The sequence below is a fragment of the Ceratotherium simum genome, chromosome 1 (genome assembly GCF_057802395.1).
Source record: "Ceratotherium simum simum isolate JZ-2026a chromosome 1, ASM5780239v1, whole genome shotgun sequence".
Taxonomy (NCBI): Eukaryota; Metazoa; Chordata; class Mammalia; order Perissodactyla; family Rhinocerotidae; genus Ceratotherium; species Ceratotherium simum.
The window spans coordinates 66225948-66298036 of NC_141900.1; the positions used below are offsets into that span (position 1 = coordinate 66225948).

At 39.8% G+C, this 72089-nt stretch overlaps 1 protein-coding gene across 1 annotated transcript; it reads right to left on the reverse strand.

Annotated features, from left to right (window-relative positions):
• Window positions 1-681: 681 nt before the first annotated feature.
• TBX20 (T-box transcription factor 20) lies at window positions 682-51922 on the reverse strand. The gene is made up of 8 exons (XM_004418832.3): window positions 51322-51922; window positions 47692-47950; window positions 46459-46623; window positions 42786-42894; window positions 39049-39207; window positions 30446-30522; window positions 2362-2474; window positions 682-1081 (listed from the first exon to the last, which is right to left on the reverse strand). Exons 1-8 carry the CDS (start codon window positions 51446-51448, stop codon window positions 741-743), a joined length of 1350 nt encoding a protein of 449 aa, XP_004418889.1. The 5' UTR covers window positions 51449-51922; the 3' UTR covers window positions 682-740.
• Window positions 51923-72089: the final 20167 nt, after the last annotated feature.

Sequence of the window (72089 nt, forward strand, 5' to 3'; positions counted from 1 at the left end):
AATGGCAAGAAATCGCAAGAAACAGAATTAGAAAGAAAGAAGACAAGACTGTGAAAAAGAGCTTGTCAGGTACTGGCCCTTCGATATTACAAAAAGAACTTTGTGAAGTCATTACCGCCTGTTCATCCACAAAATAGGATGTATTCGCATTATCTCAGCTCCTTCCCCAGCAAACTAACACAAAGGAAAGCTAAACGTGCTTAAGCTACAGCACTACAAACATTTCTCTGCCGGCTCTCATTTTCTACAGGGAAAAATGGACCGAAGCTAGTCATTACGCGTTATGGTCAGTATGTTATATAGTATTGCCTCTTGGAAGATTCTTTTAACCTGTGGAAAGCAGAAAGAAAATCTATACATGTTGATTTTATACATTACTGCATCAACACAGCATTTTTAACCACTAGGAATAATGCACCTTAAGATTCATCTGCCTTGCATTATTAAACTTTCTGGGTAAACTGATATCCTGTTAGTCGCAGGACTTAGGCCGCCTAAGAACTTTACACTGATTCTCTCACAAACCCAAGAGCTGTCCCCCAACTACAGATGAATCCTGGTCCGTGGTGCATTCCCTCAGTGGCAGGTTTTATTGTGAGTCCAACTCTCCTCTTTAATAGGTCCCATGTCTCCTGGAGAGCCCCTGCTCCAACACCCCACATCCCACCCACCCAACCCTGTCCTATATTTCCATACCCATTTGCACATTCTGGATTTGGATCCTCCTGTTTTTAGAAGAGTCATACAAATGGTGTCATCACAGCAGAGGAATGGCGCAGTCCTTGGATAGCAGCATAGGGCCCCTGCTGAAAGTAGTGATGGTACCGGGGCATGTGGAATGAGGGGAATGTCGGGCCACTCCCCTGCATGGAGCTGGCAATGGCTGATGGGGTCAGAGGCATCCCAAGTCGGCTATATGGTGGCAGAGAACCCTGTATGGGGTGAGGAATGGGTGTTGCTATGGATGCTGTGCTGGTGCCAAGAGCAGTCAGGGACTGTGGGTGCTGAAATCCAGGAAAACTGGATGAAGATGATACCCACGAGCTGAGAGACAAATTATCAGATGTTGTAAAGGCTGACCCTGAAAGCAAAAACAACTCATTAGACTGGAAACTCTATTTCAATGTGCAAACCAAGCATTACATTATCTGTAAAGATCAATTTATTTTTAAAAATATATAACAGATCTGGAATTTAAAAAGACAAACATGTCAACCATGAGGCAAATCCACCTTTCCAGACAAGAAGATATCATTTAAACCACATGTGAAAGAGAGAATTTACTAAATAGAGAAGACTTAACTCACTAGATGGCCTGCACACTCCCAGAGAGTAGCCAAAACACTAGTACCCTGCCTGAAGGTAATGACCTGATTCCCTTTAAGGGAGCTCCAAATAGCAGATATCTGCCCTAACATCTGCAGCATCCCCAAGGAAGGCTGGACATACAAGCCTCAACAAAGCTACTTGGTTTCCAAAGCCATTGTGAGAACCCACAAGACTGTTGTTCTTTTCTCTTTTTTTTTTTTTAGCTTCCATAATTCTTCATTAAATATTTGACAAGTTGCAAAAGTTTTTTTTACATAACAGCATCCAGAAGTTTAAATAAGAGTTGACATTGAACTTTCCAATTGTATAATCACTAGTAGCTCATTTGAATTTAGTTATAAGATGTCCTGTGTTTTGACTGATTATGCTATTCCAGATTATGGGCATAAAAAGATGACAAAGAGCTCTCTCCCCGTGGGAACATCCTTGTGCCCAGGGCTGGGCACCCTCTGCTCTCTTCTCTCTGGACGCCCAGGTGCAGAGGGCTCCTCCCTGAGCCTTTGCGACAGACGAACTTTTCTGTACTCCCATGTTCTCACCACTGGGGTCACCACCTCCACGTAATGCCCTTCACTAGGAGAATCTTCTTGGTAAAAATGTTCCCATTTTAGTCATTGATCCTAATCAGATATCCCTGATAGAAGAGAAACAGATATATTCCCTGATTTTCAGATTATAAAATTGAGGATCAGAAAGACCTCAATGTCTTTGAACTGCCCCCAAAATCCAACAGCTCTTTGGTAGTAGATCACAGACAAGTAACTCCTGAGCCCTGACTCAGAGGTTTGATGTCCTTTTACTAGAAAACAAACCCCAAGAAACCTTCAGGCAGCATAATCACTTAAGACTCAAAGGCAAAATAATGAACTGTGTGAAAATCAGCCTCAGGGGCTGTCCCTTCCTGAAGAGGCTCCTAAAATACTTTGGGGACAATCGGTACTCTGAGGACTAGAAGTCTCATCACCTGCCTGCCTTCATTCTTCTTTAGGTGCTCTTGCTCCCAAGAGTGGCATTGCCCGGAAGCTGTCTTACCTCGATTTTGTGTTGTCTGAACCTCATCCCCCAGTACATCCTCTTCTCCTCCATAGGTGCGGATGGGTGAGCGGGCATAGGAATGCTTTTGAATCAGGCTCTCCACACTTTCCCTAGGTTAGAGAGCAACACATCCTGAGTAAACTGAAAAGTTACGTAGTCAGAGATGGAGAGGGGTGTAAAAGATAAAAGATAATTTACTAGTCAGTAAAACCATTTTCTCAGCCAAAAGATGACCACTTCAGGGAAAGATGACATTCAAAATATGTACATCTATTCTATTGTAGACTCCTCAGAAACATGACCTCAGACATACAAATACAAGCAAACGTAAGTGGATAGAATGGGGACAATCCCCTGAAATCCTGAAAAATGAGGAACAAAGAGGTGAACAAGGAGCTATGACATCTGACCATAGGAATATGGAGTTTAATGATGTGAAAAATGAGTGTGTGACTTAACTATGAGAAGCTGCAATGAATCTTCGGATTCATCAGCTAATGAATACAAAGCAATGCTCAACTGATACAAACTGTTGATTCAACATCTGATGAAATGTTGGCAAAATGTTCGAAATATCATTAGTCATAAAAAGACTCAATGTTCACTAATAAACCTAGTAAGTGCATAGACCATATGACAATATGGGTAGCTTGGATAATGGACACTTTGAGATTCTTGTTGCTTTAAGACCGAAAATTATAGAAAACTTGTGAAGGAAACATAAATGGCCATTAGGGAATTTAAGCCCCCAAATAAATTGGGCCATTGTCTTTGTAGATGGTCTTTCTCTTGCAACACAGCCTAAAAACTAAAGACTGCGGCTAACTTTAAAAACAAAAATTATTCTAGTATTGGCCAATGGGACCTCCTGCTATTAAAAAAAAGAAGCCAGCAAGAGTTTAGCCAAATAACTTTTTTTGCCAAATGTGCAAGTTGGTAACAGGTTAGCTCACACAGTATACATCTCCAGAACAGCTGTGGCCTAAAGACCAATGCCGAATTAACCACCAAAGGGCAAAAAAAGGGTTAAAAAAATTTGTGTGGAATGAAGGACAAACCAAACACCAAATTTCATATTGGGAGGACAAGGAAAGCAAATAAAATGTCATGATAACTTTTCAAAATGTAACACTTGTCAACATTTCACATAGATATATGGACTTTACCAGTGAAAAAAAATACTAATTCATAGTGAATTTGGTGTTCTAGAGAGCTTGTACATTCACATAGATGAAAGCATTTTGTCATATTATATAGCATGCAAATGAGGACTTAAGGGTATGCCTAAAAGAAAAGTTAATTCTAGCAGCTATTCAAGTTACATCTCTGTTCCCAAAAGGTTTTAAAATAAGCATTAAGTACCACCTCATGTAGTCAAAATTATTGGGATCAGACAAAATTTAGATCCAATAGATTAACATATAGGCTGTTTTGAAAAATGAGACCAGTCCATATTTATTGATAAGGAATGATCTCCAAGATACAGTAAGTGAAAAAAGTTAAGTACTGAATAGTGTATAAAGATGCTACCATTTGTGAATTTAAAACAAGGACTGTATGTACATATATGCCTGTATATGCATATTTCCAGAATGTGCCAGTTCCCAGAACAAGAAACTGCCTAGAATAGGTTGCCTCTGTAGAGTGGAACCAGAAACCTGAGGGATTGGAACAACGATTCCCAAACTTGTCTATACACTTGAATCACCTGGAGAATCTTTTTTAAAAAAAACACAACTATATTGAGGTATAATTACCATATAGTAAGTGAGTGGCACATAGTTAAAATGTACAATTTGATCAGTTTGGGCTGCTGTAACTGGTGATACCATCACCATAAGTAAGATAACATACCAACCACCTCTACAAATTTCCTCATGCCCCTCATGCTTCCTGGTCCCCATCGCAACAAACTTTCTCAACGAAACCACTAGTGTGATTTCTGTCCCTACTGATTAGTTTGCATTTACTAAAATTTTATAGAAATGAAATTATATCTTATATATTCTTTATTATCTGGCTTCTTTCACTCAGCATAATTCTTTTGAGATTCATCATGTTGAAGCATCTATCTCTAGTTTATTCTTCCTTATTCTGAGTAGCATTCTACTGTACGGATATACTATAGTTTGTCTATTCGCTTACTGATGGACATTTGCCTTGTTTCCAGTTTTTGACTGTTACACGTGACACTGCTACACATCTTCATGTATACTTTTTAAAAAATAGACATATGCTTTCACTTCTCTTGGAAAAATTCCTAGGAGTGGAATGACTGGATTGTATAGTAGATGTGTGTTTAATTTTTAAAGAAACTGCCATATGATTTTCCAAAGCAGTTGTACCATTTAGCATTCCCACCAGCAGTGTATGACAGTTCCTGTTCCTCCACATTCTTGCCAACACGTGGTATGGTCAATCTTTTTAATTTTAGCTATTCTAATATACATGTACTGGTATCTCATCATAGTTTTAATTTTCATTTCCCTAATGACTAAGATGTTGAGCATCTTTTTATATGCTTATTTGCTTCTATATATCTACTTTGGTAAACTGTTCAAATATTTTGTTCATTTTTAAAAGTAGTTTGCTTTATTACTGAGTTTTGAGATTTCTTTTTATACTCTGGACACTGGTCCTTATCAGACATGTGATTTACAAATATTTTCTCCTGGTCTGTGGCTTATCTTTTCATTCTCTTAACAGTGTCTTTTAAAAAGCAGAAGTTTTTAATTTTGATGAAGTCCAATTTATCTATTTGTAATTTTATGGATTGTGCTTTTGATGTCATATCTAAAAATCTTTGCCTACCCCAGGACCACAAAAGTTTTCTCCTAAAACTTTTTCTAGAAGTTTTATTGTTTTAGGTTTTACATTTAGGTCTATGATTCATCTTGAGTTAATTTTGTATATGTTATGAGGAATGGATTGATGTACATTTTTTGCTATTGGATATCCAGTTATTCCAGCACTATTTATTGAGAAGACTACCCCATTTCGACTGAATTATTATTGCATCTTTGTCAAAAATCAATTGTCCATATATGTGTGGGCCTACTTCTAGATTCTGTATTCTTTCCTATTGATCTATTAGTTGATCTTGACACCAAAATCATATTGTCTTGATTACTGTAGTTGCATAAAAGTTTTGAAATTAGGTAGTGTTAGTACCTCATTTTATTTTTCTTTTTCAAAGTTGTTTTGGCTATTCTAGTTCTTTTGCATTTCCACATGAAATTTAGAATTACTTTGTCAATTTCTACAAAAAAGCCTACTGGTATTTTGATCAGGATAGTATTAAATCAGTAGATCAATTTGTGGAGAACTGACATCTTCTTTCAACCCTTGAACCAGTATATCCCTCCATTTAATTGAGTCCTGTTTAATTTCTCTCAGCAATGTTTTTGTAGTTTTAAGGGTATGGGTCTTATACATCTTTTGCCAGATTTATCACTAAATATTTCATGTTATAGTAAGTATTGCTTTTTAATTTCAATTTCTGATTGTTCATTGCTAGTACATAGAAATACAATTTATTTTTGTGTATTGATCTTGTATCTGGTGACCTTGCTAAACATATTTATTTTTTCTGGTAGCTTTTTGGATTTTCTACATAGATAATCAAGATGTCTATGAACAGAGTTAGTTTTACTTATGTCTTTCCAATCATAACTTTTATTTATTTTTCTGGACTTATTGCAATGCTAGAACTATTTGTTAAATGTTGAATTAACCGTGGTAAGAGTGGACATCCATGACTTGTTCTTTATCTTAGAAACAGCATTTAGTCTCTCATCATTAGACATAATATATCTCTAGGATTTTTTTGTAGATGCCCTGTATCAGACTGAAGGGGTTCCCTTCTCATCCTAGTTTTCTGAGAGTTTTTAAAGTTGAATTTTGTTAAATACTCTTTCTGTATCTATTGAAATGATCATATTTTTCTTTTTTAGTTTGTTAACATGGTCAATTATATTAAGTTTCAACTGTTAAACCAACCTTGCATTCCTGAGCTAAACCCTAGTCATGAAATACTATCCTTTTTTTTTTGCATTAAATTTCCTAAAATTTTGTTTAAAATTTTCCATCTATATTCATGAGGGATGTTGGTCTATAGTTTTCTTTTTTGTAATGTCTTCTCTAGTTTTAGTATCATGGTAATGCTGATCTCATGGAATTAGTTGGGAAGTATTCCCTCCTTTTTAATTTTCTAAAAGAGTTTGGGTAGAATTGTTATTATTTCTTCCTTAAATGTTTGGTACAATTCACCAGTGAAGCCATCTGGGCCTGGAGTTTTCTTTGTGGAAAGGTTTGTAACTACAAATTAAAAGGTATCAGATTATCTATTTTTTTCTTGAATGAGCTTTGGTAGTTTACGTCTTTGAGGAATTTGTTTATTTCATATAAATTGTTGAAATTATAAGCATAAGTGTTCATAATATTGCTTTATTATCCTTCCTTTTAGTATATATAGAATCTGTAGTGATATTACTCGTTTCATTCCTGATAATGGTAATTTGTGTTTCTTCTCCCTTTTTCCTGATCAAGTTTAGCTAGAGATTTATCATTTTTATTAATCTTCTCTGCTTTTGGTCCCACTAATTTTCTCTATTGTTTTCCTGTTTGCTATTCCATTGATTTCTACTCTGATGTTTATTATTTCCTTTCTTCTACTTGCTTCGGGTTTAATTTGCTCTTTTCCTAGTTTCTTGAGATGGAAGCTGAGGTCATTGATTTGAGACCTTTCTTCATTTCTAAAGCAGGGATATAGCACTACCAATTTCCCCTAAGTAATGTTTTAGCAGCGTGCTACAAGTTTTTATATGTTTTAATTTCACTTTAATTCAGTCAAAAATATTTTCTAATTTCCTTTTTGGTATCTTCCTTGCTCCATGGGTTATTTAGACATATGTTATTTAGTTTCCAAATATTTGGGAATTTTTCAGATATCTTCCTGTTATTGCTTTTTAATACAATTCCATTGTGGTCAGAGAACATACTCTGTATGACTTGAATGCCTTTAAATTTATTGGGACTTGTTTTGTGGCACAGAGTATGGTCTATCTTAGTAAATGTTCTGTGTGTACTTGAAAGAAAGTATATTCTGCTGATGTTGGATAGAGTGTTTTATAAATGTCAATTGGGTCAAGTTGGTGGACAGTGTTGTTCATATCTTCTGCATCTTTACTCATTTCCTGTCTACTTTTTCCCCAGCCTCTGGTAGTTTCCTCACATGCACGTGCTAACTAGGTCTCAGCTGAACACTCAAGAGCTACCCTCTGCAGATCTTCAGAGTTCTCCTCTCCTGTAGTTTGTCCTGTGGATTCTCACTGTTTTGGTCTCATCAAACTCTCAGCTCTGATTGTCAACTCAGGGAGTCAGCTAGGCTCTGCCTGTACCCTCCCTGTGCCATGGCCTAGATACTCTCTCAGACTATAAGATGGGGCTGTCATAGGGCTCACCTCATTTGTCTCCCATCCCTTGGGGATTATTGTCTTTTGCTTCCTGGTGTCCAATGTGATAAAAAACATTGTTTCATATATTTTGTGTTTCTTAGTTATTTAAGGCAAGAGGGTATACTTGATCCTTGTTGCTTTATCTTTACCTGAAGCAAAGTCCCTCCTGGGAATCTTCTAAAAATTCCCAAACCTAGGCCACACCCACTGACCAAGTAAAATATAATCTCTGGGAGTGAGACACAGGCTTCAGTAATTGTTAAAGCTCCCCAGGTGATTCCAATGGGCAGGCAAGTTTAGGAATGGAGAAGAGGTCTGTGATGGATACTTTCACCATATACTCCTCTGTGCCATTTGAACTTTGGACATATTGTTTATTCAAAATTAATTACAAATTATAAAATTTCATTAGATATGATAACCTACCAAAGAACAAAAAGAAAATAACTGCTGATCTAACAATGATACTTTGGGAACTTACTATAATGAATTGATAAAAATTGTCATTATCATGCTGATTTTTATATCAATGTAGTAAATGCATTGGAGGCAGTGTGGTATATTGGAAATATCATGGGCTTTAAAGTCATTCATCAAATGGACTAATGGATAGATAAGAAGGTAGACCACCTAGAACCATTTTCACATTCTAGTTTTGTTACTTTCTTAACCTCTCTTCATCTGTAAATTGGGGAGCATAATACCTGCCTCACAGGGCCATTCATTCATCAAAAAAAAAAAAACAACATTTATTTATTGAGTACCTGTTATGAATAGGCACTATTGTAGGAATTGTGGGGAAAGCAGTAAATAAAACATAAAAATCTCTGCCTAATGGAGGAGGAGATTAGAAGGAAGAGAGAGACAATAAGAAAAATGTGTAGCATATTAGATGATCATGATAGTGCTGTGGAAAAATAAAAATAAAGCAGGGAATAGTGATAACTGTTAACTATGAGGATTAAATGAGATAAGGCATTTGAATTGCCCAAAATAGTGTCTGGCACACAGGAGCTACTCAGTAAATATTAGTGCTTTAGAAAAGTATATCTAGAGCAGGTAAAAATATTTTATTCTCTTAGATTATATTTTTCTCCAATTTATTCTACCTATCTGAATAATCTTAATTCAGAGTAATGTGATCCAAACAAGAGGATTTTTCTCATAAATTGAATGCTAAAGTCAGCAGAGAACTTGACTAGGTTGTTATTTGCAGTTCTATTATAAATTATATCTATCAAAAAAGATAAAATATTAAGCACTAGTGCATCTGTATCATTCATTTAAAAGTGTAACTTATTTTTAAAAATCCCTTGAATAGACTTGTTGAATCCCTTGAGTTAGACTTGTTGAAATTAAAATATTTTATCATTTACTAAGAGGTACCAGTAAATATATTAAATGCAAAAGTTAATGGGAAGGATAATTTGGCATGACATGGACCCTACTTAATCAATTTGCCAACTGCCATATATTTTAATCTTTATATGCCCACACTCTGGTAATGTTGGACCCCTGTAGCCTTAACAGCTGATGTCACTTACTCAAGGACTTAATTCACTACAGTATTAGAGAGTGACTGTCTTTTTGGGTAGCCTGGGTCATTAAGAAGTAAGTCAAGTGAACTGAGCAAACCTTAATACAATGACAACTATAACATACATTCAAGTTGATATCCTTTTAGTCTGAGCCATGTGGCATACTGCTAATATTTAAAATGAACTTAGAAAAGAATTAGGTGGTTATTTTCACATTAGGAAGGAACTGGCTTCAAATGCCCTAGAAAATATTTTCTCTTTGTATAATTCATAAAGGAATGACTATCAATGGGCCCAAATTATGGATGGTATATTTCTAAGGTGTATTCTTCTTCCCATCCTATGCACATAAGCTGCTCAATCCACGCATTTAAGTTCAAAAGCAGAGTATAGTATTTGCCTCTCTAAAAGTACCCTTATATAAAATCATTTAAACATCTTACACATACACACACAAGAAAAATCATTTTCCAGATAACACAATGAATCACTGCCTTGTGAAATATTTTGTTTTTCTATAAGAAGTACATTATATCCATTTTGTCCTCGGTAGATCACTGGTATCATTACTTATTCCAGTCTCTAGGATGGAGAAAAAAGGGATTTTATCGAAGTGATTTACTTGTCTCAGGCCTGGAAGTGAAATGAAAGCAGTGGCAGTTCTTATATAAAGGATGGCATAATTGAATTATTGCCTTTTAAGTGATTGAAAACAGTGGTGCATATCAGGACCATCTCTTCGAAGATGTTACAAAGAGTAGACAGCCCATGTTGTTTACTTTATGTCTAATCCCTGTTTCCAGCAGAATGGAAAGTGCAAAGAATCTGTTTAGCCTGGAAGCCTATTGCAAAGATTTCTAAAATACTGTACCCTGAAAAATAAAGGATGATTCACCTAACGGGTTAAGTGATTTAGGTATCAAAAGCTATGACAGTGCCTTCTAATGCTCAGTTCTGTTATATCCCAAAGCAAGAGATAGTAGTTTTAGTAGACTTACTCTGGATTTAATAGATAAATAAAATGGGTACCATTATTAAAGGCTGGCCTTTCTAATACTTAACACTAAGTTATTTTTCTAGGCAAAAAGAGTACATCATTACCTTAAGTATCTTTTAAAGATCTTTTCTGACTACTATGTATCCACCAATTCCAAGAACAATATACACTGTGAAAGGTACAACCATAGCCAGAAGGGTGGGCAAGCTAAAGGTAGCTACAAGGATTATGTTGATCCTGCCAAAATGTTCAGAACTATTTGAAGTCATTTGAATTATTTGTTCCACTCAAGATAAAAGTAAAACCAACATACTCTATCAGTATTGGAACCGATTGCCCTTTCTCGATCTCTGAAACTAGAGTGCAAATTTCTCAATGCTCAAAAAGCAAAACCTTCCCTTTTCCCTCACATTCTCCTTTGTACCACTACTATACCTAATATATTCCTCTTTCACTGCACTTACTAGATTGATGTCAGTTATATGTTTGCATGACTGTCTCTACTACTACACTGTTGGCTTCTGAACCAAGGAGAAAACAATGCTTTCTTTATCTAGGCAGTGGTTCTCAAACTGTAGTGTGTGTTATGGACTAAGTGTCCATGTCTCCCCAAAATTCATATGTTGAAATGTTTACCCCCAATGTGATGGTATTAGCAGGTGGGGCCTTTGGTAGACAATTAGGTCTTGAGAGTGGAGCCCTCAGGAATAGGGTTAGTGCCCTCATTAGAAGAGACAGGAGAGCTTGCTTTGGCTTTTTGCTTTTCAGTCATGTGAGGACACAGTGAGAAGATGGCTGTCTATGAACCAGCACCTTGATCTTGAACTTCCCAGCTTCCAGAACTGTGAGAAATAAATGTCTGTTGTTTAAGCCACTCAGTCTATGGCATTTTTGTTACAGCAGTCCAAACAGACTAAGACAGTGTGCATCAGAATTACCTGGAGGGCTTGTCAAAACACGAATTGTTGGGCCCCACCCTAGAGTTTCTGATTCAGTAGGTCTGAGGTATGGCCTGAGAATGTGATTTCCAGTGCGTTTCCAGGTGATGCTGATGCTGCTGACCTGGAGGCCACACTTGGAGACCGCTGCCCTCGTGTAGAGGTTAGGAGCATGTTTGCTGGAACCCATTTAGCTCGAATCCTAGCCCTGACACTTGCCAATTGTGGCAAATCACTTCACTTGTGCTTGTGGGCAAATTACTTCAATTCTCCATGCCTCAGTCTTCTCATCTGTGAAATGAGGATATTAATATGATCTATCTCTTAGGGTTATTATTAATATTTAATGAATTAATACACATAGAGAGCTTATATTGGTACCTGGTGTATAATAAGTGCTCAATAAATGTTTATAGATAACAAAATTAAATTATTGTTATTATTGAATATCAAAATCATGTGTTCCTAAAGCTGGTTACATAATCATAATCATTTTAGATGAAATTGAGACTTTCAGTTGCTATAACTTGCCATGCTTCATTTAAACCATCCTATATATATGTGTCAGAGAGAAAATTAAATGGTATTTCAATTTACATTCTAACTTTCTCTCCTAAATATAGACCTGGAAAAAACTGTGTCAGGGAGAAAATGTCAAGTCCATTAAAATCAAATCTAATTCATAGGAAACAAAATATTTAAAGTTATTCTTGCTCATCAATTTGCTCATGTTTACATCATGTCTCACTGGGCCTTTGTAAATAACTCCTTGCACAATATTTTTCTAAAGATTTATGCAGATCATGTTATAAATTACTGGAAGACAATATATCAATATTTGTAGCTTCCACAAACTACTTAATAAATGAAAACTTTAGATAATACAATTTGAGATGTATTATAAATCATTAATTTTAATTTAAGAACTGAAATATCTTATGCAATCCATTTTGGAAAAACAAAATAACTCTAATCTTTTGAAAAGCTTTTAGGCTTTAGTTTATTTTTATTTATTTGACTTAATCCTACTGATTTCTCTTTTCAGTAGTAATATACATTTCTGGTTTTATATTATCATTAGCAACTTAAGTAAGTAAACTATACCACTGGGTAAAAAAAAACTAAACCTATTATGTTTAGTTTCCTAAGTCTTATGGCTGTGACAACAAGAAGAAAAGTCCTAAAAGTCTAAATAAACTTGAGTAAATTGTGAGTCAGGGAACAAATATCCGTCATCCAGAGACAGAAAGACAAAGCAAGAAAAAAAGGAGGAGGACAATTTACAACTATAAGTCAATTGTGAATAACTCTGCTACTGTGTCAGACTCGCTGGTTTATTTGACACCGTTTTGTAAAATAAATGCTTCCTCTTAGAAGCTGTGGATCAGTGAGTAACATTTTAAGTGCAGCAACACAGCTTGCTAGTTAAAGGAATTTTGTGGTGACTACTTCTATAATTTGAAAAAAATTTAGTTCTCAGACAGCTCTGATGGCCTAGCAGTTAAAATTTGGCACGTTCCACTCTGGCAGCCCAGGTTCAGTTACTGAGCGTGGACCTACACCACTCATCTGTCAGTAGCCATGCTATGGCAGCGGCTCACATAGAAGAATTAGAAGGACTTACAACTAGAATATACAACTATGTACTGGGCCTTTGGGGAGGGAAAAAAAAAAGAGAAAGAGGAAGATTGGCAACAGATGTTAGCTAGGGGCAAATCTTTCCCAGCAAAAAAAAAAAAAAGACATGTTATCCTCAGTTTATTAAAAAAAAAAAAATTAGTTCTGTTAAAAGCTATCTCTTCCTTTTTGTGGTTGTTGTCAACAGACTATTTTAATTTATTAAATTAATAGATCTTATTTAAAAACAGACTTTAATCCAGTTACCAAACAAAATTGCTTTCATTTTATGTATGCAGATGCTTATGCTAAGTCTATCTTCATTGGAGATTAAAAAAAAAAAAAAAAGTTTTTTTCCTAAGAAGCTGTGCAATCAGATTCCTTATCTGTATCTAGGCTTTGATTTACTGGTGGGCTGGATTAAATGATCTCTGAGATTCATTATGACTCTAACGGTTTATGAATCCATAAATTTATAAACAAAAGTAAAAATTAAAAATAGCTTTTTGAAAAAGTCCAATACTAGCTGCAAAGAACCCTGGGTTCTAACCCCAAATCTTCTATTAACTAATTATATAACCTGGCCAAATCACTTGCACTCTCTGGGCCCTAGTTGCCTCATTGGTATAATGACAGAGATAAATTGGATGGCTCTCCAAATCATTCCAGCCTCAAAAGAAATGCTTCCTGCAAGGCTAAGTTTAAATTTCTTTTAGAAGTTTAAACACAAAATGTCAGGGCACACTTTAGTATGCATAATATAATTAAAAATATTTTTCTTATGGTTTAATCTGTATTTAAGAATAAACTATATACCAATAATTAAAAAATAAAGTTATTTTCATTTATACAAGATTTGGATATTATATGTTGCTCAATAATCCCAGAGATAAAATTAAATTTTACACTCCTTGATTTCTGTCTCTTCATTCTGAGCAACATCATATTCCTGGGGCCTGTCCATCCAAGCAGAAGTGATGCACATATCCTCTGTCCTCCCCCATCTCAGACGCCCTGGCCTACTCTGTGGCTCCTGTTACAGAATGTGGCTCTCAGGGGAACACTGTGGGTCACTGGGAGCAGGGGTAGATCCAAAGGGCAGAGACTACTGTCATTAGCTTTTGCCATTTGCTATCTTTAGTATTTTTACTTTCGAGTATCTTCTCTCTCATATAGTGGCCGCCCTTAACATCCAGGGTTGTTGTTGTTTTTAGCAGACTTCATTGAAATTATATTTCACTTTTACTTTATTACAGACACTGCAAAACCTACTTTGTAAGAGTCTCCATTACACTCAAATATAGTTGTATTTATGAAAGATTAAGAGAATTAGCAAAGTAAGTTATGAGCCATAACCATTTCACTATTCACTAGGCTGATGTTTAATCTATTTATTTTCTCAGCCAGTACAGTTCCCTCCTCAATATATATATTTTCCTCCTTTGCCTAAATCTATACTACCAGTTTTCTTCTAAAGATAGGATATAAGAGTGGTATGAGAACTTATGTTGTTGGCTATTTGGGGAATAACTATTAAAGTTGATTAATCAGTTCACGACATGCATGACTTCTTCAGGAGCCCTGAATATCAGAGTTTTCTTTTTTCCAAAGCTAGCCAGAATGCTTAAAAGAAAGCCCAGATACCAGCAGATATCCTAAGCAGGGCAAGGTGAAGATAGAGAGGAGAGATGAACTAAGTGCACAAAAGTATCCTGCAGAAAGTCTCATTCTGGACCAAACCTTAAGAAAAAAGTGACTAATATGTCTAAAATTCAAAGGTAGAGGAGGATTTTTAAAGAAATGCCTCTCCTATAGGACATCTGGAGAGAGTACTGAGCAGGACATCCACTCAGCTCTCCTGCTGAGTCCACCGAAATGGTGTAAGTGCCAGCTGTCGGGATGGGACCCATGATGTAGAGAAGGGAAATCCACATAATCCTCACATTTCAATCCACCCAGGAATTTCCTCCTCTCTGCCTCTAAGGTTATCAGCACAGCTTTTGGGAAGCTCACTAGAATTTAGTGTAGAGAGAGTCTTGGGTTGTGCTCCAAGGACTACTCATTATAAGGAAGCGTGAGGTACAAGAGGAACACATGAGTAACGTGGCAGAGAATTGATGCCACCTTCTCTCTGTTGCTTCACACCATCTATGAGTGAAAGAAACAGGGAGGCAACAAGTCCAGATAATCCTCCTCTGGGAACTGGGGATGCCCCTCTGCCCTTTCCTTGGGGACAATAAGAACAAAGGAAAAAGAAGGAAATCTTTTGGTCACTCCAGAAAAAAGACTAAGTCACTTAAATGGGAAAGAACATTAGATTGTCATCAGAGTTTGACAGCCACACTTTATTCCAGGAGGCAATGAAGTAACAATGTGTTTAAGAGACGGCAGGAAAGAAAATGGGAGGCAAGAATCGTATATCAAGTCAAACTGACTTTTGCAAATAAAGGCCACAAACTGTCAAGTTCATGCAAAAGACAAGGACTATTGGTCCCATGACCCTTTCTTGAGGAATCTAGCAGAGAATGAGCTTCAGACAACCAAAACAACTGTACAGACACTGACATAAGATATGTTAGCGGGCATTAAATATATATTTACTTGTAGAACTAAGACTAAACCATGGTGATAAGAAAGACTAGAGTATGTAATGACTATGTACTCTGACAAGGTAGATGAAGCACAGTTCCCAAAAGTGGGGGGAGAGTGGGGACAGAAGATAAGTAAAATAAAGTTGTTGATTATATTTATTAACTGCGATTAAAGGGATATTACTTCACATTGGATGCTTAAAAAGAGGGAAAGTAGGGGGAAGAAAAAGGTTGTTACTAGTTAATGTCAATATTGTTCATACTAGGCAACCTATAGAAAATTAGAAAGGGGGGAGTAGGAGTTTTTAAAAGATATTAATGTAAAGGAAAATATTAGAACAAGAGTATGAACCTTGTTAGTTACCAAAAAAATAGTACACAAAAAAAGGCTGCTGATAAAATAGTCCAGAGTAAAAGATTACTTATAGAAAAGACTTGTATATATATTTAAATATATCAAAACAATATGATACAACTGAACTCAAACATATTAATATATATTACATACATATTATGTACTCATAGTACAGATGTACATACACATAATATATTCATGTACATGGTTATGTGAAAAAAGCAAGGTGAAAAATGTGTAGAGTAATATATAAACGTGTATCTGCTTATATTAAAAAACACAATGGAAAGATAAACAATACTTCTTTTTTAATGGTTATCTATAGGAAAGGGAAGAAATAGGGTAGAAGGGATAGGGATAGAACCTTGACTCCTCTGAATAAGCCATGTTCTGTAGATTTGTCTTGAAACCATGTAAATCATTTATTAAATAATCATATAAGAAAATTATATATTTTTTAAATTCCAAAAAATAGAAAGTACAATAAAACAAATGAACCTAACTGCATATCATTGGGTTAGGGACATAACAACACAGAGAATGATTCCGAGTGACTTTAAAACACTCGTAGTAAAATCAGGAAAAAAAACAAAAAACAAACACTCTAGTAGAATCTTTAGTAGAATCTACGCCAAAGATAAAAAGAACCACAAAAAGATTTCTAACTATTTTTAGTTGCCACATGGTTGGAGGTATGTTGATATGCATTTTCTGAGATTGCCGTGCACCTGTAAACTGTGATGGAAAGCAAATGAGTAATGACGGAATATTTTATCATTCCCAGTGTTACTGAGCACTAGCATCTCAGCATGAGAGAAAAGAGATACAGGTGTAAGGCCAAAGAGGTTGGGTAAAAACCTTAACGTCCTGAATTTAAATGGAAAGTCTTAGTATGAACTCATGCTGGATTTTATCTTTAAAGCACGCACACTTGCACACACACACACCCTTCAAAGTGACAGTAGAGACTGCCTCTGGAGAGGGGGATTCTGAGAGCGGGTGGCTCATGTTTTACTCATTTAAAGTTTGAGTACTTGATTCTTACCCATTTCAAATATATTATTTTGCCATTTTAAAATGCAAATCTGAGAAATATTTAAAAAAGTATTTTCTCATTCCTTAATAGTAAACTGGATAATGTTTTAGGAGTCTTTCTAATGCCTACTTTCGCAAATGCCTTTTATACTGATCTCTAAAGGCCCTGCAAGTTTCTAAGACTCTGAAAGAGAAAAAAAATTATAACCTATATTTCAATTATTCATAAGAGCTGAGGCACAAGATTAGAAGATGAACAGAAATAATAGATAATTGAAATCTACAGAGAATCTTAAAAAGTGTGCATCTCCAAGTTGTTATTTTGTAATCATCCTCTTATATCTTTCTTCTGGCTTGAACTACAGGTGTTAAAATGACCCTAAGAGCATGTCTCAACTAACACTGTAAAGACAAGAAGAATAAAGTGTTGGCAGAGATCAAATCTCGCCACCTTTGTCAACTAGCATCACCACACGGGCCTCAAAATGAAATTCTGAGTTTCTTCATTTTAATCCAGAAAGAGGAAAAATCATCCTTAGGAGCTAAAACTTCTGAGTAGGAGTTTTCCTTGCTGCCAAGATTTCCACAGCCCCTTAACGCTCTAAGCCAGGGATCAGCAAACTTTTTCTGTAAAGGCCAGACAGTAAATATTTTAAGCTTTGCAGGCCTTATGGTCTCTGTCAGATATCCTCAGCTCTGTCACTGTAGTGTGAAAGCAGCCACATACAGTACGTAAACTGAAAAAAAATGTGACTGTGCTCTAATAAAACTTTATTTATAGACAATAAAATTTAATTTCATATTATTTTTGCAAGTCACAAAATATTATTTTTATAATTTTTTCAGTCATTTAAAAATGTAAAGACCATTCTTAGCTTGTGGGCTGTACCAAACAGGTGTCAGACAGTAGTTTGCCAACCCCTGCTCTAAGCTATTTACCTGATCAGAGATGGGCCCCACTGACCCAGCACCACTCCTAATGAAAACCTTACTCCCTCAGAAACTCCACAAGCCAGCTTAAAGCTGTGTTAGAACCAAATACTTCTTTCTTTCTAGCACCATAAGTCATTATGAAAGACCTAGAAATTATTAAAAAACTGTGAACCTCTTCAGCAAATCTGCCAGAATGCTTGCTGCTCCATAGCTTGATGTAGATAAAACTTCTATAAATTCCCAGAATATTAGATTTACAACTTTCTTTCCTGAAGTTTCCTTCCTCATCTAAACTAATAGAGTGTCTTTGAGCTCTGAGCAAAAAGGCCTGATTCCCACTGGGCGTGTGTCCAAATTTCATGTGTTTGAAAGTTTTATTCAATGCCAGGAGATTTAAACATAATTTTTAGAGACTCTTGGTACGAATCCTGAACAATATGGTGAGATAAACCAATGTATTTAATTCTCTGCCCCACTGACATGACTGAGAAAACAAGGGGAACTCGAGAAATTAGAGAGAGTGCCAACTACCTACTTGGATATTTTAGCCACAAACAGGACAGGAGTGAGTGAAGCATCACCCAGCATGCCATTCGTCAGTGTACAAGGAGGAAAGCTACGTGGGGAGGGAATAAAGGAAAAAGCCTCTGTCAGAGCTTCACCTAAACCCCACCGTGGAGCAGCAGAGACTAATGATAAAGGCAGATCTCTGAGCAGTTGATAGAGAGCAGATTCTCACGCTGCAGGAGGCTAGGAGGAAGGAATCCCTCAACAGCACTCTCAGCTAGCACACGGTGTTTTTGGTCCACTGTAGGGTGTGGGCCATGACCATGACTGGCTCTGGAGGAGGGCCATGAGGTTGCTTTGCTGGGCATGGGGGGTGTGGGAGGGAGCAGCTGATTTCTAGCTGCTGAGACAGGCAGACAGGGTAGCTTAATCAATGCAAAGTTAAAACTCCCTTTCCAAGGCTATCTCCATCCACCTGCGACAACTCCCTAGCCAAACAGAATAATTATAGTTCCACACTGGCAAAATTATAATAAATTATTACCTTTCTTTGATCTGCACCTGAAAGACTTAACCAAGTTCCACACGCTTTTATTCAAAATGAATCTCAGCTCCTAACACTAAACAGACATCCCCTTCTATGGATGAGCTAGAGAAAAATAAGTGGACATTACAAAACATTCAGCAATTCAAAAGAAGAAAACTAATTTTAAAAAAGCACGAGTGATCTCTTTTGAAATAGACTTGTTCCAAGAAACAGGGAGAAATATTTTAAGTCTCTGATTTGTATTTTCAAATTTTCAGTGAGATTTAAGAAGACCCTGTATTAATAAAGCAAGGACGAGTAGGTATGAAAAGGAAGCAATTTGGAAATGTAAAAGTATACTTGGAAATGACGAAATAATTACCACATTTTAAAAGAACTCAAAGATAGTAAACACAATACTGGATACTGCAGAAAACAGTATCAACAAATGAGAAGACTCATATAAGAAATTCTCCCAATATCAAAGTAAAAAGTTACAGAGATGAAAATTATCAACCAGTAGATAAGAGAAATAGGGAATAGACTCAGAAGATGTAACATATGTGTAACAGGAGTTTTAGAAGGTCTGAATAGAGCAGAGCAATTAGAAGCAAAAAGAAGGATGAGGAGTGGAAAAAGAACAAGAAGGAAATTTTCCTGAGCTGAATAATGACATGAGTTTTCAATTCAAAGGGCTCAGTTATATTCTAAATACTAATGGAAAAAAAATCTACAACTGAACAAATATTGGTACAGTTTCTGAATTTCAAAGAAAACTTTCTAAAAGCATTTTATCCAGACAGAGAGAAAATAAAGGCAAGTTTCCAACAAAGGAAAGACAGCGAGTTTGGCATCAGCTTTTATTCTACAATATTTAAAAGCCAGATGACAAAGGAAGGTTGAAAGAGTTCTGAGGGAAAAGACTGTGACCCTAGTCAGGTTGGTAAATAATGGCAACGGATCTTCTCAGATATGCAAGAACTCATAAAGATGACGACCCACATATCCTTCCTCAACCAATGACTCAGTGTCTATCAACAACTGAGAATAAAGTCAGAATACAATTCCAATAATTGGAGAGAGTACAGAAGAAAAGAACAGTAAACACTGAAATGAGTATGACTAGAATTAAATTTAAATGATGTGGTTGATCTATTGTGATCCTTATGTTAACATTAAGAAAAAAATTGAAAAAGAAGATACATGAATAAAAATATGGATTTAAAATCCCAGATTATTTAAACCAAAATTATAGGTTGAAGGAGGGGTAGTACAAGGAAGAATCATATACTAAATATCTCCTATTGTACAAGAAAGGAAATGTACAGTTTCATTTCTGACAATAACAGAGAAATATCAGTTTTACAATTATGTCTTTTAGAATTTAAAAGCATAATTATTAAAAAGAAATATAATGAACATTAGAGAAAGGACTTTTGTTTCAGACAAACTAAACTGGGTGTGAGGCTCAGCTGTCACAAACCATGTGAATTTGAATAAAGTATTAATCTCTTTAAGCTTCAGCTGTCTCATCTACAAAATAGGGATGATAATGGTTCTTTATTATAGGATTATTTTGAAGAGTAACTGAAATAAAGTGTGTAAAGTATATAGCCCACTGCCTGACACATGGTAACTGTGAAATTGTAGCCAAAATAAAAGGAGGAATAAAGAAACTTGAGAAATATAACAAAAGACAAGTAGAGAAAATAAAAGGTAAAACAAATAGCTGAATTAAACAGAAAGCAGAAACAGTTAAAAAAGAAACAATACCAAACACATCAGTTACCACAGTTCTTGGAGATAGATTAAATTTTTCTATTAAAACACAAAGACCTTCAGACAAAATTTTTAACAATACAGATACTCTTTATACGATTTTTAAAAGACATATCATTTTTTTTACACAACTAATATTTGAGTGTTTACTATGTACCAGGCAGTATTCTAGGTTCTGGGGATACAGTAGGAAACAAAAGACAAAACCTTGGACTATTCAGATATTGGGGGCAGGACATTCCAGGCAGAAGGTAAGTGAGTATAAAGGCCCAAAGGCCTAGATGGGCCTGGGCATGTTCAAAGAAAAGTGAGCAAGAGAAAAGTAGATGAGTTTAGAGAGATAACTGGGAGGGGTGGGGTCAGATTCTATAGGACCTTTCAGGCCTTGCTGAACTTTGGATTTTACTGTGAATGAGAAGGTGAGTCATTGGAGAGCTCTGGGCAAGAGTGATGTGGTCCGGACATCCTTTCTTTGACAAGATTACTCTGTAATATTAGTGTACTGAAAATGGACTTAAAAGCAGTAAGACTGGCAGTAGAAAGATCAATTAGAAAATTAATGTAATAATCTAGGAAAGAACAGTGGAGATGGTAAGTAGTTGGACTCCTCTGGATATAGTTTGAAGGATTAGCTGACTGTCTCGATGTGGAAAGTAAGAGAAAAAGAAGAGCCAAGGATGACTCCCAGTCTTTTGGCAGGAGCAATGGGAAGGATGCAGTTGTTAGCAACTGAGATCAAACTGACAACAGTCAGGGAAGAAGAGGTGTGGATGTGTGGTTGGGCATCCTGTCTTAGATGTGTGAAAGTTGAGGTCCCCTTAGGGGAAGAGGGAACAGTAAAAGAAATAGCCAGTCAGATCTTTGACTCTAGAGAGGCCAGAACCAGAGATGTAAATTTGATAGTAGTCAGCATATAATGGCATTTAAAGGCATGAAACTGAGTCAAATCACCCAGGGAGGAGATGTAGACAGAGAAGAGAAGAGGTCCAAGGACTAAGGCCTGGAACACATCCCTCTTTACAGATGGAGGACAAGAGGAAGAACTAACAAGGGGGATACAGAAAGAATGGCCATGAAGTACAATAAAAACAGAAGAGTGAGAGGTCTTAGAAGCCAAGAGTAAAGAACGAGGGAATGAACAGCTATGTCAAACCCTGGTGATAGGTCAAGTAAGATGAGGACTGAGAATTGACCACTGGATTTAGCAATGGGGAAGTCACTGGTGACCTAGACAAGGGAAGACTGGTGGAGTAATGGTGGTGAAAGTCTAAAAGGCAGGGTAGAAGAGACAAAGGAAGAGAGGAACTGGAGAAGAGAACACATACAACTCTCTTTTTTATTTTAATTTTTTTTTTCTTGTGAGGAAGATCAGCCCTGAGCTAACATCCATGCCAATCCTCCTCTTTTTGCTGCTGAAGACTGGTCCTGTGTTAACATCTGTGCCCATCTTCCTCCACTTTATATGGGACGCTGCCACAGCATGGCCTGACAAGCGGGGCATCGGTGCACACCCGGGATCTGAACCCAGGCCACCAGCAGCGGAGCGCACACACTTAACCGCTATGCCACAGGGCCAGCCCCCACATACAACTCTTTTTAAGGAGCTTTACTATAAGAAGGAGCAGAAAACTGGGAGTCAGTAGCACAGAGCAAATGTGAACAAGAGAACATGGTCTTTCCCTTAATGAAAGAAACGTCAGGATATTTGTTTGATGATACGAGAGAGGGGGATATATTGCTGTAGTGACAAAGATTTTTAAAAATTACAAGGCAAATAAAAGAAAGCAAAAATTTAAAAAGTATAGCAATATAAGATCAGATGAAGTAGAATTCAAGACAAAAAGCATTAAATGGGATACAAGTTAATATATATTTGGCTGATAAACTATGGAACAAACTAAGAAAGAAGTTAAAGAAGTATTCTCCAAAAGAATACTGCACCCAGATGAATTTATGGGCAAGACTGTAAAATCTTCAGGTAAAGCATCACTTCTTTGCTATTTAAACTTATCCAGACAATAAAAAGAAGGGACATATTTCAATTCATTTGAACAAACTAGCAGAAACCTGATACCAAAAACCAACAGAGAAGGAAAGAAGAAACAAAGTCAAATCTCTGTTATGAATATTGATACAAAAAGTCTTAAATAAAATATGAGTAAATTAAATCCAGCAATGTATTATAAGTAAAACAGATAAAATTCAGATGGGATTTATTCTAGGAATACAAGGTTGGTATTAGAACATAGACAATATGACTATAATTAATCATATTGTTATTTAAAAGTAGAAAAATAATTAAAATTGTCTCAATAGATGTTAAAAGAGCATTTAATATAAATTCAATTAACATTCAGGATAACAAAAAATTCTTAATTTAGTCATAGAAAGGTATTACCTCAATATGATAAACACTATCCGCTTCTGAAACCAATAGCCAATGAAAGCCATATATAATGATAAAACACCAGAGGCATTACAGAGTCAAGAACAGGAGAAAAATGGTAACTATCATCATTACTTTTCAATACTGTCCTGGGTATTTTAGTTAGTATAATAAAACAAGAAAAACACATTTTTAACAGCCTATTAGAAAGAAAAAGATAAAATTATCTTTTGCAAATGATATAGCAATATAACTGGAAAACTCAAGAGACTAAAAGGAAAAATTATTAAAATTAATTTTTATAAAGTTCAGTAAAATGGCAGGATGCCAAAGACATATAGGAATCAATAGCTTTTTACAAACTAAACTAGGTAGATTTCTAATTAAAACTTCTATTTCCAGAAGCAAGCCCTCTCCCCTAAAAATCCTCTAGTACAGTGCTATCCAACAAAAAGGTAACATGAGCCACATATGCCATTTTAAATAGTCTAGTCACTACATTTATAAAAACAAGTGAAATTTTAACATTTTATTTAACCCAATATACATCCAAAATAGTATTTCAATATCTAATCCATATTTTAAAACTATTATTGAGATATTTTCATTCTTTTTTCATACTAAGCCTTCAAAATTAATGTGTTTTTTTGGACTTACAGCACATCTCAATATGGAATTGCCACATTTCAAGTCCTCACTAGCCACCTGTGGCCACTGGCTATTGAATTGGAGAGTGTAGCTCTAGCAGATCTAGCTATGTGCCTAAGAAAATACGTGCAGGACTTAAAAACTTGAACATATCAAAACTTCTAAAGAACATAAGAATAGGTTTCAGTAAAAGGACTAAGATATGACATATTCCTAGGAGGAAGTCTCAATACTGTAGAGTACCAATTTCCTCCCCCAAATTATTGTATAAATTCAACACAAGACCAATCAAAATTCCAATGGCATCTTTTGGGAAGACTTGACAAAATGATTCCAAAGACTGGAAGCATAAATGTCTAAGAATGTCAAGAAAATGTGAAAATGACAAGTAAAAATGTTTGGAGTTTGCCATATCAGATATCTAAATATCATCAAATATTTACATATTTTATCAATTTATAAAAATTACAATACGATATTTGCAGATCAAAAAAGAGACTGTAAAAACTACGATAGGTAAGAATTCAGTATATGATAAAGGGGAACTATAAATAAGTGCGAAAGGAATATGTTCATAAATATATGGTACTGGAGCCACTTATAAAAATATACAGTGAGGTCTATTTTACATCTTACGCCAAAATAAATACTGCATGAGTTAAATATTTAAATAAAAAACTAGAAAGCAGTAAAGTGATGGAAAATCTTTACATATTTACATATATACATTTTTACATGTATACATAATTTTGGAGTAGGGAACATCTTGTTAAGATAGATATCATAAAGAAAGAGAACAACAGATTTGGTAATAAAATATTCTATTTATCATGGGAAGATATTCCGTGCTCTTGGATTGGAAGAATTAACATAGTTAAGATGTCCATACTTCCTAAAGCAATCTATAGATTCAATGCAATCCCTATCAAAGTTCCAACAACATTTTTCACAGAAATAGAACAAAGAATCCTAAAATTTATATGGAACAACAAAAGACCCCGAATAGCTAAAGGAATCCTGAGAAAAAAGAACAAAGCTGGAGATATCACACTCCCTGATTTCAAAATATACTACAAAGCTATAGTAACCAAAACAGCATGGTACTGGCACAAAAACAGACACACAGATCAATGGAATAGAATCGAAAGCCCAGAAATAAACCCACACATCTATGGACAGTTAATCTTTGACAAAGGAGCCAAGAACATACAATGGAGAAAAGAAAGTCTCTTCAACAAATGGTGTTGGGAAAACTGGATAGCCACATGCAAAAAAATGAAAGTAGACCCTTACCTTACACCATACATAAAAGTTAACTCCAAATGGATTAAAGACTTGAAGGTAAGACCTGAAACTATGAAACTTCTAGAAGAAAACATAGGCAGTATGCTCTTCGACATCAGTCTTAGCAACATATTTTCAAGCACCATGTCTGACCCGGCAAGAGAAACAATAGAAAAATAAACAAATGGGACTACATCAAACTAAAAAGCTTCTGCACAGCAAAGGAAACCATCAACAAAACGAAAAGACAACCTAACAATTGGGAGAAGATATTTGCAAACCATACATCTGATAAGGGCTTAATCTCCAAAATATATCAAGAACTCATGCATCTCAACAACAAAAAAACTACCAACCCAATTAAAAAATGGGCAAAAGACCTAAACAGACATTTCTCCAAAGAAGATATACAGATGGCCAACAGACACATGAAAAGATGTTCAAAATCATTAACTATCAGGGAAATGCAAATCAAAACTACAATGAGATATCACCTCATGCCTGTCAGAATGGCTATAATTAACAAGACAGGAAACAACATGTGTTGGAGAGGATGTGGAAAGAAGGGAACTCTCATACACTGCTGGTGGGAGTGCAAACTGGTGCAGCCACTATGGAAAACAGTATGGAGATTCCTCAAAAAATCAAGGATAGAACTACCATATGATCCAGCTATTGCACTGCTGGGTATTTATCCAAAGAACTTGAAAACACCAATGCATAAAGATACATGCACCCCTGTGTTCATTGCAGCGTTATTCACAATAGCCAAGACTTGGAAGCAACCTAAATGCCCATCAAGGGACGAATGGATAAAGAAGATGTGGTATATATACACAATGGAATACTACTCAGCCATAAGAAACGATGAAATCCAGCCATTTGTGACAACATGGATGGCCATTGAGGGTATTATGCAAAGTGAAATAAGTCAGAGGGAGAAGGTCAAATACCGTATGATTTCCTTCATTAAGTAGTGGATAATAACAACAATAAACAAACACATAGAGACAGAGATTGGCTTGGTGGTTACCAGAGGGTAAGGGGGGAGGGAGGAGGGCGAAAGGGATAATTCGGCACATGGGTGTGGTGATGGGTTGTCATTAGTATTTGGGTGGTGAACATGATGTAATCTATGCAGAAATAGAAGTATAATGATGTACACCTGAAATTTATACAATGTTATAAACCAATGTTACTGCAATAAACAAAAAATTAAAAAATATATATATATTCTATTTATCAAAAACATAAATAAAAAGCTAATTTCAAACTGGTAAAATTATTCCAACATATATGAACAATGAAAATACTAATACGTAAATAGCTTTTATAGATCAATAAGAGAAAAGATGAACAATCCAAAAAAAAAAAAAAAAGGCTAAGGACATGAACAGGCCAATTTACAAAATAAAATACAAATTTTCACCCATCAAATTTGCAAAGATCAAAAGATGATGATCATGTTTGACAAGGGTGCAAAGAAATGGACACTCTTGACCATGACATGGACAGTCTTTCTTGAGGGAAACTTGGTAGTATGTATGAAAAGCCTGTAAAACATGTATATCTTAACATTCATATGAGGTACCTAAACTAGGCAAATTCATTGAGACAGAAAGTAGAATAAATATTACCAGGGGCTGAGAGGAGGAAGAATGGGGAGTAATTGTTTAATGGGTACAGATTTTCTCTTTGGGATGATGGAAACATTCTGGAAATGAATAATGGTGATGGTTGTACAACATTGTGAATGTACTTAATGCCACTAAATTGTACACTTAAAAATGATTAAAATGGTAAACTTTATGTTAGGCATATTTTGCCACAGTTTTTAAAACTTCCATTGCATGACTATAAACATTTATTAAACCATTCTCCTATTACTGAACACTTAAGTTTTTCCCAAATTTTTAACAATTAATAATAACATTGTGATTAACAAAATACACGTCCTTTGAGCCAGCATTTTTATTTGTTAGTATTTATCCTATGGTAATAATGAAGAATACGTGTAAAGATATACATTTTCCTTCTGGTGCTATGTGTAATAACAAAAAGTGGGAAACCTAAATGACTAAAATATAGGATTGGTCTAATAAATTATTGTACACAATGGAAAATTAGGCAGTCATTAAAATGTATACTACAGACATGTATCTATTGATATTAAGGGAAAAATGATTACAAACAGTACGTGTGGTAAATAAACTTTGAAGGATGTAAATGTTGGTACATGCATAGGAAAGTATCTGGAAGAATATATAAGTTTTTGTCAGTGATTATCTCTGAGTGAATGGGATTTTGTCACTTTTCTATGGTCTTTTTCTTGCCTGTCAGTATTTTTCTGTAATGAGCATGAACTCTATTTTTAAAAAGAAAAAAATAACTAACAAAAGAAACAATTTTGAAGAAAACATTTAAAAACTCTCCTAGCTACTTTTCCATTCTCAGAAGTAACACCATGCCCTTGCTTACTGTACAAAGTGCTCCTTCCCCCCAAAAAGAAAAAGAAACCGCCAACTGACAGACTGTCTGTAGATTATTTATTATAAGGGACCAGCAGATAATTCTTTCCTTGAACTAAAGAACTATAAATTAGATTATATTAAGAAATCCCTTGGGGCTTCTGGTTTCCTTCTTAGCTGTAGGTATATGTGCAAAGTATCTAATGAAAATACTTTCTACTTTTGCTAATGAGATGGGTTTCCTTTTACAAATGAGGGAAATGCTGCCCCTGAAGAGTAAGGCTACGCATGAAGTATGTGAGACATTCAAGTATCTGAACAGAACCTAGTAAAATGAGAGCAAGAAAACCATAATGCCTTATAGAGTATCCCCAAAGCTTGTGCAATTGTAGAAAGAATAATACTGTGAGTTTAGAGGTATAAGGCAAACAGATCCAATCCTAAAGGCATTTTTGTTTGGGTGTCCCACACAGTAGCTGTAAATCTGGAACAGGAAACTTGAAATCATTAAGGTCACATATTTATAACATCATATTCAATTAGGTTAGAAAAGTGCAATTTCTGTCATCATGTCATAAAAAGATGTGTTTTTCTCTCAGATCTCTTATAAAGAAAAGCTCCCTATATTGTTACAGATAGGGCTGTTTTCAATCAGTTACAAGGAGCAATTCAATTACTAGATGGTTTAGTGCAGTAACTGACTCCAGACTAATTTAATTTCTTTAGGTCTCTAAAGATCAATTGATCTGATTTGTCCCATCCCTAAAGGCTGTTTAGGAAAAGTTCAGACTTAAATACCTGGAAATGAAATCCAAAACCTTGGCCAATTTCACACTACTTAGGTCATCTTGCAAACTTTCAGCTAGTCACAAAGATGCTCTCTTGGCCCTCAGACCATTGAAAGCTACTTAGCTTCATGTACATGTGAGTGCTCCCCACATCAGGATGCTTATTCAATAAGTGGAAAATGTGGCTGCATGCATTATCAAATCTGTCACTGCAGAGGGCAGTCAGTCTGGGCACTTGTATCTCATGAGCACATGTGCAGCTAAAGGGCTATTTTTACTCCAGGAGTAGTTTATTAAGACTATGAAAAGCAGATTTAGATGGGGTAAAAACTACACTCATCTAATAAGTTGAGGAACTTATAATTATTTTACATTTTTAGATTTATAAAGTGCTTCCATAAATGTCATCTTACTTGGTTCTCATAAAAAACCTCTGAAGTGAGCAGGGTTATTTTCTCCATTTTCTAGATAAGAAAACAGACTCAGAAGTTAACGTGACTTCTTCAGGATCACTCAGCCAGTAAATGGCACAGCTGGGGCTCTAACCCATGACTTTGTCTCCCAAAATATCATGCTTACCCCCTGATCTGAGACAGAAGATATGACATACACTATAAAAACACATCACTACTGCCCCCCTGAGCCACTGTCTTCCTTCTTACTTGACATTTGACCAAAACAGAGAAAAACTTCACTGATTATAATCCCACCTGCATAAACCCAGTCTGAATCAGTGCCTCTGGCACTCCAGAAATAGAAGAGGAAAATGATCATGCCTTACCCACACTGCTGATACTGCATTCTCACTGACTTGGGTCTCACGGCCTATTTGCCCACCTATGTCCCCTGCAATGGGAGACACTTGCCTTCTCTCTGCATTTTGCAATGGATCTTCAACTACACACTCAAGTTTCTTTCCCTGATCTCAACATCCCCAACCACTTGTCAAGCTCTTCAACTAATTAATCTTTCTTTTCTACTCGAATTCCACAGTTCCTGCCCAACTTTCAGCCTCTCCTGCTGGCTTCTCTGCCTCCTCACCAAGCCTCTGTATCTGTTCTCCCAAATCAAATGCTCTACCATTTGGGAAGGCTTAGGGAAGGATCAGACAGATATTGCTACAACATGTAATTATCCCTTAGTTTGAGTTGCCAGGACAGGCTGGGGAGAAGTGCTGAGATCAGGAGTTGTGACCATGTGTAGGTAACAAAGAGTGTGACAGAAACATGTAGCAGTTAGTAGGAAATCACACAAAGACTGGAGATAAGATAAACCAGAGGGTTGGTGGCTAGATCACCCCACCTGTCAATAAAGACATCAGGACACATGGAAGAATAAGTACAGAAGATGAATAAGGTCCAAGGATCTACTATACAAATAACATGGTGACTATAGTTGATAACACTGTATTGTATAATTGAAATTTGCTAAGAGAACAGAACTATTTTAAGTTTTTTCTCACCAAAAAAAAAAAAAAAAGAATAAGTACAGAAAGTTACAAGTTACATGGTATGTTTAAGGGATACAAATAATCAGTTAGGTTGAAAAATGTTCTCTTTGAAAAACTCATTTTTTGACATTCATATTGGGGAAACTGTGGGTCTCAATATAGTCATTACTCATCACAGATGGTCTCACACTGCATGAACTATTTCAACTAAGTAAAAAGTGGGGTAAGTTACAGGCACATGATTGTCACTTGTCTTCTTAAAGGTCCTGAGATCTGATATGTCTCTTATTAAATATAAGCAGTCTACGCTACAGGTAAAATATGTGTCTTGAATTAAATTACATCTACTTGTTTCAAAATTCCAAACTACCCTTATATTATTCGTGTTAGCAAATATATCCACTTCAGAAGGCAAACGCTATCAAGATTTCATTTCTCTGCAGATTGCACTGGAGACATGAACCTTAATATTGTCAAGAGGACTGAATCTTTGATAATAAAGAAGCCTTATTTTTTTATAGTTGAATAAATGTCTTGACCAAAGAAACCCCTTCACTCAGAAAGTGAGCACAGACTAGATCCAGTTGCAGCAGCTGTCGAAGCTTAAGCAGCTGCATATCATATCATATATCAGGGTTTATAGCTGGAAGGGAAGGGGGTCAGAGAATTGGAGACTATATACAGTAAGATTATGGTTCTTTGGCGTCGAAAAGAGTGCGTTCTTACAAACTCGCTCTTCTCTTTATCTTATCTGGACAAAAAAGCAAACAGAAACTTCTCATTACCTCTCAATGTCAGTGAGCCTGGAGGAGTCCCGGAATCCTTTGGCAAAAGGGTTGCTGTCTATTTTCAGCTTGGTTATCTAGAAAGGGAAGAATGGGTAACAAAACAATATCATTTCCGAGGTCAAGGAAATAAAATCAGAAATAAAGAGTTGGTTCATTTTCCATCATGGCACCCCAAGAATATCTCAATGTCTCTCAGCATTGTGAGAAAGGTTGAAATTGCTAGAGAAGTTCACGGGAGGGATAGTTTGGGTGGGATGGTCGGGGAAGGCCTCAGAGAGAAGGAGGTATTTGAGGTCAGGCTAGTCCTAGAGAACAGGCTGGAGGTCAACGGAGACAGACAATTAGGGATGGGGGCCTTTCATGAACTGTGTGGCTGCGGTGTGAAGTACTGAAGAGAGTAGAGAAAGGCTAGGGCTCAACTGGGGAGTGGGGGAGCTGTCTAGAAGGCCAGCATTGGTGCGCAATGGGAAATAAAAACAAGAACGTTGCCTCAGGCTGACTTGGCAGCATCTTTTGTTAATACTATAGGCATATATATACCATAATGGGTAAAATGATAAAATGGCCAATAATAGCTTCATGTTGAATACTATATTGAAATATATGACATAAATACATGATATAAAGCTTTCAGAATATAAATTTACCCTTGTTCCCCTTTCCATCTGACTAAATTAGAATCAAATTAGTCGGTCTTTTGTTATCCTCCCATACAATGTTATTTATAGACTCTATACTTATAAAAAAAATTTCCCAATAAGAATCATAGTCTGAAGTGTTGTCTATGATGTGCTAGTCATAGTTCCCACAGTATTAATATTAATGTAGAAAGATCCATTAGATCATATGTACTGCACCTCCAAAGAATAATACATTAGGTTACGAAGCAAAAAAAATAAAGGAAATGCTGATTAAAAGATACTTGACTTGTAGAATTCCTGAGTGTTAGAGCGGAAAGGAACTTAGGAGGACTAAGACACAGCTAGTCAGTATCTGAATTAGAACCACAGACACCTTTAAAGAGAGTCATAGCTCATTCGTATCAAAACAAGAATCCACATTAGTCTTTAGAGAGAGACACACACAAAATAATCTTAACTTAGGAAAAAAAGTTATAGGTTGAGGCCCGTCCTCCTCTTTTAAAGTAAGGAACAAACACAATCAAAATAGGTTGAAATACTATTTTGCCAAAAAGCAACTTTCCCTCTGATCAGAGTGTATCTACTGTTCATTGTAAACCATTAACACCGAAAGAATTTTTTTTTCATCACAGAAGAAAGGCATCTTTTTCCCTTTCATGTTTTCCTGATGTGAGCTAACCACTGTACAAACTGCAAAGATGCTGTTTACCTTGCTTAAAATAGAACTTCCCACGCTATCCTGACCAGCGAGACTGCACTCCTCACACTGGCAAGTTATAAGATCGACTGTTTGATAATATTAATTTTTAAGGACCTGACAGTGCCTCAGAAATGCTCATTTTTAGCCCATGAACGTTCACGCTAGAGCAGCCAAAAAAAAAAAAAAACTGCTAGTTTCCTTTTCAGTTAATGGAAAATGGTAAACAGGGAAGGAAATAAACTGGATAAGTAAGAAACCTGTTCTTAATGGACAGCAACAGCAACTTAAGTGTGCGTATAAAGAAATACACAGGAGTCCCTGGTGTCGCCTCTGGAGTGTAGCCATCAAGATTTGTAGAGAACATTCTCTCACACGGCCGCCGCTTTAACGGCCATGGATTTCTGAAGGGTGAAGCCTGTTTCAGTCACGCTATCAAACTAGGATTTAGTTTTGAAGGTCAATTTTCAGGACAAAGGAGAAAATTTTTATTTCTTTGAAATAAATTGTAAACATCTTCTAAAGCCCAAGCAATCAGGATGACCTAAAATTATAAAACACCAACAAGGTTTTTAAATCCTCAAAGACAGGAGCTGTGTCTCTTTCTACTGAATAATTATATGTTAAAATACTTCATATTTCTAAAGTGCTTTATAGTTTCTGAAAATGCTTTCACAATAATTCATCAACAAATATTTAATGAGGATTGATTACTTAGCATGCACTATGCTAAATGTTGGATGGCGCAAAGATGAAGAACACATGGTCCCTGCCCTAACAGAACTTAAAATTCCATGGAGCAGGCAGAGGGAATCACAGCTGACCAGAACCGGAAGTGATTTAAGTGCCACTAAAGAGGGTGGCACCACATTCACCAGAGTGTTAGTGACGTTAAGGGTGAACCAAACCCAGAGGAAAATTTCAAACTGAAACCATGAGGTAGAGCAACAAGTTAAGGTTTCTTTCAAGCTCAATTCCTATAAGCTCATTTATAAAATTAAAAAGTGAATGGATTTGCCAATGTATAAAGTTTTCTGGAAACAATGGCAGACGATATATCTGATGGAAAAACTAATTATGAAAGAAGCCCTTTTACAGCCATCCCTCTAAAACGTGAGCCATATCAAGCTTTGTTTGAGTCTTTACAAACTAAAAGGATAGAAAGTATTATCTATTTGTTGTAATGATTAATGAAGAATTTTTGATCCACTTTGTCCCTGAAAAAGATTTTGAAAATTGTATTTGTTGTTCTTCATATTTCCAAAAGATAAAGACTACTGGCTCAGAATGTGACGACTGTAGGGTTGTTGTAGAGAATAAATACTCTCAACGTGTGTGTGTTGTTCAATTGGTGTGTCACCATATCTAATATCACTGCCATACCTTGAATGAAGAAGTGAATTAAATTCAACACAAGTTTTCAGATTTCTGTGGAATTTTCTTGCATTATTAGAATTTTCTACTTTCAATATCTTTTTAGTCCCTCTTTAATAATCCCCAGGAGTATCAATGGTAACGTTTTTCCTTTACATTTTGATATAATTTCAAACTATAGGAAAGTTTTGAGAATAGTACAAGGTGCTCTCATCTACACCTAGATTCACCAATTGGTTACAGCAATGATTTATCTTTAGTGTGCTAATTAGAAAAGGATCTCAAAACAATAATCAGGTATTACTTTCTCTATGGACCATTTTATCAAATAAATTGAAAATAATTGCTTTCGGAAGTTAGAGAAAAGAAGCTGAATGGATCTTTTATCACTAAAATTGTATGGGGACCCTGGATTAACACTACAGTCTTGAACAGGTTTTATGGAGTATTGATTAGCAGCACAGGGACCTTGGGTTAAACTTCTTAATTAGCCCACCGTGCTCACTATGATATCCCTAGACTCCGAATCTATTGGGGTGTCAACAGTAAGCACCCCAGAAATGTTTGTTGAACTTTGCTTCAAGAACACGCAATTAGAAATATTTCATCTTTTAACCAGTTATAGACTAAGTGACCCTCCTGAGTTTACACAAAAAGCATTTCATTTTGTTTTCTAATTGTAAGATCAAATAATTTTTAAATAGCGAAAGTTTAACATACTAGGTAATTATGCATTTTTAAAAGGTCAGGTATAGATATTATGCCACACATGTCTAAATAAAAATCAGTAGTTACATAGAAAGAAATTTATTTCTGAAGCTATAGTTTTACATTCATTTATGAAACCTGGGATAACTGAAAAGTTACACATTTGAGAGCTGATAAGAGAAAGGACCTGAGTTATAGACAGGGATTTCAGGTGGACATCCTTTCCTTTGTTCCCTGGTATAGAAGACCTGCAGCTTCTAACACTGCTGAACAATATCACCCATGTCAAAGGTAATACAAAAAGAAAGATCCAAAAATAGTCAACTACTAAACATAACATATAGAGAAACCCATGTGAAACCACAGGGATGGCTTTATAATTCAAAACAAGTTTTAAAAGCAGCAGTGTTTTTCATTTTGTGAGGAAAAAGCATTAACAAGTAATGAAGCAGTATGTGTTTAAGAAATCCTGCAGTTTAGTGTGTATCTACATATACACAAACCGCTGACTAATTCAGGCCAAAAAACACCATTTTTTAATATATTATCTTACTAATATAGAATATAAGGCATTTCCTAACCAAAAAATTCACTCTTTCAACATCTCTGTTATCTATAGACAAATGTATGCATAACTGGAGGGCAGATTTTTGACACTGCCAGCTGCACCAAAGAGAAGGGGACCTTTTCCAGGGGCTATTATTCCATGTGATATCACTGGACTCTGAATCCAGCAGGGGTTCCCAGCCACAAGGTGAAATTGGCCCTCAGAGACCGTTTCTCCAATTATCAGGAAAAGATCTGTCCAAAGGCATTTAAAAATGAAACCTGACCTGTACTTCAACTCTACAGCAATGGTCTGCCTGCTGAAAAACAATGTATGACCTTTAAATCTTAAATTATAAAATAGTTTGTTGAAAGTGTAATGTATTTAGCTTTTCTCTAATAACGTAAAGAAATACATTCATTTCCTCGCTAAAACCAGAGGAAAAAATAGCAAAAATGCCCCATTTTCATTACTTATGGATAAAACTACCAGCCACAATAAATGAGAAGCTTTTTCACAAATTCTATTGGAAGCTTTGATTTGGCTTTTAATAGGTGTAAAAATAATAGTCCTATCCAAAGTTTAAGAGATGCGAAGGTGATCCTAAATGTGAACTTTTAAATCTTCTTCCTCTCTTTTCTCTCTCTAATCTTTGTGCATGGAAAAATTCTAATATTTACACTATACTTAGTACATACTTAACTTATTTCCTATATATTTATTTTATTATATGTTTTCTATAGGAAAATTAGTACACAAACATGGTGTAGCAGTGAAAAAGCAGTAGATGTGGGGAAGCCTAGAAAGAACGAGGATAACTTTAGAAAATTGTATAAGACTAATGAAAATACTAACCCCTAAACTGATTTATTCACCCCATGTATGTTTATTGAACATGAATTTTGATTAGTCTTATGAGATGTATATACTATTTGCAAAACGGACTTATTAGTATACCAAATCAAATCTTTGTTACTTGAATTTCAAATATATACGTGGCATTGTGCTAGGGATTACAGTTTTAAAGGTGAATATATAGAAATAAACCCAGACACAGCAGGATCTATTGAGAAAATTAGTTCTAAATTTAAACACTTCTATTGTGAATTATTTAGCAATGAAATGATATACTAACCATATTAATCTTTATGATGCAATGAAGAATAGCTAAGCACAGGTAGCTGGATTTTGAGCTCATTTATAATCTCAATTAGAAATAAACATTTGCAAGAGGAGCAACTAGTGGTGGGATGTGTGTTTATTAGTATCTTAACCTATTTTAATTAAGCAACATTTTCAAATTCAGTTTCCAAACCTTGACAGTGTCAGTGGTCACTTCCTTGGCCCTGCAATCTAGCATGATGCCACCAAAAGGAGGAATTAAGACCCACAAGATGGTTCTGTCACCAGATTCATGACCTTGGGGAGCGTATTAACCACTATGAACCTCAGTTTCTTCATCTACAAAATGGGGCTCATGGGCCTTCTTCAAGGGATTAGTGTCAAAATTATATGAGATATTGAGAAAAAATGTAGAGATTTTTCTAAATTAAAAGTAATAAATCCAAACCATGAACTTTAGTTGGATCCTAGTTCAGAGGGGGGAACAAAAAGGTTATAAAAGATATTTGTTGGTAAATCCTGAAAATTTTAATATGAACTAAAATTTAGTTGATATTAAGGAATAATTCTTACAAATTTTTTTAGCTGTGATAAAGATACTATGGTTACGAAAATAATATTCTTATTGTCAGTATAAACTTATAGAAGTTTTTATAGGTAAAGTATCATGATGCATGCAACTTAGTTTCAAATGTTTGAGGGAAAGGGAAAAGTATGTATATTTACAGAGATAGAGAACTGGGGCAGGGGAGGTAAAGCAAATATGGCACAATGTTAATTGTTGAATCTGGGTGGACAGTACATGGGGTTCATTTTACCATTTGTTTAACTTTTGGATATTTGAAAATTTTCTAAATAAGTTGAGTGTAAAAAAAAAGAATTAAATGAGATAATGTCATTAAACCATACAGTCCCGATTAGATGCAGCTAGTGCTGGTAGATCTTCTGACGGCCAGTTCAGGATGATTACCATCTCCTTACACTGGCTGCTGTGCAGTGTGAACAGCACCCTGCACACAGCAGGTAAGCAGGAAGCACTTGTTGAAAAGAAAAAAAATGAACATGAAGAGTTGGAACCCTCTAGAAAGGATGTCTCAGAGTCCATCAGGGTGACAAGCTGTGAGGAGGTGAAGTTCTGCTTTCTTGCGGACACCGGGTACCTAAAGCTTAGAGTTAAGAACACTGACTTTTGAACCTAACCACCTGGATTCAAATCTGTGATGGGAGCAGCAAGGTCACCTTGGATGAGTTAACGTTGTGCCTCAATTGTCTCAGCTGTAAAATGCAACATAAAAATACTGTTGTTCCTATCTCATAATATCATTGGGAAGATTAAATAATACATTGTACTTTAAATGGTGCCTTGCACATAGTAAGTACCCAAATATTAGCTGTTATTATAACTATGTAGATAATAACCTCCTATTCCAGTACACTGTGACATGAGAGGTCCTGCTAACATTTATTCACGATTGTTCCTTCACCCATTAAACCAAATCTAAAGTGTTATACTTAGAAACTGCCTTTAATTTTGTTCTGTCTGTAATTTTCCCTAAAAAAACCCAATTTACCTATTCTTGCTTTGGTTCCCTCTCAGAGAATTCTGATGAAAGCAATGACGTTTCCACATGACAAGTTTTTACTTCATTCTCAAATATCAACAACATTTCTTGTCTCCAAAATAATAGATTTATACTAATAAATATACTAAATATACTAATATAAACTTATAAAAGCTATAAATTCAATTAGTGTAAAATAAATTAAATGTTTCAGGAATCTTTTCTGAACCTATGATATCTGCATTACATGTGTCCTCAAATAAATTAAAAATGGGATTGTTGGTGTCAATGTTCCAGATTCTCAGAAAAACAGCAGTAGTGTTTTAGGCTTTTGTGGGCTTCAGTCTATACCCAAATTTTTAGCTTGGGCATTCTCTGAAAGTTTCCACTCTTGTGTTATCTTAGAGATAATTCAAAAGTTACAATAGTTTGTTTTTACTTTAAAATGATTAGTATGATAACATTTGTGCATTCATTTACCTGATTAAGAAATACACCACTAACATTTTAAAATCCAAATGGTGACAAATCTTCTCTGGACATTCCAGAGACAGTCCAACAGTAACCACATGCCTTATTTATAGAGTGCCTTACAGTTTCCACAGGCATGTTTACACACAGCATCTCATTTGATCCTCTCAGCAATTCTCTAAGATGGTCCGGGCAGTTCTTAGCTCCAGTTTACGCTTAAGGAAAATGGCAGCCACAGTGGTGAAGTGAAATCTACTCAGAGTTGTACAGAAATTGTAGGTGCTTATGCCTTACAGACACACATCCATTCCGGTCATTTGTCCATGCCCCTTCTCTGGGCTCCCATTCCTCATATGTGTAGGGCTACCTCGGCTTTCAGCTTTATCTTCTTGTTTTTCCTGAGAGACTCAACACCACATCTCCTCTGGTTGACCATCCCACTCTGGACTCTGAGCCATCTATCAGGCAGCACCTAACAGTCATTCACTGGGAACTCAAAATATAACAACATCAAGACAAGAAGGGAACAATAGTCCTGGTTACCTCTAACTAATCAAATAAAAACAAGATGCAAAGACCTAGAGTGGCTACAAACAACCAAATGTGTCAAGTAAACTGACAATTGTGAGTACCTTTTACTACAGTATATCAAAAGAAATTCTACTTCTGGTCCTTCCTGGCTGTAGAAAAGTTACTTATCCTCTCTTAGCTTCAGCTTCCTGACTATAAAATGTTCCTAATAACTCCAGTCTTCAAGGCTATGCTAACCATGAAAGAAGACATATGAGGAAGTATCTAATAGTACCCAGCCCTTAGTAAGACTTTGACAAGTATTTATTGAATTGGACTACACTTTATGAATGAAGAAATGCATAAATTTTAAATATGTACAACAGAGTACAAAATATATAACTCAATATTATCAACTAGATATCTTGATGTTAATTAAACACATCACTGCTCACATACTACAGTTTATTATCTACAGACACATTTAAAATCATTCTACTAGAATTACCTTACCCTAAATTACAGCTGAATAAGCCTCACAAAATATCTAAAGTATCAGCAGTTTGGGCAGTTGGCTAGAATCTGTGTGCTAATTTAGCAGAAAAACTGAACTTCCAAATTTTATGAAGCAATGAGTGTATGGTTTTGTACGTCACACGTCTCTACCAAGAGGAGGAAAAGGAAGCAGGTAATTTTCTCGAGAAGAAAATTTGAGAAAGCAGATTGGGGCAGGTTGGACTGGGAGAGTGGGCAGTGAACAACCTGACAGGAGTATTAAGATTCTAGAAAAGATAACCTTCATAACCTTGAGCCAAGGTCACTCAACACACTAAGAGGTCCTGGGGGTGACACTCAATATCTCGCTCCAAAGTGAACTTCTATTTTGAGTACTGAGATAGCCAAGAAAATGAAAGAACCTCCTAAATCCTTATCTTATTTAGGAAATAAATTGTGCATGGTGCACTCACCAGTTGATTCTGGTAGGCAGTGACTGCCGTAAAAACTGTCTCTGGAAAGATGAATGTTCTGAATTCTTCAGACTTCAGATTGAGCAATGAGGCCGTGTGGTCTTTCTTCTTAATGATGTGCACCCGTGGCTGGTACTTATGCATTGAGTTCAAAATTATCTACAACAAAAAAATGGGAAGTCCTGAATTGTAAGTAATTATATTTCTAAACAGGCTAAATTACAGTGAGGCAAAGAAAGAACCATAAAATCTACAGTTTCTAATTCAGTTTTAAGATTAGGATCTACCCTTTCCATTCTTAAGGCAAATCATTTTCACAAGATACTGCAGAGTCATCTTTGTGAATTGCATTTTACCAAAACTGAAAATAATACAGATTGTTTCAAGTGTCCTTTCTAAAATGATGGGGGGAAAGTCATCTGGAGGATAAGTTTATTATTTTTTTAAATCAAGTTTTTAAAATATTTTTTGTTTGTTAGTCTGATTAGACCAAAGGATGGATGTCTAAATTTTCTAAAGTAAGAAGTTATATATTCTAGGAGGACAGATTATTATTTATGGGGGAGAAATAAAACAATTTAGAAAGGTGGTGTGCTATTAGACAGACCTTGGTTAGAACAGTGAATCTGCTACTTTCTAGCTCTTTAATCTTGAGCCAAGTGATCTCACCTCACCAACATTGTTTTCTCAAATGCAAAAACAATATTAACCTCATAGGGTTGTGGTGAGGATTAGATGATGTAACCTTTGTAATCACATAGCAAATAGGAAGTGCTCAGTAAATATGAACTGTATTATTATTATTATTGTTATTATTTCTGACAGATTCATTGATTTCTGACTTCCAGTTATAAACTAACCATGAATGATAGTGATGGCCATCTTCCATTCCGTAGCTAAAAAAAGTTGCCCAATACTTAGAAATCATAAACAAACCCTAGCAGTATTCTTCATGTATCTTTTAAATAAAATACAATAATTTGCCATTATAAAATCTGAGCAACAAAATTTACTTTCAGATATAAAAGGTTTTCCACATCATCCCGCCCGCCACCCAGACAGCAACCTTAATCTGCAAAACTGGGTATGTCTTTCCTGGTATAACAGGGCTCACATTGTATGCCCTTCACCCCAAGGGCCTAGCAGAGAGCTTGGCTCTCAGGGCAGGCGTTTGATAAATACTGTGGCAGGACGAGGGTCAATGGCATGCAGCATTGTTGCAACTAATGGCTCCCTTGTTTTCTTGGCTAACATGGGTATGGTGGTGAGTGTTCCTGCTGGTTGACTTTAGCAGAGTTAAATATTAGTCACTGTGAGATAACTGATGTAGAATCAATCTCTCTCTGTGCTGAGATATAAGCCAACTCAAAGTTACAGGACATTAACTGGTATTGAATTTTGAATATGCCATCTTTTTATGATCCCAAACCTGAATAGGAATAACTGAAACAAATAAGAGCTTCCAATGAATCAAAATAAACTTAAAAAAAAAGTTATCTCTTTGTAAAATGGGTTTATTCCTAGGAGTTCAAGATATCTATCTATGCTCATTCATAAAACTGGAATAAATTCGAAGTGACAAAAGCAAACATTTGCCTCCTAATAGTGATATAAGAAAAAACCTGAGCATTCATTACATATTCTACTAAGAAGATAGAATTTTCACATTTTTCAGATACACAATGGAAAAAGCTCTAAGCTTTAAATAAGATCCCCTCTCCCCTACTTACACCACCCCAAGGTAAATTTCCTTTGGGAAAGGGTGCCGGACAGACTCAGACCCCAGACAGAGTCTCAGACCCAGGACTCCTTGACTCTGCTCAAGCCCTCATGGGGCTAAGGAACACTAATAGAAATGTGGACTCCACTTCATCGAAGAAGTAAATTCCTGGAAGTAAGAAATTTTCCTGTTATAAAACTAAAATGCATCTATAAAAGGGGCTTCTTCAGGACTGATTCAAAGAATTTGGCTAAACAACACAGGATCTAAAAATCTTTCCTTGTAGTTTTCAGAACACACTATTTCTGATGACAAAGAATTATATTAAGTAATAAAATTTTAAAGCTAAAATGGATATTAGCAACCATCTAAGACTAAACAATTTGTCAAGACCTAATCTTGGCATAATCAGACTAGAACTCGAGCTCCTGAAATATAGCTTACTGCTCTTCCCACCCATGAAGCTGATACAAAAAGGAAAACATCAATTCTGGGCAGCTGATCTCAAAATGAACTCTCAAGTCTTTTTGGAAAGACTCAAACAGTTCTAAAAGCTTCAAATATAGAAAATACCAGAACCATAAAATATTTCATTTCTCCTTGCAAAGATTTCAACCCAAGAAATTTTACTATGAATGACACTAAGAATGATATTTGCCCTACAGAAAATGTCTCTGAAATACTTCATAAATTTTAGCCTGAAAAAAAAAAATCTGTCAATGGAAACATCTTTAAAAAAAAAGAAAAGGACAATTATGGCAACATTTTTAAAGATAAAGGTCAATTACTTTTTCGAATACATAAAATAACAGAAACCTGTTAACCTACTTCCAACATCCCAACAGTGCCACCAGCAGAGTCATGAGTTAACCTGATTACTCTGACTTAGTCGTGATAAACGAGGTCTCCTGTGGGCAAATGGATGGAGGCAATGCCTGAAGCCATTTATTTGGTTCCAGGTTCAATCCAACCATTTGAAACCATGTCTAGAACTCTGTAATTTATTATCTACTTATAACCACTTTTTGTTGAGAAAAGTTTTGAAACTCTTCTTCTAAATTGCACAGATTCAATAAAACTAAAACCTTAAGTAACAAGAGACTTAATAAAGGGGATAAGAGAGAGAATAATTATATCTGAACATCTAAGCCAAAGAAAGAATCTACGAAAATACCAATGTGCTTTCTGGCAATCGAAGCAAAAGTATTCTCCTCATCAAAAAGAAGTACGCAAGTCTGTCTACAGTTTTCTTAGCATAAAATCTAAAACAGAATTTTTATGTCAATCTTTATTTAAGAGTATGGAATAACATCACAGATAGTTCCTTAAAAAGCAATCTTATCAACTGTGTAAAGGTCTGCATCGATGGTTATTTGTTCTATTAACTATTGATATGAGCTCAAAATTCCAATTTCTCTTTTTTCCACATTTTGATGAACTCCTTATTGACACAACATCATATTGTTTTGTTTTTAATTGCAAGACTTCTCTGTGCTTTAATATTCATAAGACTCTCTACAAAGGGGATTTATAATGAGTAAACAGCACTTTCCCAAATCTATTTGAACATAAAACCCTTTTGTTCTATTGCATCTCGCTGAATGTGTTCTATAGAACACACTTGGGGAAACCTCCAGAGGAGGTCTCAGCCCCATTCCCTTTATGCTGTGTTATCTGATATACCACTGACAGAAATTAGATGTGTAACCCAAGAATGGGCTGTAGTAGCCTTTGTTTAGTTGGTGCAGGTAGTAGAGCAGTTGCAGAAGTCTTAGGAAATCCATGGTGCTGTAGGTCCCTCACCCTCTTGCACAGAAATGGCACAGAGCATCCCTGCAAATCACCTCTTGACAGCAGCAGTCAAGGTTCCCCGAAGGACACATGAATGTTCTCATAGAATGACTCAGAGATGGAGGGAGGGAGAGGGAGAGGAGGCAGAGACTTAGGGGGAGGAAGCTTTGTGTGACTTCTCCATTCCATCCCAGGGAATCCACATAGTTCAAGGCACTGCACTTACATGGCCATGTTGATCCAGTTCATTGTTGGTGAGTTTCACCTTTTCAAAAGACACCATCTGTTTGAGTAGCTGCTCGCCAGTAAAAGGAGAGTCTGGGTGTACATACAGCCTATGAAAATTATGAGAGAATTTTATTGAGACATTTTTTAAAAAACTGTTCCCTGTGGGTTATAAAATATTCTGATTCTAAAGGAACACAAAAACCTCATATAAACAGTTAATTTTATTTGCCTGCTTATAATCTCAAGTTTAATAATACAGCAATACCAAAATAACTCTAAAACATCTAAATGTGTTTCTTCGTGCACCAATGACCTAAAAGGGGTAATACTTAATAAATTTTCTATTATCTGCTGAGCCATTTTCTAAGGTGAATTTTTATCCATCTAACTAATCAACTACTGGTCTGCTTCTGTCAAATATAAAATCTTATTGTTATAGGTATTTTCAAATGAAAGACTAGGTTATACTAATTGCATAATGAGTTCCCAGTATAAACATTGCTAAAAAGCAATGAAGACAAAGAATTTAAAAGAGGAAACAAGCCTAGAGAATCCACTCATTTAAACTTGAAGGTGACTCAGTTTAAATTTTGTGTTCTTTATAAATACAAGACAGGGTAATTTTAATACAGGGACCTGGGGAACTTTTAATAGCCCACAGATCACAGTCTGCTGCTCCTCCTGGCACCTTAAATACTACTACTTTCATCATCTAGTTAATTGCTCAGTAAATAAGAGTAAAAACAATCTGGGTAAGCTTCTATTTATTCAGTGTATTTATGTGTAAGCAGCCTAAGCAAGGAAAAAAAAAAAAGCTTTGATGGGAAAAAATGTATTTACCAATTGCTTTGTACAAGGCAATCTTTTACTCACTCACAGTTAAATGCAAGCCATTTGTTCTATCTACGAATATCACACTAAGTACAACTCTGGGTAAATCCCAATCTTGGTATCCAGTCTACAAAAGCTTTTCTGAAGTCAGGGGAGATTACAGAACTAATGAGAGGGGAAGGAAATATCCTTGATTTAATAGGACAAATTCCTTTATCCATGTAACAGGGTATTTATATCTAAATTTTGTATAGGATCCTTATAACTATAATTAAATATAAATATTATGATTGAGGCAAAGGCAAGGAAAAAAGTCACAAAGCTCTTTGCTTGTAAAGAATAAGAAGTCTGTGCTGTGGTTTGTCACCCAAAGGACTAAGAATAGAAGTGGGTACACGTGCCGAAACTCACAAAGCCCACCAGAAGCAAAGCACAAAAAAGGCGGACAGCACTAAGGATTCTTACCAGATCCATACAAGAACTTGAAAGGGTTTAGGTGTTGGCGTGTCTGCCTGTTTGTTTGATTTTTTTTTTTTTTTTGGACTAGTGCTCAAAATTGCCTTTCAATTGACATTTTCTTTGATGACGCACCATAGTAGCTTTTCAAGTGTCACCCTTCCAAGGCACTTCACAGGTGCAGTTGTTTTACGGATCAGCACCACATCCTACCCACCCCACCAAAAAAGTTCAAAATTATTTAAAGTCCTAGAAGCTGATGAAATGTTCCTTCTTTAAGTATCAATTCACCATATGTAATCACATTAATAAAGATTAATTTATTTAAATATCAATTACTTTAAAGAAAAGGAAATGTCCTATATGAAAATATAACATTATTTTAGATCATATATAATGTCTTACTCATTATTATGATGATATGATATTGCCAAGCATTATTTATTCTGATTAGGAACAACTGACTGATGAACTTCAGTCTAAAATAAAATGCTTCGAAGAACTAGAACCACAAGGAATTTCCACCATCAGTACAAAATGGTCACCTCCCAAGGTCCTCGCCTTTCCCTTCTGGAGCTATAAAATACAGCACTATTTCTTTTAATAATAATAAAGAAGAGTTGCTTAAATTATCTAGAATATTTCTATCCTATAATGCACTAAAAATTTTTATCTAATATCAATATAAATAAGCTAGGATGAAGGAAAAAGCATACAGGAAGCCCCTCCTCTCTCAAGTCCCTTGGGACTTAAAATTCCAGCAATAGCTTAAACATGCTTCAGTTAAGATAGTGTATTGGTACGTGCTTTCCTTCTCCGACCAGAACAGATTAGTAACATAAACAAGGCATGTCATATTTCCAAAGTCCTGCTGGCCTGCACCAGTTCTCCATACCTTCAGATAGGAAGAAAACGTATGCTAAATAAGAGTGATTAACTTCTTAGAGGAAAGTCTTGGGGGAAAAAAATGTCTGCTTGTAAAAATGATTAGGAATCTGCTAAAATACCCTCCAATCTCTCTCTCTCTCTCTCTCATTTAAAACAATATTGTAAAATTTGGAAGGAAGCTCGAGAGTAATGTGAATCGGCTATTTAATAGTATACTAGAGAACTCTAATTCTATTCATTTTAATGTCTATTGTAAACTGGTGAATCTTGCTCAATTAAAAACAAATAAGTTAACAATTTTTTTTAAATTTTTTAGTCCTGTCTGTATTTAATATACTGATTTGGAGGGTTGGGAAGATGTCCTTCCTAGTCTCTTGCGGGAATGGAAAACTCTGAGAGGCTTCTTTTGATCTCTTCTCTAGTGTATTTAGCATAGTGTAAGCTTGATAACGTGATCAACTACTAAGTAAGCTTAATATGCTGTCTGAACCATATGTGTAAATTGTCTGTGTTGATTCTGTGCCTTGACTAAGACTCCAAACTAGATACTTATGAAGAACCAGTCATAACTTCAAAGTTCCTAAGTCTGTACATTTAAATAAATTCTTAGCTCTGATATGAACTTTCAATCAATTACAAAAAGTAATCATAAAACAACTTAAAAGCTGTGAGGCTTGATTTTAGAACCCTAAATATAAAGTCAGCTAATATTCTTTGTTTGTATTAAAGTATACAGTTAGATTCCTGTAACTTCAGCTATTACTATTCATATAAGCAAAAACATGCTTTTTTCCCCCAGAATGCTCATTTGGGCAAAGCAGCCACAATAAAGGTTTGCATGTGACTTTTTTAAAACAGGGTTCTCCTGGAAAAACATTATTACCAATGAGTAGCACAGATATAAACATATATGATCCCTAACATATTAACTGAGCAATGTTTCACGTAAAAGAATATTAGCCTGATGTTGAATTACATTCATCCACTAAACTTATAGAGAGGCGGGGAAAAAAGAGTTTGCATTTTTTACTTAAAATCTCTGAGCCCCTTACTGGTCAAAAACAACCGCATTTTACCAAAATGTTTACTATGTGAAGATATAACCACATCGTTAACAAATATTTACTATAAGCAACCACTTTACTAAAATGTACTCTTCTAAAAAGGATTTTTAAGTAGCCAACTAGAAATAATGGGTGCCACACGAAATGGGTCCAGATTTTTAACGAATATTCCAATTGAAATTTAAGGAAATGAATTGTGAGGAAAGATAAAATTAAAGAGAGTTCTGTCTATGCACAGACTCTGCCTTTCTCAGAGAATAACCCATGTTTTGTATAGTCAATCCTGGAGTGTCTGGGCTTGGAATGCTCTCTTACCAGAGCTCAGGGCTTTAAAAACAGACCTGCTTAAAACTCAAACAACCAGGGCTGGAGACGTTCTCCCAGTAGGGTTAACACGCATTTTGCTCAAGCGGAATATCTGGAGACACAAACCTGGCTGGCAGCGGCGGGTCCGCCTTGCCGGCCACCAGCCAGGAGGACCGGTGGTAGGCGTAGCGGTACCTCTTGTTGTCCACGGGGACGATGTCCATCAGGACTATGTACTTGGCCTCAGGATCCACGCCCGAAAACGACACCCGGATTGTAGGAAACATCCTCCTGACACAGGGAGACAAAGAGAATCGGCCCCCGCTCAAACTGCCTAATAGCAGACCCGACTTAGAGAGGGAGGAAGAGTCCGACTCCCTTCCCTACCAACCTCCAAACCCTTTTTGTTTCCTGTAAAGCCAGACATGTGAATATGGAGACCCAGCTTCTCCCAAACCTAGATAATTCTGTCACCTTTATAGGAGTCCGCATTGCTAGGTGAAAAGTTTTTTTTATTTTTTAATACCCGAAGGTCTGTGATTAGGGAAAATCCTATGCTATATTATCAAGCCCGTTAGGCTCCCGGATCCGAAGTCTCCCAAGCAGACCGACTGGCGCAACCCCCTTGCGTTGCAGCGAGAAAATTCGCTCCTGCCATAGACAGCGAGAGCGGGGTTCTCAGGGTCGGGGTTGGAGAGACCTTGGGAATATTCCCCAGAGTCCTGAGAGCTGAGCGACCAGGCACGGAGGGCCACCGACCTCCGGAGCCTTTGCCCCAGACCCCGGGAGCCGCCCGCACCCGTGGCTGCCTGCCCGCCCTGAGCCTGCCCGGCTGCGGCGCCAAGGGGCCCGCTGCGCCCGCGCTCCGTCCTAGCGGGAGTGTGGTCGTTTCAAATGTCATCCTTCCGCCCAGGTTTTAATTTTAGTTTTTAACGGGAGCTGGCAGCTTCTGCAAATCGTGGCCGATAAAAGGGAAGCTACTTGCCTCCCTCGCAACACCCAGCAGCCCGCCCTGCACCGGGGGCGCGAGTTCCTGCTTCTCTCCAGACGCCGACTCTGCACCCGCCCCCCCCACCCCAGCTCTCCCTGGCCGCAGGGGGCGGAGATCCCTAGTCCCTGTGCCCTTCTCATCAACGCCGGGGTGGGGATTCCCACGGCCAGATCCAGAGAAAGAAAAGCTTGGACATCTGTCTCAGCAGCTCTTTCCAAAAGCAAGTCCGTGGGAAGAAGCCCTCCTCGAGCGAAGCTTTCTCTCCGTGCTCAGGACCAGTGGTGTTTCATCCAGTTCCTGGAAACGCCCTAAGCCACCCAGGGCGCCATTCCCATCTCCTCAGTCCTCACCCGCCAAGCCCCCGCTACCTGCCAGACTTGGTGATGATCATCTCTGTGCCCAACTCGTGGAATTTGTCCCAGAGCTCCTTGGTCTCCAGGCTGCAGGCAATTTTGGCCATTTCCTCGCTGGGGATGATGGGGGTAGTGGGGATCAGCGGTTCAGTGCACAGAGAGGAGGAGGCTGGGCTGCTACTGCCGCCACTGCTGCCACCAAACTCCCCGTGAGCATCCAGGCTGGTCAGCTCCCCCAGGGGCTGGGTGCAGGACGACTTCTCCACAAATTGTTCTGCCAGCAAAGAGAACAGAGAATGACAGCTAATGCTGTCAAGCAAAAATACAGGAAGGAGAACAGCACAACTAAAATAGCTACCTGGATTTGACTGTGGAAGAGTTAAGCTCAGAAATTCCTGGAAGGTAGTGATAACCCATCACTATACAGGCATGAGACTGCCATGGAGTAACATGCTCAGTGCTTGCTTAGTGAACCAAATGAGTTTAGAACCACGGTTTGTTACCACCATTACTGAAACCCACTTTGGAGAATAAAAATGTGAGGAGTGGGTAAAGCAAAAAGTGGTGATTAGGAAGGATAAAAAGCAAATATTGCTATTGCTATCCTTCCCAAGTTCTAGACCTCACAGCTTGTGGGATCTAGGGCCAGTCCTGCCTCTGACAACCAGGAGAGACTTTTCTCCAAGGAAACCAAGGGAGTGAAGAGATCAGCACCTTCCTCACTTTGAGAGGAACTTTCCCTTCCCTCCTGGAGGCCTTTTGCCATAAGAGAAAATGAAAGGGGGGCAGGGGAAAAAGTGGGGATGCAGTTAAAAAAAAAATCACTTCACTTCTCTGCCTGGCTCTCAGTTTCCTAGGCTTTAAGACGTTTGATTATGGCAGTTTTACAATCTCCCCCCTCCCCCCAGCCTGAGATCACATGAAATACTCTAGCACATAGCTTGTTAAATCACAGGAGTGCACTCTCTGGGTCATTTTTGGAACATGCTTGAAACAATTGCTTGAGGGGCGATGTGTGTATTTTTTTTCTCTCTCTCTCAAAAAGGTCCTGAAAGTGAGGAAAACAACTTCAAACCCAGGCTAGCAGAGTATTAAAGTAGGAAGAACGCTTTGCCGTCCACCATCAGGCTGGAATACCACTGCCTATGAACCAAACATTCTCCTCCACAGCTGATAAGGGCCTGGGACTACACCAGTCACTTTGATGGAATACAGGGGGACTTTTGTAATTGTCCCAATTATCTTGCATCCCTTAAAAAAGAAACTACTTGAATCTGCAATGTGAAACTGATCTCCAAACAACTCTGTTCTAAGTGCCCTCAAGGAACTGAAACAACTTCTACATGTAGGTATGTACATATTATGATGTATATATCATATAAAATGTTTTATTTCCCATATTTCTCTTTGACTTGAGGCAGGCAAGCAGGAAGTGGAGAATTTTTACCTTTTCTTCTCTTACAATAATAATCTAACTCATGGAAATGTTTTAAATTAAGAATAATCAAATTAATTATCTTATCATTATATTTTCAAATTCAAAGAAAGAGAACCATGCCATGGCAAAATCTTATTTTCTACTCATATTTTCAGAAACACATTCACATAATGTCTTTATAAGGAATTAACAAGTAGCCTTAGAAATGTTCTTATTTTCTGACAATTGAAAAAGGCAAACCGCCTAAGCCCCAGACTAACCAGTGTGTCAGGGTTGGGAAGTGGAAGAGGAAGAAGATGATATAATAATGCTCTAACACAATGTTATACGTCAATTATATCTCAATAAAAAAAATTTTTTTAAAGAAACGTTCTGGTGGAATGAGGCAGTTCTTCTAAACAGGCTTAATGTGTTTATATGAGCAATGATGAGGCACTTTCAACCCCCACCCTACAACTGCTTCAACATCTCACTAGTGTTTCAAGGTACCACATTCTCTCCTAACAGAACCTTTAGGTGTTTCTCTTGCCAGAGTCCTTGGCTTATAGGTACTAACTGTGCTCTACTGAACTGGCCCATGAAAGAGACAAGAATGCCTTCTCGTTCTTTCAGAGCCTATCCCTGAGCCTCGGAGAGGGACACTCATTTTACAGACTGTGTGTATGTGTGTGGGCCTAGGGGGTATACTTTAGAATTTAGATAAAAGGTGGTTTTTCTCAGGAAAATAAGTAGAGAAGGAAGCAACGTTGAAATGACAGTGGAGCTGAAGCTGGCATGTTTTCCAGTCTGCTGTCTGTACTTCTGTCAGGAATTCTAACTTGAAATCCTCTTTTCCTGCTAGCTACCAAGCTGTGATAGAGGTGTCTACAGAGAATTTGGAGGCCACCTAAATACAAGTGGATAATTTTGAGAAGTCCCACAAAGATAACTTTGAAATTGGTGGCTAATTTTTTTCTAAACAGTGGGGTTTGTTTGGTTGTTTCCGTTTCTTTGGCAGGTTTAGATTTAGACGCGAGAGTAGGTGGGCAGAACCAGGGGAAGGGAGTGAAAACCTTGGAGAAGAGACTTTTTGACATTATGTTTTCCGGAGATCTTCTGGTTTTCTTTTCCTTGGTTCTAAGTTGCCACAGGGATTTTAGTTCTCTCTTCTCTCTCTGCCCAGAGACTAACACTTCATTTTTCATATTATTATTGTTTCAGATGTGAGATGTTAAAGCGTTGGGAAGGACAGAAAGAAAGAAGGAAAAAATGGGGGACAGTTAAAGAAATATTACCCTACATTTGCTTTGATGTTTTTCACTGTTTTAGGGCTATCAGATGATCAGGATGTGGAACAATTATTTCCCAGGGACCCAAGAGGTGAGCACCAGAACACATCTTTCTCCCTCAATTGTAAAGGGACGTTGAAACACTTCTCTCCAGCAGTTTCTTTCCCACACAATTCACTTGTGCTAAGGGGAACATAATCTCTTTTCTCCCTTTATGCTGAGTCTAGTATCTTCTATAAATGGTAAAGGTTGTTAAATAAACAGTATAGCTAAAAGTTGAGGAATTTGGGAAGTGGTTACTGGCTAATGTTTTTGCCAACCTCCACTGAAAATGATGGCAGTTATAAAATGATGTCTTACAGATAAGTCTAGAGCTTCTGTGAAGAAAATGGTTCATGCGAGAAGAACTGGCTTATTCTGCAGCACTTGACAGTGGTTTTAAGGAGCTAACTCTGTTTAGTCTATTCAAGTCAGAGGAAAAACAAAATTAAACTAGTTTTTTGTGAAGTCGCTTAGAGACTCCTTAGTTTCAAATGTACAAACAGGTGTTGCACCGTAAATCCTGTTGAGTCAAAAGGGGTTTATTATTTAACCCTGAATGTTTTTATCCCAACAAAGTTACACACACTCACACACACCATATGTCCGACTAGACATGGGGTTCCAGACAAATAGGTAGGGAGAGCGACCAGCGCATGTACGAGAGGCGAAATCGGTTGTATTTAACAGACTGTGAAGCCTCCAAAGAAAACTTGGGCCAAAAAGGAAAAAAACCTCCCACTCCCAATATATAGCCTATGGCCTGAGGGTCAGAAGCTGCCCCACGCCGGGAAAGGCGACTACCCTCGCGAGCCTCCTGCAGCTAGGAAACAGAGGGACAGACGGATGCGCAGCACCCCCGCCCCTGCCCACCGCGGACAGTCAAGCAGCCCGACTTACCCAGGGGTTTGATGGTGTTCTCCGTGGCCTCCTTCTCCTTGGAGCCGCCGCTGGACATGAGCGCAGCGATGGAGAAGGCGTTGGCCCGGGAGGAGAGCTGGGGCTTGGGCGACGCCGTGAACTCCATGGCCCCCAGTGCGCAGTCCTGTCCAGAGACGGGGCCTGCCGAACTACCGTCCAGCTTCCCCAAGGGAGACAAAGACCGAAACACAGCGCAAAGTTTCCAAGTGCAATCACAGCAGAGCCGGGGACTCCAGATGAGTCAGCCCCAACCTCCCGAGAGCTCCACAGTGGCCTCTCCTCTCCCCCACCGCAAAGCCCTCGAGCCGCAGAGACTTCGAACTAGCCGGAGAGGACGGGAGAGGACCAACTGCGGGCTCAACCGGGTGCGCAAGCACCGCGGCGCTCCGCACGACCACAGGTTGCGCCGCCGGAAGCTGGAGACGAGCATCAGCTGCGCAAAGCCCAGGGGTCCTGCAGCACCCCCTCCGCGTCCTTCCTCCCTCCCCCCGCTGGGGACAGCCGAAGCAACCCAAGCTGCAGAGAGGTGGCGACTGGCCAAGCGCCGCTGAGAGGAGCCGGACACCCAGGAGCCCAGCAAGGGCGTGCAGAGCGCAGCGCGGCGCGGAGGACACTGCGCCCGGGCGCTCACAACCCTGCCCCTTAATTTGCTGGCGGCGGCGATCCCAGCGGCTCGTAGCCAGTCAGCACCGTCCCACGTCACCGCTTCCTGATTCCGCAGCCGGGGGCGGGGCCGCGGGCCGCGCGGGGAGGGCGCGCCCCGGGCGCGGCGCCCGCACGGCTTCGAACTGCAGCCGGCGGCGAACCTGGCACCCGTCCGGCGAAAGGGGTTCCACCTTCAGGCTGGCGCAGCCGCCGCGGACGCCCCCCGCCTGGTTTCGCAGTCCCGGGGCAGGAGGGAGGTGCGCATTGTCGGGAGGGGGCATTTTTGTTCCGGCCTAAAACTCTGGATCCCGGAGTGGCCCAGTACAGGAACCTAGACCAGAGGAGGCCTCGGGGAGTTCTTGCTGCTTCTGTTCTTTTTCTAACCGGTGCTCAAAGTTCCAAAGGACAGCTGGAAAGCGCTAAGTAGAGCCGAAACAGGCGCCGCAGAGCCGGCGACAACGTGCCAGATCCCATTTGCGGAGCAGCCCCCAGGGCTGGATCCCCGCGCTCATTGGGCTCCAAAATCGGTCTGCTTGACAATGGGGCTGGAGAGACGCAGCCCTGCAAAAGATACGCTAAGGGAAGGCTGCGAGCATTTGGCAAACGATGCTGCTCTCAGAGCCGCGACTACTGCTGCACACCGGTGCGTCTCTCATCCGGGGTTCCTATTCCCGAGAGGGACTCTGGAAAATGGGGCCTCGACTCCAGGGAAGGCTAGGAGTAGGCGCGGGCGCAGTGTGGGGGGCGCGGCACCCTGCGGGGACCACGCGACGCGCAGTGGGAGAGTGTGAGCCTTACAGCGCCAAGGCTTGGCTGACACCGAACCTTCTGCTTCGCAAACTCGGCTGCGACCAGGACTTCCCACGGCCTTGTGGGGGTCGTCCTGTTGGCCTTGTTCAGCTTGAATAACTCAAATTCTCCGAATTCGCAGGGTAATCCGCTTCACTTGGAGCCGTGTAAACTCAGGCTGATACACACACTCAAGCTGTACATGTAAATATTTGCGCTCCTTTCCAGCCAGTCGGTCTGGCGATTAGGACCCTCTTGGTGGATCTTAAAAGAAAAAAAAAAAACAGCCCCCATTTCCCACCAGTCTTTTTCTCCCTTCACTCCACCCCTTCCCCCAGCTCCTAAAATAAACTTCTGGGAAAAAACTAAAAGTCAAAAGTTGAGAACGTTTCTGTAAGTAAAATGCTGACATCTGGGGAGGTCACGATTTAAGCCTGTCTTGTCATCGTGTATCAATACTTTCTAACAAAGTGCGACATGAAGGTGACTAAGAAACGTATGCTGATATCAGCCTCGATGTACAAAGTGTGTACGTGTAAATGTTTGGGAAAATTCGTAAAACCATAGGCTTTTGTGCTGGAAGGGGTTTACACGGTCGTCTAGCCCATCTCCGTTTGCTTTTGAGAGTAAAACCGGATCTGGCGTGGCGGAGCGGCTCATCTCCCCTCCAGTCCGCCCAGGAGGGCAGAGGCAGACGAGAGCGCAGGACCCGCACTCCAAGCCACAGCCTTGATCACACTCTGGCCCTGCAGCTGTGCCTGGGCTGTTCCTGGGGGGAGATCGATAGTAGAGCTAACACCAGCTGAGAGGCTTTCAGATTAAACCGCGGTGAGAACAGAGGCTAAACCAGTGGATGCGCCTAAAGATCAGTTCTTGAGTCTTTAGTCTGCTGCTGTTTTTGGACAACTCAGACCCTTCGGTTATTAAAGCCCCCCACACATACCCCACCTCAAAGCCAACAGTGACATCTCCCTCTTTTGAATGTAAGGCACACACTGGCTCCTTTCCTGTCTCAAATGCTTAGGGTTTTGGCCAAGAAGGAAGATTTCTGTCAAGAGGTCTTTTTGTTTGTTTTTGGAGGGGCAGGATGATGTCATGGTTAGTCTAGAACTTAATATATGCTTCAACTGGGTGTCGAAGATCTTGTTTGCTGGGTTTAGTTTTCAAAACAATTGTGGAATTATACCTCGATTAAAAAAACTTCCCATTTCATTTCTACTAGAGGAAACGTTGTGTCTTTTTCTTGATTATCTTAATGATTCAGACTGGAATTTGAATAATTTCACGACAAGGACATTTTTAGAAAAATTGGCGGAGCCAGGGGAAAGCTGACTTGCCCCCAATCAGTTTCCACTTCCTTTTCCAATTGCCCACGCGGCCTTAGCCCAGTTCTGGGTCTCTTGTGGGCAGAGAACTCAGACTGTTCATCCTATTAAAGATTAAAAAAAAAAAAAAAGCAAAGAAAGCTAAGCGAGCACCGGCGGAGGCAGGCGGCAAAACCAGAGGAACTGAAAAGGCCACTGGAAACAAATCCGGGCTCGAAAGGTGAGACGTTTGGGAATCCCTAAAAAGCTATGCATCTTGTTGGTGTTGAAACCGCGGCAGTAAAATGTATACTACAACATAATTATCGGGGGCACGCTGTCCCTTCTCTTAGATTTATTGCCTTTGCAAATCAATATGGTGCTATAAAAACGGGGAACCGGTGCTTGGCAGAAAGGTACTGTCAAGGGTGATTCGAGGCCGAGAGTGCTGAGCTCTGAGGTGCCTTCAAAACCCCAGTGTTAGCGCAGGTTAACAGGTAAAGCCACCGAGGGGGTTGGAACAAAGCAATCACATTAACACTTCCCTCCAGGCCCTTCTCAGGCTGACGACAGGCGGGCGGGCGCTGTTTTCGGATACCGGAAAGTTCACTGCACTCGGAGAACGCTTTGAATCTTGACTTTAGCCCGCTTTACCCCTGAGAAGCCTCCGTTTCATCATCTACATTAAAATAAGGCCAATAATTTATTCCTCCTGGAAGATGGCTCTGTGGGTTAATGAGGTGACGTGCGTAAAACGCCTAAACCATAAGTAACCTTAACAGTTACGCCGATATAAGTAAAACATAAGTACGAATTTTATTATATTTGATTTTTGAACTGCAATTTCGCGATCCCAGAGACTTGTCTGTGTAGACAGTTTGGGAATGTATGTAGAGAATTGGGGTCACCTGGTGGTAATGGACCATTATTTACATTGTGTTAAACGGGAGCCTAGGAATTTAAAATTTTGGTTATATATCTGTTTGGTTATACGGAGTTTTATTATATGGAGGACTGGACGATATCTCCTTAAACACGCCACCCATTCAAATTCTCATTTGTAGCCTCATGAACTCAAAAGTTAGTCGACCCAGAGAACTGTCCAGGAAGTAATCGGTTTCCCGCTTTTGGCCAATGGTCCCCGGCTTAACGAACGGTAACGCAGAATCCTTCGCTGACAACGGCAGGGACCCGCCCCGACTGGTCACCCCGACAGGCTGCCGGCACCGGGGGCGAGGGCTGCGCCGGGACAGCGGGACCAGGTGCCAAACGGAGGGCGCCACCCCGCACCAGAGGTGATCGCAGGAGAGAAGGTGAGAAAGGAGACGCGCTTCTCGGCACACGGGCAGCTCCTCCAAAACGTGGCCCGAGATCACATCCCCAACCTCTCTTCCGCTTTTTCTTCTAAATGTTTTAAAAGCAACAGTAATGGGCCTTGGGGCTTTGGATTCCCAAATTCGGTTTACCGAACAGGAAAGACACCCGAAGCAGCGCGGGGAGGGCGGCGCAGCCGCTCGGCGGTTGCAGCTACAGGTCCCCGGGGCGCGCCGAGACCAGCGCGCGTTCCCGCGCCGGGTAGGGAGCGCGCGGCGCGGCCTCGGATATCACCGCGCGGCGAGTGGCCGGGTCCCAGCCTCTCCTCGGAGGCGTCCCGGCCGAGGCTCAGACGCACAACCTCGCGGGATTAAGTTTTCTTCAACCCAGGTGGTCCCCGAGAAGCGCCCCCTCCAGCCCAGGCCGCAAGAACAGGCTCGGAAAGTCCTGACCTCGGGCCCACCCCGGAAGCCCCTGGGCCAGCCCTCTCCCGTTCCAGGCGCCCTCGCCCAATTCAGGCTCTAAGGGCAAGATCGGCTCCTCGAGGGGCGCGGCCGGAGCTTATCATCTGACGGTCCCGGGTGGGGTGTGCGTGCGTGCGTTCCGCCCGGGACCTCACACTCGCGCCCAGCTGTGGGGCCACGAAAAGGGCTGTCATGTGGGCCTAGGCAGGTTGCGCCCCTCTCCAGGGCCCGTGTCCTCAGGTGGTGAACGAAAAGGTCGTTGGGGGCCGGAGCCGCGGTACCACGAAGATACCCCGCCGGACCTCAGGCTCGCGTAGGCCTGAAGCATGGGTGCGCGCAGCCCGCGCAGCCCGGCTACGGGTGCCCGCGCGGGCCTCCGCGGGTTCCCACCGCGCCGCTCCCCTGGGCCGGGGGCAGAGGTCAGGCGCGGGGCCTCAGAAACTCCTCAGAGGATGCTCCCTCTGGGCTGCTACCCTCCCGCTCCTCCCCGCGACCACTCGCTTCCCGGTTCGTCCCCCATGTGCTCGCGACCGAAGGGACCGGCCCTCAGCGCTCCAGGCCTCCTGACGAGAGAAGAACCCGTGCGCCGGAGTTGGGTGCGAAACTGGCAGCGTGGTCCCAAGAACAGCAAAGAAAGATCTCTTCTGATTCTGTGGGCGAGGAATCCAGACCCACTCTCCCCCTCACCTCCACCATCCCTCCTCCTCCTCCAAGCCGGCTCCTACCTTCCTTCTCCAACCCTCCTATTGGGATGTCGCTGCCTTCCCCCGGCCAACTGCCTGGCGGCTGACGGATCCTGTCTTAAAGCCTAGATATTTTATACATCATGATTTTTTGCATGAATTTTGATTTTTTAAATTACTGCATTAAAATATTTCTTGATTACTGAGTTTTTGGGCACTCCCCTAAATTTTGGGCTCTCACCCTAGTCCCGGCCCTCTCAGGAAGGTTAAGAATTTCATCGAAATTACACTGATAATAAGCAGTAGAGCGGGGATTCCAACGCAAATCTCTAGCTTCGAAAGCGTCGCTCCTGCCGTTACCGCGCGCACAGGACTGATTAAGCGGAAACTCCTGCCAGGAGGAGGAAAGCTGACGGACGACGGTCCCCTGCTTCGGAATGAAGGTTCTGTTGGCCAGGTGCCCGGGCCTGCGGGTGCGGACGCGTGGGGCCTGCAAGTATAGCGCACACTGCAGCCAGACAGGCGGCCTGAGCGCGCTTCCTGAGCTGCGGTTTCTTAGGTGTTTTTTTTTTTTAACACCTAAATAAGACAACTTCCGTAGAAGAGCAACCGCAGCTGTCTTGCCAGCGCCCTTCCCCTCGCAAAGTGGTGCCAGTTTTGGATATGTCACCTAATTAAACTTATAGCGATTGCTGTATTTCGGAGGATGATCCAGCCTTCCACCAACCACATGCGCCCTGTTCCCTTTGGTGATTGCTGGAGCACGTCCCGCCTTCGCTCTTCAGGAGACAGACCCAGCTGTTTGGTGATAACCTATCCACGTCCTTATCAGGAGAGTTTGGGGGATCAAGCTGGGGAAGACACAGGCAGGAAATAGTCCTCCAAAGTCTCTGCCGCCAGCTTCCCTTGCAAGTCACCCCAGAAGCCATGGATTGAAGCTCATCATCTTCCCAGCTGAGGGCAAAATACACCCAGTAAGGGCTTGGGTGCCTGTTCCCAAATGTCAGCGTGCTCCAGACGACTTGAAGCATGGATTATGTAAGGGAGCAAAGATGTTATGCATCTAATAAAAGATAAAGAATGCAGAGAATTTGTTCATTCATCCAGTATTACCTGGTACTTACTGTGGGCTGAGCACTGGGCTGGTCTCCAGGAATAGACTAGTGATCAGAACCCTAAAATTCCTGCCTCATGCAACTCACAGTCTGGTGGGAGACACCAATAATAAGCATGTAAAAGCCACAAGAAATAGAAATCGTGATAAAGACTTGAGGAAACAAGGAGCAGAGAGAGCGAATGAAACCTATTCATGGGCATTCATTCATTCATTCCGGGCCATGCACTGGCTTATTGGGCTGGGGATGGAGAGGGACAATCTGCATAAGATCCTTGCCCTTTAAAGATTCAAAGCCTAGCTGGGGATGTATAAAAGAGCATCGATATGAAAAATATACATTACATTCTCCTCAACATTGGGCTAAAAGAACTCTCAGGATGTAGGGGCATAACGGCTCAATGTTAAATACAAATAAGGCAGAATAAACAACTTTACTAAAAATCCTTGCTGAGGAAGGTGTTGGGGCCTGGCATCATTGGTTTGGAGCAAGCTGGGCTGCCTCTGTTTCCACATCTGTAAAATATGGTTACTGATGATAATACCTACATCAGGAGTTTGTTGTGAGGTTTAAATGGAGTACTGTCCATGTGAGGACAAAGGACTTGACAGGCATTTGCTATTGGCCAACTCTGGAACTTGGAAAAAGCCTCCTTTTAGATTTAGGGATGATACAAATTAGATCTGATCAAGAAGTGTGTTCAAGAGCCCCAATTTCCACCGTGCATTCAAGGAATGTAAGAAGAGCTTTCTCTCTGGGGTCTGTGAGAGGCTCTGGATCTTACTCAGGGTTCTGTGGTCGAAGAGAAACTCATATGCCGACACCGGGAAGGGGCTGGGTCCCTGCCAGATGCTCCGACACGCCGCCTCTCCGCTGTGAACGCCCTCGCTAGAAAGGATGGAGGCCCACAGTCGGCCTCTCCGCTGCATTTTCTCCCATTAACTCACGTAGTTTGAATCCGTTTTGCATACATTTCAAGTCCTGGATGCTAGTTTTTCAACGCATTACAAGGAGCCTCTATTGTGTCTTTAATATGTGCCAGGCGCTGCACTAGGCTTTCCAAGAAATATATAATGTTGATAATAGTATCAGTCGGGTAGCGTTATCATGTGCATTTTAAAGTTGCAGAAAATGAGGGGCGGAAGGCTAAGTAACTCGCTCAATGGCACACGGATAGGATAGTTTCATGGTGGAGCAGGATGCAACCCTGGGCTGTGTGACCCGTCTTTTCGCTCCACAATCTTAACCTTCACCCCATATGGAATTGTATCACTAACTTGGTTGGCTTCCTGTTCTGAAAGCAGAAGCAGTCCGGAGGCGAGGGCTCGATTTTCTTGGTCTGTTTGTAAAATGGAAGCCCCAGAGCTGAGAAACACGTGCATGTCCTTGTTCTCTGCCCACCGGGACCCGGAACTTTGTTCCTCCAAACGTGGGCAGATGTGATTTGCACGCCCATCGTGCACCGTTTCGGCGCGCAAAGCAGAAGGCAAGGCCAAGTAAAAGTCTTTCTGTGTCGCATGTGGACCGCGGCCCAGGCGGCCTTTGTAATTTTTTTTCTTTTCTAGGGGTAACTATCGAGTAATATGCAGGTTCTGCGGAGGCAGCGGAGGCGGCGAAGCGGCTGAGAATAGAGGCGGGGCCGGCCCCCGGGATTCCGCCCCGCTTGGCGCGAGTCTGTGCGTGCTCCCCGCCCGCGTACCCCAGATTTTGGAAGCAGACTGCCGAGCTTTGGAAGTTCAAAGCCAGCTTTGTCCTTGGCTCGCCGTGTGACCCTGGGCTGTCTGGACTGCTCTGAGCCTTAGTTTCCTTAGCCGTGAAGAGGGAAACTCGCACAGTGCCTGGCGCCTGCTGAGCGCACTGGGAGCGGCGCCCCCGGTTAGGGTGATGCGATGGCAGGAAGCGGATACTTTCCGCAGCGGGCAGCGGGAACGCACGGAGCCCAGGGGCTTGCAAGGCGCACTCTCACCTCATGGGTCTGGGATGCGCTGGTTTTTCTCCCCGCAACCCACCCCACCCTTAGCGGCCATCGTCGGTTCCAGACCTCCACCTTGGAGAGGCCACGGTCAGCCCAGAGTAGAGGGGACAGTGGCGCCATACGCCCAGCTCCACTTAGTTCCACCCCTTGATGACTCTGGAGGTGAACTCTGACTCCTAAAGACTCCTTCCATGACGACGCTCTCGGGATCCCTGCGAACGACTGAACGGTGGAGAGGCAGACCCAAAGCCGCTTCTCGGCTCACAGCGCTCGAGCCACCCTCGGACACAAGCGGCTCCCACTCGGGATCCGAGGCCAGAGACTCTGCCTGGGCTCCGACCGCCGCCGTCCCTGGGGCTGGGACGCAAACGTCCAAGTCGGAGCCCCGCCACTGCCGGTCCCTGCTTAGTCGGCGCGGCGACGGTGGCGCTGGCGGCGGCGGGGGCCTTCCCTTGGCTGCCCCGCCATTTAATCAGGGCTATTATCAGACTCGGCTTGCAGGATGGCGCCGGCCGAGCTTTACCCCCATTAGCACAGGGTTGGGTGGGGGCTGGGTTCCCAGACCGCCGCCTGTCCAGGCCTCAGCTGCAGCGCTTCTGGGGCGCTTTGAGAATGGCTGAGGCTCGGGGTCTGGCGGCGGCTTGCGCCGTCTCAACTCAGCTCTTCTTAGGTTGACAGTTTGTTAGACTTTTATTTCCTAGCTTCCCAACTCAACCCTTACTAGCTCTGTGGCCTTGGGGCGAATCACTGAACTTCTCTGAGCCTCAGTTTCTCATCTGTAAAATGGGTCTGGATAGATACTTAACTCAAGATTGTCGTGATGGTTAACTAAGACGATGCATCTTAAGTGTTATGGGGACCATCTGGCACGCACAAATGGTGTTACTACTACTATTACACTAGAATTGTATCTGCCTTTTTCTTAAAGGCCTTTTTTTTTTTCTTTAATTAAAAAGGAGGGGAAGAGAAGGACCAAGTTTGAATGTTTCAAAGAAGTCCAGAGATTACTTACAGACTTGCTGGTTTTATTCACGACTGACTGGGTTCAAGTTTCACCTCCGCCACTTGCTACCTGCGTGACTTTGGTCACTTCACTTCTCTCTGTGCCTCATCGCCTTAGCTGTAAAATGGATGGGATATTGGCACCTGTGTTATTGAACTACTGTGCACCTTAAGTGAGGTGATGCCTGTAGAATGCTGAGCCCAGAGGAGGCTCTCCTTAAACACAGGCTATTTGTTATTAGCAAAATGTTTTTACAAACCACAGACTTTAGATTTTTTAAAAATTGCCCTACAAGCAGGCAACTGTCTCCTGATCCTAAGGGATATGTAGGTCAGGGGGGATGTGTAGGTCAGGGTGGAGGAGCTTGTGTTTGGAGCTGAATGTCAGGCCTACAAATGCCCAGGAAAGGGAGTGTGAATCACCCAGCGGTGTCTTCTGGCCTCCAGAGTTTCCTCTTTGCATTCCCATCACAATGCCCTAATGACACGGTCCATTTAAAGATAAAAGCCCAACAGCAAAATCAGTCACTATTATTTTCAGATAGCTGCTAAAAAATTAGCAGTCAAGGCACCCCCAGCAGTAGTTTCTAATCAGTAAAGTGTAATTAGCAAAGCAAGACTAATTATTAAAGTGACCTTGTAAGTAGTGAATGTTTGTGAATGGTCCTTAAGTGGGACGTGCTGGGCACACAGCCCAATCCTTAAGGACTGTGCTCAGCTTCAGTCAGCACTGGCCCAGCTCTCCAGCTTCCCCAGAGCCTAGTCCTGCTTTTGGATTGACTTTCTTCCTCTAGCGTGTAAAGCAAATGGCTCATAATAATGGGTGACTTATTTCAAGTGCTTGTATGTGCCTGGCAATATCCTAAACACTTTACCTGTATTATCTCATTTGATCCTCCGCATTTCACAGATGAGGAAACTAAGGCACAGAAAGGTTATATAACTTACTATAAATCACACAGCTAATAAGTAGTGGAGCACAGGTTTGAATTCTTGTCTGCCTTTCTCCAAGGCTCCTATGGCCCTATCTCCCAGCACTTTTAGCCCCTACTTTTCTGCAACTCCAAAAACACTTCAAAACTGACGGCAACTCAGTCAGTTTGGAGGAAAACAAAAAACCTCAGAAAGTTCTCTGCTTCTAAGAAGGCACCTAAGGGTAGAAGCTACAATACCGGTCAGGAGTCTGAGGGCCGTTACTAGTCAGGATGACTTCTTGTCAGTTACTTCTCCTTTGTGCCACAATTTACTCTTTTGTAAAATGATTGCATGCTTCTTATATTGTGTAACTGTTAGTTATATTGTATAACTAACGTTTAGTGAGACCTAATGTACGTCAAAGCTTGTGGTAAGTGCTTTTATATACATTATTTCATTGTAAAATAAATTTTATTTTATAATAAATACTCAATAAATAAATATTCACAGGGCTTTTGTGATGATCCAATGAGCCAAATTATTTGGAAGTATTAATAAAAAGTCTTTATTAGAAAGGACTGTTGTCTATTTTAAACATTCTGAAAAAAATACATTTCTTTGCACAGTGGTTTTTCAATGTGTGGTTCAAAGTCTACCCGAATCCGAAGCGCCTAAGGATTTTGTGTATTTCTTGGCTCCACCCAGAGTGACTGGACTCAGGGCCCCTAGTTCCTAAGTGGGGCGGAGTTGGGGGATAGGGGAAGGAATATGCTTTTGAACCAAGCACCCCAAGAGGCTCCTGAACTTCCAGTCTCCCTCACTGCACTGCAGTCTTCCTATTGGCCACCTTTAGCTTGGGATTTGACCAGAACAAAAGAGAAACAAGAACTTCCTATCTCTTCTGAGCAGCCATCTGTGATTAATCAAAAGGTCCCACACTGAAACCTTTAAGTTTCATAATTTCCCACTTCACCCTTAACCAGAAAGGATGGCTTCTGGTTCTGATATGTCTGTTGTTTCTTTCAAAGGTAAATACTGGAAGAACATGACTAACTCTGTGCAACTTGAGAAAAGAAAAGCTACCAGCGAGTCTCCCCCCACCCCCACCCCCACCCCCACCACACACAAACACATTTCATAGAGGGCACTGCTGGAGGTGAGGTCCTTAGCTTGGATTACTATAGCAGGGGCCAAGACCTTTGAGAATGTTTGAAAAGACCAGCAGGGTCACTAAAATCCACCTTCCTCCCCATCTTATGGATGAGGACATTGAAAATTGAAGCCTGTGTCAGGAAGTGAGATGCCCAAAGTCACTCTGCTGGTCATGTCTTTGAACCCAGGTTGCCTGACTTTGAGTTAATGCTGACTCCTTTGACAGGAGCTCTCTTAGGAGTAGGAAAGCCTTCTCATTATCTATCATTAGTTTCCTAATTTATGCAGCTAAAATCTCTGAGTCATGGCCCACACATATTGGGCTTTCTGGTGATGACCACGAAGACCACACAACTGCTCTAAGAACTGAAATTGAATTCTGCAGCATGGCCTCATTTGGCCATGAGCAGAGAAGAAAACTTGGAGTCTTGCCCTTGGCATCAAGGATTTTACATTCAGAGGAGTTTCTTGTCATTTGGGTTATACAACAGTCATCTTTGGATTTTCAGGTTGACAGACCTGCAGGATTGATTTGCTCTTCTTTGGAGAGGTGCAGAAAGGAGGATTTACATACGACTGGATAAAATGCAAGTATTTGAAACAAAATTTTAAGGAAGGGGGGTTGAGATAATATGTGCATCAATTAAGATGTTACGAATAATGGGAAATTCTTTTCAATCCAGTTTAAACAATTAAAGGACTTTGTTGGCCTATCCACTTAAATAGTTTAGGTATAGCTTCAGGTGAAGTATGATCCAAGGCTCAAAGGAAATCACCATTTCTCATCTATGGCTTCTTGGTGTTGGTGCTATTTTTAGGCAGGCTTTCCCCTGGGCTCGTAAGGTGGCTGTCAGCAGGTCTCATGGCTACGTTCTTCCTTGTTTGCACCTATTAAGAAATAGTCTCTCTCCTGCAGTAGTACCTGCAGAGAAATGGGTCCAGGAAGTGTCTTTATATCTCATTGGGCCTGGTTTAGGATCGTATGCCTTCAAGCAAAAACCATGATCAAAGTATTGGGGTACACTGATTGGCTTAACCAAATCAGGGCTCCATACCTGGAGTTTAGGGGTAATGGGAAGTCCTCCCAAACCTTGTAACTGAGACCAGGAAAGAGGTGACTTCATTAAGGAAAAATGAGATTACTACTGGCCATACTCGAGCTTGGAAAACCTTGCTTAAGAAGAGTTTTTTTCTTTTCAAGGAAGCCTAGATTGTGTTTCTCAAATGAAGCTTTACAGAACACAGGTTGCTTCTGATATTGCCTGTTTTTGTACATCCCGAGAGTTAAGAATGGTTTTTACATTTTCAAATGGTTGGGAAAAAATCAAAAAAGAATATTATTTTGTGACGTGAAAATTATATGAAATTCAAATTTTAGTGTCCACAAATAAAGTTTTATTGCAGGGGTTGGCTACTTTTTCTGTAAAGGGCCAGATAGTAAATAGTTAGGCTTGCAGGCCATGTGGTCTCTGTCACAATTATTCAGCTCTGCTCTGCCATGGTAACATAATAGTAGCCATAGATAACATGTAAACAAATGATTGCGACCGTGTTCTGATAAAATTTTATTTATGGACACTGAAATTTGAATTTCATGTAATTTTCACATCACAAAATATTATTCTTCTTTTGATATTTTTCAGCCATTTAAAAAAGTAAAGACCATTCTTGGCTTACTGGTTTGTATAAAAACAGGTGACTGGCCAGATTTGGCCCATGGGCCATACTCTGCAGACTCCTCTTTTATTGGCTGCTTTTGCAGTACAGGGGCAGGACTGAGTAGCTGTGACAGAGACCACATGGCCTACAAAGCCTAAAATATTTACTACTTGGTCCTTTACTGAAAAAGTTTGCTGACTCTTACTCTAGAGTAGTACTTTTCAAGCTTTAATTTGCATACCAAGCACCTGGGGATCTTGTTAAAATGCGGATTCTGATTCTGTGAGTCTGGGGCAGTCCAGAGATTCTGCAATGTCAACATGTTCCAAGGTGGACCACATTTGGAGGAGTTTTCAGTCATTCTTCAGACATCCTATATCAGAAACCTCAGAGAAACTCCTTTCTCGCCCCCCCTCCACTTGTTGAATTAGAATCATTTTTGCAGGGGGATGGGAATCTGCATATTAAATAAACAGATTCTCACTCTGTGATTCTTTCTGGAAACCATTGATGTAGATGCTTTAACAAAAATTCAATGACAAATTCATTGAGGACTGGGTATCAGCCAAACAATTGACCTCAGAGCTGGTGGGATTTTAATGGTTTTTTTTCAATGAAGGATTAATACTATATTTCTAAAATGTCATTAATAATCTAATTATTATAGTGTAAGCATTATTTGTTTGTTAGTTAATCTCCAGGAAGCGAACGCCACTTGTAGCATCTTGATTTCACATGAAGGCAGTAATTTAGGCATATTGATTACTAGCAAACTGGCACCCAGCTCCATTTTTCCCATTAAGAGCAAGGACTGGGTTTTTATCTATTCTTCATGTAGTAGCAAGGCAAACATTCTATAAAAACCCATTAAACCCTTTCTTTGTTGACTGCCTCTTGCCCTCCTCCCTCAGTTCTTTCCTTTCCTTGATATACATCTATCTTGAGTTTTTTATTCTTTATTTCCAACTTAGTAAACTTCTGAAGAATTAACCTTCCAAGAACATGTAGCTTTTATATTAGAGCTAAGAAAGAAAAGAAGAATGGGGAACCTGCACCAGATGTGGGATTTGGGGCTTACAGAATGTGAATCAAAACTCTGGTACTGGACAGCAAGGAGCAGACAACCTGAGAGCCCTGAAGGATGGAGACTGAGCAGCTGTGGAAATAGAATACTCTTGCCCCTGGCTCAGTGGGGAATCTGTGTTGTGATGTGTAGTGTGTCAGACACACTGTTCAAACAGCCTTCACGACACTGGGGGTTACAGGAGTGAAAAAGCACTACTTGTTTTTTTCTCTTTTATACTTGCTAATGACTCAAAGCCGGCTTTATAATTCAATCTGTGCACTTGGTCATATAAGCCAGGCCTGTCAGTACTCTCTGCTTCTTATGGGAGAGGGCTAGGGCACTAGGGAATGAAGAGATGGGTAGAAGCAAACATCCCACTTAAAGGCTGCAGAGAAGTCTAGGGCATCTTTAGGAACAACTAATCTATTATTAACTTAAGTTCTACTTGCTTCACATTGGACCCTTATGGGTATTTTTATTTTCACTTAAGTTAGCAGCCTTTCTTAGGAAAAAATAAAATAAAGTAGATGAAAATTGATGATGATAATTTTTGGAAGCGCTATCTTGAACGCTCTTAAATAATTAAACTCTTATTTAACCAAACCATGGAGATAGAGAAAGGCATTATTCTCCTACAAAAAACAAAACAAAACAAAACCCCCAAAAACTAACTTGTCAGGATTGGGGGCAGTGGGTACAGAGAGCCTTCCATTCTTGATTTGATGCTTTCCATAATGCAGAATGATTAGTCTTCTAGCTTAAAAGGCTGCAGAGTAAAAAGAAACCTGAAAATGAAAATCCCCTTAGACTTCTTAGAATAAATTATGTGGATTTGCTAAGTACACAGACGGGCCCTCTTAAAAGGGAGATAACCACTTTAACTATTGCTTTGGAAAGAGAATCCGTGAGGGCAATTACAAGTCTTATTTTACATTAGTGATTTTACACCAATAAAAATAACCACCTCGTGTCTTTCACAAGGTGTTGTTTTAAAACAAAAACCAAATGAATTTGGAATCTGTTTACATTTCAAAGATAACACAGCAACATATAGTAAAGAGCCTGCCAGACTAGGAGTCAGAAAACCGAATTTTCCTGACTCCTGAGTCACCTCAGCAGCCTATGAGTCTCAGAATTTTTAATCTATGAAAGAAAAATGTCTGCCCTACATTCTTCATAGTACTTTTTTTCTTTTAGTTGTGGTAAAGTTCACAGTACATTTGTGAGGCACAAATGAAATAAAGGATATAAAATTCCCCTTTGAAAATTATACATTCTAACAAAAGGTATTTTGGAAGGTTAAAATAGTTTGAGACTGTAACAACATTTACATGACTATTTTAACATCAAATCATTTTCCATTTTTCTGTTTCCCCTCCTAGCCTTAGCTTTCTTGAGGTAAAAATTATATATAAAATATCAGAAAAGGAAGGAAACTGGTCTTTCGTGATGACTGATCATATGTTCTGTGGGAGCCAGCCTCCAAGATGGCCCCCAATGAACCCATGTCCTGGAATCACATCCTTGTGTAGTCTCCTCCTATATTGTACCAGGGTTGCCCTGTGTGACCAATAGAATACAACAGAGCTGATGATCTTTCACTTCTAAAATTAGGTTATAAAATACTGAAGCTTTCATGTCTCTGTCTCTGTCTCTGATCTCTCTCTGTCTCTGGGGGAAGCAAGCTGCCATGTTACAAGCAGCCCTATACAGAAACCCATGTGGGAGTCTCCTGCCAGCAGTCAAGCTTAGAAGCAGATCCTCTAACTCAAGTCAAGCTTCTAGATGATTTCAATCTTGCCCAACAACTTGACTGCAACTCCGTGAGAGATCCTGAGTTAGAATCACCCAGGCAAGCTGCTCCCAAATTTTCTACCCTCAGACACAGTATGAAATAATAAATGTTTGTTATTTTAAGATGCCAAGTTTTAAGGTAGCCAGCCCTGGTGGTCTAGTGGTTAAGATTCGGCACTCTTCACCGTATGGCTTGGGTTTGTTTCCTGGTCAGGGAACCACACCACCTGTCTGTCAATTGTTATACTGTGGCAGCTGCATGTTGCTGTGATGCTAGAAGCTATGCCATGGGTATTTCAAATACCAGAAGAGTTACCCATGGTCGACAGATTTCAGTGGAGCTTCCAGACTAAGACAGACTAGGAAGAAGGACCTGGCCACACACTTCTGAAAAAATTGGCCATGAAAACCCTACATATAGCAGTAGAACATTGTCTGATATGATGCCAGAAATAAGAATATGGTGCAAAAGAGACCTGGCAGGGTTATGCTCTGTTGTACACAGGGTCACCAGGAGTCAGAATTGATTTGAAAGCACTAACAATAAAAGTTTTGGGGTAATTTGTTATGCAACAATAGATAACTTAGATTTTAACAGGGAGAGAAAATGACAGAGAGGCAGATGATGAATTCTTTTTAACTGGAGAGAGCTTGACCAAGAAAGCCTGTTGGGCACACATTTCCTTGCTCATCAGTTTAGCTTTGATAAAGATTTGAGAAGGAAAGTGTCAATATATGCTAATTTAATCTAATGAAGTATGTCTTGATGTTGATGTTGCCCTTGACCAATTACAACACACAGTTGAGGCAACTGTGCAGCATGAGGAGAAGACGAATTTACTGGGAAGCAACATGGTTTAGCCAGGCTCCAGTCAGAAAAACAGCCCATGCCAGAGAGCTCAGTGGAGGGAACTTAAGATGGGGATCCAGTCACAGAGATTGAGAGAGTAAAGAGCCAAACAGGAAACAAGGAGGCAACTCAGATTAGTAATAACAAGAAGCTGCCATCGCCCCTATGACTGGAGAAACCAGGAGCTGGGTCATGTGCCAGGGACTTCAATGACAATGAAGGCTACATGGCCAAAGCTGAAACCATAGAAGCAGCCACTGCTGGAGACACTGCCCTAAGTAGAGAGAGATGGGGAGAAATGCTGTGGCTCCGCCCCCTTGGCTTGCCTTACTGGTCCACCAGTCCCACAATTGGCTGACCTAACCAGAAGCTGTTTAGAAACAGAACCTTGGAAATATAGTTTGCCAGAGTGGTCCCTTTGTGAAACAGAGCATAGGAAGGCTGGAGGGTGGATCTGAGAGCAAACAGTCAAGCGGCTGACACAGTCCACCTCTTTTGCTACTCAACATCTGTTTTCATGTTCCTGCCCATATTTATTTCCCAAACAATATCACCTTCATGCTTCTACCGTTCATACAAAGGAAGACTCAGCCTCCTATGAAGGGGAAACTCAAAGTCCCATCAGTCATTTCAAAGTCCATTTCTACCCATTCCAAGGTCCAGAATCACCAGGTGATAACAATTCTTCCCTTTAGCATCAGATATGGCTCCTTATGGTCTGGTAATCTATAAGTAAGGAGCCACCAAATTCCCTACACAGATAATAGAGAAATAGTGGTGGTGGGAGGGGGGGTTGAAAATAAATCATTGTGTGTGTGTGTCCATTATATCTTATATAATATTATTATATGTTGTGTATACATAGAATAACAAAATATGTATTATTACTACAGTCCTCATTTCTGTAACTGCTTATCAGGCCATGTTAATATTTATTACTTTCTTTTTCTACCACCTATTTAATATTCCCTGTGCCCTCAGCTTGCATCTCAGTTAGTCAGGGATTTTTATTTGGTGGAAATATTCAAAGTTTCATTCTTGAAGTTTCTGAGGTCTTAGTGCTATTGCCTTTATTGAATTGCTGTAGTCTTCCGTTAAAACTTATATAGAAGAAATAAGAGATGTCCTAGTGAATTTCAATTCTGGAGAGTTCTCCATGCCCCCATTATGTAGCAGTGACCCAACTTCTCTTTGGTAATTAGGATCTGACCCCTCAACCAGCATTGCACCCCCTTCTCTTCCTGTTGGTTCAATGCCATAAGGAGCACAGATTCAGTAGAATCACTGTGTCTCCTAGGGGAAGCATTCCTCCTTTGGGAACCAAGGACTTTAAGTAATCATAGCCCCAGGTTTTGGGATTAGGAAGCTAACATTCTTCAAGGGGGTCATTAAGTGTAGAGGGGCCATTCCTGCTTCCATTCCTTTCTATCTGGACCTCTGTATTATGGCTATTGGAGAAACAGCACCATATATTCGTTGTGGTTCAGAGTATGTATTACATCCTGTAGGATAGTATCAGAGTATGTATTACATGCTGTAGGTAGAATAATGTCCCTCCCCGCCAAAGATGCCCACATCCTAATCCCTGGAATCTATGAAAGTGTTAGCTTTCATAGCGAAGGAGAATTAACATTATAGATGGAATTAAAGTTGCTAATAAGCTAATCTTAAGATAGGGAGATTATCCTGAATTATCCAGGTGCGCCCAATGTAATTGAAAAGTTCCTTTTTTTTTTTTAATAATTTTATTTATTTATTTTTCCCCCCAAAGCCCCAGTAGATAGTTGTATGTCAGTTGCACATCCTTCTAGTTGCTGTATGTGGGACGTGGCCTCAGCATGGCCAGAGAAGCAGTGCGTCGGTGCGCGCCCGGGATCGAACCCGGGCTGCCAGTAGCGGAGCGCGCGCACTTAACCGCTAAGCCACGGGACCGGCCCTGAAAAGGTCCTTAAAAGTAGAAGAGAGAGACAGAAGAGGATCAGAGAGGCAGAGGTAGTGATAGAAGCAAGGTCAGAATAACGAGATGTAAGAAAGACTCAACTCTCCTTTAATAGCGTTGAAGAAGGAGGAAGGGAACCATGAGCCAAGGAATGCAGTTTCCAAAAGCCAGAAAAGGCAGGAGAATTGATCCTACCCAGAGCCCGCAGAAAGGAACACAGCCCTACTAAAGACTTAACACAGGTGAGACCTGTGTCAGACTTCTGACGTACAGAAGTATAAGATGATAAATTTGCATGGTTTAAGCCACTAAGTTTGTAGTTATTTTTTTTTAAGATTTTATTTATTTATTTTATTTCCCCCCAAAGCCCCAGTACATAGTTGTATGTCATAACTGCACATCCTTCTAGTTGCTGTACGTGGGACGCGGCCTCAGCATGGCGGGAGAAGCGGTGTGACGGTGCGCGCGGGGGATCCGAACCCTGGCCGCCAGCGGCGGAGCGCACGCATTTAACCGCTAAGCCACAGGGCCAGCCCTGTAGTTATTTTTTACAGCAGCAACAAAAAAATTATACAGTACCTTAGTCTTACAGGGTGTTTATCTCCCAGCTAGTGCTGTAGCTGAATCTGCAGTAAGCCATTCTACCATTTTATTGGGCCAGATGCTTCTGAGTGATGGGCTATAATGTGAAATCAGTAATCTGCTAGAATGATTCCATTGCTGTATTTTTTTCCCTATAAAATGAGTTCCTTGGTTAGAAATATAGTGGTGAATTAAGCGTTTTGTAATTTCACAGATGGTGGTGTTGGCAGAAGCATTGTGGGCAAAGAAGGCAAATATATGGAGCATCCGGATCAGACTGGATGAGGGTAAGTCCCATGAATAGTCTATACTTATACCACCATGGCCATTTTGTACATGTCCCCATGGTGATTTTGCATATGGGCCCACTGAGAAAGCAAGCACTGGGGTGGCTGAGGGAAGAGGACAACTTGCATCCACTGAACAGGCCATCTTGTCTACCTGAATTTTAAGAGTCTTCTCTGCAGAGGATGCCCTTTGAAGAGCATTTGTCATTCTAGGTAATTCAACCACCTATTCCATATACCTTCTTATAGTCAACCTCATTCTTTCCAAGCCTTTGATCAACTGGGAAACTTAGCCACTGCCTATGAATAAGAGTAGATCCATACCTCAGGTCATCTTCTCCTTCTAGGCAAAGAGGACAACCAGATATAACGCTTAAAGATTTTTTCACTAAGAGTTCCCTTCTCCATTGTCTACCTTAGAGTGGAACTTTAGTGTGGCAGCTGGAATTTCAAGTTGGAAACAGCTTGTCATGCAGATTTATATGTAAACCAGGCCCAAGTGTTTTCTTCCTTCAACAACTGATCACAGGGAACTTCTCATGAATTCCATAGGATTGGACTGAGGGAGAAGTGGTGATGCTTTGCAGAAAGTGCCCAGATAGTCTAAGTCAACTACCTGTTCAATCATTTTACTTGAGCCTTCCAGACCTGCTCAAGCCCAAACTTATATATACCATTCCTACTTGATGATGGATTCTTTTCGTGTTTACCCTGATTTATGGCTTGATGGCTCAGATAACATCCGAGTTCAATATGAGTGGCTCTGTAACACAGTTATTTGGTGTCCTGTACTTAAGTATTCAGTCTTTTCCAGGGCCCAGTAGTGAGCCAGAGGCTGTTCTCAAAAGGAAAACAATTATCAGCACAATAGAACATGGCTATGTTCCAAAATTTAGGGGCCTATACAGGATCTTTCTATTGTGGCTTGCATAGGGCCCATAGAGCATCCCAATTTGCAACAGATACTTCAAGCACTATTAGGTCTCTGAGGTCAGAAGATCTGAATTGCAGAGCAGCTTGTATCACAGCTTGGGGAAACTGAAGAGCCTCTAAAAACTAGCAGTCTTACAGGTTATTCCATAAAAGACTTGAAGCAGCAAATTCCAATGAGGAGCCTATTGCCTTTGAAATGTAAAGAGGCCCACCAAGCATTGTATCACCAAATGAGGTGAATCAACTTGCCTTTCGTTTTCACCAAAATGTTCCACTTGT

Excerpts from the sequence above, each read along its gene's own strand:
- TBX20 (XM_004418832.3), bottom strand. The coding sequence starts at position 51,448 with ATGGAGTTCACGGCGTCGCCCAAGCCCCAGCTCTCCTCCCGGGCCAAC. Across the intron at positions 46,624-47,691 it reads ATCATCACCAAGTCTGGCAG|GAGGATGTTTCCTACAATCC; the intron begins GTAGCGGGGGCT and ends TCCCTGTGTCAG. Across the intron at positions 39,208-42,785 it reads AACTGGATCAACATGGCCAT|ATAATTTTGAACTCAATGCA; the intron begins GTAAGTGCAGTG and ends TTTTTGTTGTAG.